Raw genomic sequence first — 52662 nt, 5'->3', positions numbered from 1 at the left:
AATTTTAGTGACTAGGGAAATGCATATTAAATTGACACTGAGATACCACCTCACACTTATTAGTTTAGCTAAAATGACAAAAAAGAAAAATGATCAATGTTGGAAAGTATGTGGGAAAAGGGGGGTCTTATGTCTTGTTGGTGGAGTTATGAACTGATTCAACTGTTCTTTAGAGCAATTTGTAACTATGACTAAAGGGCATTAAACTGTCCATCTCCTTTGATCCAGCAATTCCAATACTAATTCTGATCCCAATGAGATAATCAAAAAATAAAAAGAGGGAAAGGACACACATGCATAAAAATATTTATTGTGGCTATTTTTGTAGTGGCAAAAAATTGGAAATTGAGGGGATGTCTATCAGTAGAGAAATGATTGAACAGCTATGGTATAAGAAATTTATTGATTTCTGTTGTTCTATAAGATATAACCTGACTTCAGAAAAGAGTGGTAAAACTTGTATGAACTGATACTGAGTGAAGTGAGCAGAACTAGGAAAACATTAGACACATTAACAATGCAATGGTTAGATGATCATCTATGATGCACACAACTCTCAGCAGTTCAGTGATGAAGGACAATCATGAGAGACTTATTAAGGAAAATGTCATCCATATCCTAAGGGGAAAAAATCTATATATTTTTAACAGAAAGCACTTTCTAAAACGTTTAGGTTTTTTTCTTTTCTTTCTCATGTTTTCCCCTTAATTTTTGTTCTTCTTTAACAGCTCAACTAATATAGAAATATACAAGTTTATAGGTATTTATATACAACCTATATCAGATTGTTTGTTGCAAAGGGAAGAGGGTGGGAGGGGAGAGTGGTGGAAAAATGTGGAACTGAAAAGCTTGCAAAAGATGGAATGTTGCAAGCTTTATTTGACTGCAATTAGAAAATAAATAAACAAGGGGAAAAATAATAGAGATGTTTAGAAGAGGGCAGGACTTAGGAAAAAATAAAGTTTTGACATGAATTGAATATGTATAGGGGGCATCTGTTTCTAAGTTTCAACAGGGAAATTGGTGGTATAGGATGGGAGTTAAAGAGTGGCACAAATAAAATTTAACAAAAGAGGTAAAGTGAGAGCTTAGCAATAATTTAGTAATAATACTGAAAGAGATATGTGAACTGATAATGTAGATTATCTCTAATCACACTGTTTTTGGCCAAGAGACTGCAAATTGAGGTTGCAATGCTGAAGCACAGATCAGAGAATAAACAGAAATCATCTAATTGTCCAGGATTAGAGAGACCAAAAATCATTATTGGTTGCATCAGATCTAGTCCCCTCATTTCAGAAGGATTATCACTCTATTGCTTAGGAATGCCTTTGCAAATTTACATGTGCTAGTTGCATTATCAAGATGGCTTATAAGGACAGACTTACTGGTGACTAGGGAATTAGATAAGGTCACATTAATTGTTAAAAATGTGACAAACTATAGTTGTCGCACAAACTTCACAAAATATACTGAGATAATATTTTGTAATAGCATTTAAGATAATTTTGTTTTTGTTGTTAATTTTTGGTAATTGTGTGAAAGCTTAACTTCTATCTAAGTAATGAGGAGAAGCTGGACTTTCTCATACAGTGACACAGGCTTTCTATTTAACATCCAGAACATGACAGAATAAAACCAATGAATAAAATCATATATAAAAGATGGTATCAAGAATTAATTCTCTAAGGACAAATTAATAGACTGAATATATAAGTCAGGGAAATCATCTGCATATTGAACATAGATACAAAAGAGAAAAAGGCCCAAGACAGAGCCTTAGGGATACTTGGCAGGAGGTCAAGAAGAATGAAGACTGAGAAGTCATAATTAGATTAGGCAATTATGAGAGCACTTTGGATACTTCTAATTTTGGATAAGTTTAATTTTGGATAAAATATTTTCAGTTGAATGATGAGATTAGAAACCAGTCTGCATTCTTTAGAAGAAAATAAGAAGGAAAGAAGATACTGTGCAGAGATAAATCTTTGAAGGAACTGAGCCAGAAGTGGAAAGAGAGATGCCAAATAATACATTGTAGGTATTCTTGAATTAATTGAGGAAAGTTTTATAGCTGGAGAAGAGATGTGTATATTTATAGACAATAGAAAAGAAGCCAAAAGATAAGGAAGATTGAAGATGAGAGAATGGGAATGACAGTGGGGCAAACTGTTAGAGAAGACAGAAAGAGATGTTTGTGCTATATAGGGATTTACTTGTCAAAGTGAACCATCATGTCATTTATGAGAGGGGTTGAGGAAGGGTTAGTGGAGGAAGGATTCTGAATATGTAAGTAGAGAATGGGATTGAAGGAGGAAGAAAATGATCTCCAAAAATATAGCCTCATTTTTTAAAAACTAAATATAAAGGGAGATATTTATCTGAGAGGATTTGGACTATGGGAAAGAAATAATTCAGAACAAAATGAATTTTATGCTATGCAAATTGCTATGTAATTTTCTTGCTTACTTATGAAATTACCAAATGTATATTGTATATGATTACATTGAATAAGCACAAATACATTTAAAGGAATAAAAAGTTAATCATCCTCTTCTTTTCCAAAGGTCATTTCATTTTTCTTTCCTCTAAAATCTTCTCCATTTCTCTTCTATAGTAATGTCAAAGGCATTATCAACTTTCTAGTCCCACAGGCTCAAATCTAAGGTGTCATTCTCCTCTCTTCACTATGCTATTGTTCAGTTATTTTTCAGTTGTATCTGACACGTCGTGATTACATATGACATTTTTTTGGCATTGCAGTAATTTGTCATTTACTTCTTCAGCTCATTTTATAGAAGAAACTGAGACAAAGTCATGTGACTTGCCCTGGGTCACATAGTTAATTGTCTAAAAACAGATTTGAACTCAGGAGACTGAATCTTCCTGATTCTAGGCTCTGCAATTCTATCTACCCTGCTACATAGCAGCTACCCTCATATCTATTATAATTCTCTTTTGGGATATCCTTGATACACCTCAATCTCTCTTCTGATACTGCCAAACCTTCATTCACTCTTGCCTCAACAAATGAAATAACTTTCTGGTTGGTTTGCCTTGCACATGTTATCTCCAAGTTTCAAGTGCCTTCTCCATTCAAACACCAAAGTGATCATTCTCTAATACATTGACTCTGACCTCCTTGTTTTTCTCCAACAGAACTCTCCATATTTCAGCTCTGAGCATTTTTGCTGGTTGTACCCCAGGAGATTGAATCTGCCTGACTCTAGGCTATCTACTATCACTCCTATATTTACTCTGCTATATAGCTGTCATTATATCTATTATAAGACCTGTCTATCCTTTGCTGATTAACTAAAATGTGTGTGTCTTGTATTATTGAAGACTCACTAAAGTCTCAGCAAAGCATGCAGGGGATCCCAACTGCTCAATGGCTGTTGCACAAGCTTAGCATGATTATCCCACAATAAAAAGTTAGTAGAATGGGGCTAATAATTGATGTAGTCACCATCATAGAATCAGCAAGATTAAGTAAGAGAGAGCAACTGTTCATCAGAGAGCTGGACACCAATGAAAATGAACTAGAGATATTATATGGAATATTGAATTTTTTTTATTCTGATGAATTCTTTTTTTCCCATTTTTTATTCAAATTAGAAAGAATGTATTTCTCAGAGAGAATGAAACATTGGGAAATCAAAGGTATTAATAAAAGCATTTTAATTCTTTTCAAAAGATATAAAGTTGAAATACATTTCATGTTTGCTGGGGCTTTTCCTGATCCCTGAAGTGTTGGTGATATTAAAGCCTCACCCAGACCTGGAATAAAGCTTAAATGTTTTTATATCAATTGTATTACATTTTGTCTCCTTTATTATAATGGAGATTCCTTCACAGGGGGAATGAGATTTCATTCTTACGATTCTTAATCACATGCCTAGAACTTTTGGGGGATGTATAAAGTACTGATCACATATTTAAATGATTGATTAACTGATTTTATTCTTTAGTTTCATATTCCAGGTATAAAGTAATGGTGATTCTATTCAGAGTCCAGGAGGGTCTAATTCTGAAAATACTGCCCTCTCCTGTCCTTTACTCCAAGTGTCAGAGGAAGAATTCCCCTAGGTAATAAATTAGCTTCTCTGAGGAGCCTAAAACCCAAAATATGTAGACCTTCAATCTGGGGACTCTCCTCTCTGCCCCAGGAGGAACAGGTTTGGAAAGAATATAGATGGTCAGAAAATTACTTGTCTTCCCTAACAAATCTTTGGGGACTGTTTTCCCAGAGACTGTCAAAGTTCTTCCTAAGAAGGTAAGTGTTCTGATCTGCTGGAGGTGGGGTATATGGAGAGGTGGGGACTGAGAGTGCACTTAGGACCCAGATAGCTGCTCTTCAGTTCATTCTAACTCAATGTGGGATTTCATAACCCAGCACTAATGATTTTCAATGCCAAGATAGAGGACATAGGCATTGCCTTCTAAATCTCTTCCTCCGTCCAGAGATTCACAGCTTGTAGAACATATTGCAAGTTCGACATACAATGGATAGAAGTGTTTCCCAGAACCTCCCAACCAGCCTCTGAATTTGTAAAATCTGGAGCAGAGAAGTGGTGACAGAAGAATTGTCCACTAAGTTTCTTAGCATCTGAAATCAACAAAAAAATATCTGGAGGTAGAAGATGAAAAACAAGTGAACATTCTGCCTTTATCTTTGTTGTACTATTATGTTTTGTCCCAACCTGAGATGTCACTGACTAAGGCATATTCAGAGGAAGAGACTCCCTTACCCAAAACAAATTTACAATTCTTCTGAAATATATGTTCTTAGAAAGTTACTTATGGCCACTTAGAAGTTGAATTTTTCCCAGGATCACAGAGATAGTATGTGTCAGAGGTAAAAGAGGAATGTAAATCTCTCAGAGTTCACCTCTCTATCCATCCCAATCATATTCCTCTGTACACAAATAGACGAAAATAAGTGGCAAGATTATAATCACAGTGTAAAAAAAGGATATCTATAAAGTTCAAGACTTTATTGACTGAAAATGAAGTCAGTTGGGGATGGAGTAGAAATTTAACTGGCAGGTGGAACTAAGGGACTTACAGTTATCAGAAAAAATCCTGAAGAAATATATATTGAGTAAAGTAGAGAAACCACAGAGAAGACCAGTGCTACTATTTTTAATTTTAATCATCATCACAATAATGGAGATCATTTACAAAGTGTGTTATGGTTAGTATGGCATTTTATGAATGTGTTCTCATTTTATTCTCACACCCCTGGGATGTAAATATTTTAATTATGAGAAACATTTTGTAAAGAAAAAAACTGAGGGAGGTAAGGCTAAATAACTTGTCCAAAGACATATAAATAGTAACTGTTTCAGGTCAGATTTGAATCTGGGTTTTCCTTGATTCCAAGTCTAGTGATCTTGTATCATCTAGTAGCCTCCCAAATCAAATGAGTTAAAACTAGCATGAGTTAAACATAGAAATTTACAAGAGCACAATATTGTATCAAGTCTTCATTTGCTGGACTAAAATTATGAATTTAGTCTCTTAGGTTTTGTGGAGCTATTGCTGGAAGTTTGATGTAGAAATAGGGTTATGAAGAATGGGTTAAAGGAGATAGAGAGTAGAAAGATGAAAACATGTGAGGGGGTGAAAGAACAAAAGTCCAGGTAAATGGTGATATAGGCTTGTAATAAGATAGAGATAGTGGAAATTGGGTATTTTAAAAAACTTTTTTTAAAATAAATTTTAGTCCCTACCTGAATTTTCATGCATAAAGAGAGTTCTAGGTAAGGACATTCACTCTACCAAGTAAATTGGTATAGTACTCTACCATCATTACATTTACTTGGTACACCATAAGGTTAAGGGGTATACCTAATTCTTATGGCTAGTGTGTGTCAGAGGTAAGATTTACACTTCAGTTTTCTTAGCTGTGAGAGAAGTCCTCTGTCTTCTTTACTATGTTATTTCTCTTAGCAAACCCCAAAGCATTATAGCTCACATGCACACAATACACACACACAAACACACACACACACACACACACACATAAAATGATGCTGAGTTCTTACTTTATATATATTTTTAATTTCTAATGAAATAAATATAGGTCTTATGTGGATGGGGTTGATCTTATATTGGGAAGTACAAGGTATAAATCCTTCCTATGACATGTACTATTTGTATTCTATTGAACTGGCTGACATGGATGAACTTGCCAAGAAAATAAGTTTCAGAAAAATTGTAATTAGACTGAATCCTAATTACATACTGAATTTTTAGAAAGATTTCCTTCCACTCCCCATCCTTTAAGTTTTTCTGGTTTATTGAAATGCATGGGAAGATAACTACAGCTTTCTTTAGAAATGACTCTAGGGAAAAAGAAAGGAAAATAAGAGAAAAGGAGGGAAGAAGAAAAGAAAAGAAAAGAATTCACTGAGAACCTGCTATATCCCAGGCATGCTGCTCAGAGCTTTACAAATAATATATTATTCAATATTCATGAGAACCGTAAGATAAAAAGTTTAAAATATTCCTATTTTAGTGATGAGAAAACTAAGGCAAACCATGGTTCTATTATTTGCCCAAGGTCAAACAACTAATAAAAAACTCTGGACTGAATTTGAACTCAGATCCTACTGACTATAGGAGCACTATTCTATCTATTGTAATCCTACTTTTTAGAAGGACTTCAGCCCTTGTGTTCTGCAGCAATGGGGTTTTCCCATTAAAGCATTCTTGCATCCTTTCTTTACAAAATTTTAGTAAAATCATTTATGCTAAAATATTCTCATTTCTTCTTACCTTTGAGATTTAATTCTGAATGATTTATACAAAAAGAACACTGATCTACAAATATGTTGAGAAAAGTATGTTGATTCATGCAAATCTCAGTACCATTCCTTGCAGGGATTAGCGGGGGATAAGATATAATCAATTCAGAGAGGAGGTATATGGAACTATAATCTGAGGGAGAGGAGGCTAAGAGAAAAATTTCTGAATAGTATTTACTTTAATTTTTTTATGTTTTCAATTATATGCCAAGATATTTTTCAACATTCATCATTTTCAAAGATTTTGAGTTTCAAATTTTTCTCCCAACTTCCATTCCCTCCTCCCATCCCATAACAAATATTGATAGTACTTACTGAAAAACTGTGAGAAAGGGAGAGGGGAATGGTCAAACACGATAACTCCCAGAGGAGAGGTAGATAGAATAAAAGTAATGAAGATATCAAGATATCAATGTATTTCCTATACAACCCAGTTAACCTGATTTTTCTTCCAGTCTTTTCCCCTCTCTCTATGATATATTTAAAGAATGCTCCTTTATTCTCTTAGGTCTTTTGCTTTGTGACTCCTTAACATGTCGATGACATGGCTCATGGAAATCAGTCCAGTGTCTCCGAGTTTCTTCTCCAAGGATTCTCCCAGTGGCCAGAACACCAATACCTCTTCTTTGGATTGTTTCTGTGCATGTATCTGATCACTCTGACAGGGAATGTTCTCATCTTCCTTTCCATCATCTTTGAATCTCATCTCCACACTCCTATGTATTTCTTTCTGGCAAGTCTCTCCTTTGCTGACGTTGGTCTGTCTTCCTCTATAGTCTTAAAAGTGCTACATAACCTATATACTCAACAACACACCATCTCCTATACAGGATGCCTGTCACAGCTCTATTTCTTTCTTACATTTGGGGACATGGACAGTTTCTTGCTTAGTGTGATGGCATATGATCGCTACATGGCCATTTGTCACCCACTCCATTATACCACAGCCATGAGCCCTCGTCTCTGTGTCCTTCTGGTGAGTGTGTGCTGGGTGATTGCTAATATGATTGCTCTATTACACACTTTGCTCATAGCAAAACTGTCCTTCTGTGTGGGAGGGAAAATATCTCACTTTTTTTGTGACATCAATCCCCTGTTGAAAATTGCCTGCTCTCCCACTCGACTAAATGAATTAATGGTTTATTATGTTGGTGGTCCTTTTGTGATAGTTCCTTTTTTATGCACACTGGTCTCTTATATCTGCATTGCCTCTGCCATCCTCAGGATGCCATCTTCAGGGGGTGGTAGGAGAAAGGCCTTCTCCACTTGTGGCTCTCATCTCTCTGTAGTCTGTCTCTTTTATATTACAGTTTATACTGTATACTTGAGTCCTCAATCGATTTTCCCCACCAAAGACATTGTGGGCTCTGTGGCATACACAGTGGTAACTCCAATGCTCAACCCTTTCCTCTACAGCCTGAGAAACCAAGATGTCAAAGCAGCTTTAAGAAGTCTTATTAAAGGCAAGATATTAGCCTGTCAGACACAATAACCTTTCTGTCCTCTACATTGAAATTTCTCTTAATCTTGTCCTTCAGATTTAAATTTGCTTATTTTTTTTGAAAGATACTTGCAAATGGACAAAATTTAGCTGCAAGTAATTATAGCATAATATCCAAAGGCTCCATCCTTGGCACTGTATTATTCAATTATATTATACAGTGACTTAAAATGTCACAGATGTCATATTGATTTAACTTGCAGATGGCATGTCATTAGAATGGATACTTCAGATGAAAGAACTGACATCCAAAAATTTCTCATCAGTCTTCTTCACTGAACCACAGACTCCAAGTTCTGGAAAGGGTGTCTGAGAACCTGTACTCCAAATGATAACTAAGAAGCCTCATTACAACATGTACAATTTGAACTTTACATCAAACCTATACAATCTTTTTTTTTAAGATTGCTTTCCTGGGACCAAGAAGAACATTTGCAATCCCTCTTTCATATGACAACCTCTAAGTTCTTGAAGACAATTATAATGTCCCTCTCATCCTTCTAAATTTTGTCTTCTGGTCATTCTGATGTAGAGAATTATGAAAGAATTATTTATGTAGCAGAAACAAATTCTGTAACATTTCAAGGCTCTTAAAATCTTGTTAATAGTGGAAGGCTATTTGCTCCTGAGATGTAAACTGATCCCTGTTGTTTGTATCCTGTCTCCCATTTTCCTCTTCACCTAAACTTGACCATAGACCTGCTATCATGGAAATGGCATATTGAATTTGGGGGTCACACACATTAGAACAGGAAGAACCCCAAATTAGCTAGTCTTTTGAAGATACATGGCCCAACATGCAAAACCATACCCCAAGCACCATCCCTTGCCTAACCTACCACAGAAGGCTAATTAACAGGAATTATACCCCTCTTCTCTTTTTTGTAGCTCTAACTTCTACTATGCAGAATGTTTATATCTGTCTTTCCTTCCTAGGCCATGTACTTCCATGCTAGGCACTGGTGGTCCACCATGGTCCCTCATGCCATGTGGTCAGGCTAAGCCAAACCTCATGGCTACCTCTCCTTCTCTGTCTCTGTCTCTGTATCTCTCTCTTTCTCTCTCAGTCTCTCTCTCTCTCTCTCTCTCTCTCTCTCTCTCTCTCTCTCTCTCTCTCTCTCTTTCTCATTCAACCTTGACCTGGCCACTCCTCTCTCTCTCTGACCCAGTCAGCTCTCCCTGACTATCTTGTTCCTTCTCTTTATCTACTTGACTCTGTCTCTGTCATCTACCAAGCAACCATGTCAAGCCTATTGTTATTCAACCTGTTCTACAGTGCTTGCTGATCCTTCCAGTGGAAAAGTTTTTTAACCTATTTATTTTGCTTTATTAAATAATAAAATCCTGAGTTTTTTTTAACATCTTAGAGAGAGCTCAAATTCTTTCACCTTTTCAGTGACCTTAAAAATCTTCTTTCTTCTATCTCAAAATCTTTATTAATTAGCAAGATTTAAATATGGCCCACCCATGACATACTGTCCAGTTATATCCAGAGAATTTTATAAGAAAAAAGATAACTGACTACAGAATTGACATATCTATTGCCACTGATCATTTATTGAAGTTTCTTCTTACTTCTTTAAAAGTACTTTGATTTTACCCTTGGTATTTATTCATGATTTTTTATTTTGCTTATTTCATTCACTACCAGGTAATCAAATAATCATAATTATTCATTTCTATAATCTTGATATGATAATAATTATGTAGTTTGCTCTTACTTCTCTTAAAGCAAAAATATGGCAACATAAGTAAACCATTCATTGAAGAATGACTAACTCAATTTAGTATGAAAATATGATAGATTATTATTGTGGTATGAGAAATGAGGATATATATTACCAAAATTATGGAAGGACTCAAATGGAATAATGCTATTTCTTTTTGTAAATACAATCATAAGACTTCTCATTTAAGCCTTATGAACTGAATGACCATTTTGATTCTAGAAGACTAAAACTGAAACCTTATAACCATTATATTCCTTGTATTCAGACAATGTGATTATCTGTTTTCCTTGACTGTAAGTACATGTTAAAAGAAATTTGTTTGGTTCTTCCTTTTTTTCAATGGAGTAAAGAATGGGAGGGAGAGAAAAGAGATTTCTATTAAATTTTTAATAATTCAGAGGAAGGAAGAGATTCTACTAAAGACAAGGAATTCAAAGTTCTTTCAGATAATGACACTATTATTAACTTCAATTAACTATTTTCCTTTTTTAACAAGAGATTTCTTAAGAAGTGAAAGAAAATAGGGGCGGCTAGGTGGCATAGTGGATAAAGCACCAGCCTTGGAGTCAGGAGTACCTGGGTTTAAATCCCATCTCAGACACTTAATAATTACCTAGCTGTGTGGCCTTGGGCAAGCCACTTAACCCCATTTGCCTTGCAAAAAAACTTAAAAAAAAAGAAGTGAAAGAAAATTATGAAGGATTCTAATGTAAAAACAAAAGTTATCAATAAAAATTTCAAAATATTAAAAATAAAAAATCAATAATATAGGTACAGAACAGATGATGTGTAGCTAAACAATAAACCATGTTAAAGATACCCAGAAATTCAGTCAAAGTCCAAAAAAATGAATTTAATCAATTTAATCATTATGGGAAATGTTCAAAATATCCTGTCCTTGTTAGAACACATTACCCAAACAGTGTTGTTAAAAGTAGATTTTTTATATGAGTAGTCTATTAAGAGGTGATAGGATTGATTTCATTTTGTCCCATATTTGCCATTTTTGCATTGTATGATCCTTGCATGAATTGTAGGACCAGTTTGTAATAGCTGTTCTTTATTGTTCTATTTCTTTCCCTTTTGGGACAAAAGATTGTAATTGCTACAAAAGAAATATTCAGTGGCATTCTTCTCCCCCTGCTCCCACTTTTCCAATCTTCTTACATCTAATAAACTGGCACATACTTTTTGATATTGTAAAAATTATCTTTCTATGGCTAGCAAACAAGATACTGTACTTCTCACTGCTGTGAATGTGTTCTGCCTATCCCTTCTGCCTGCAAGGCTCTCCCTTTTCATCTCTGCTAACTGGCTTCCCTGGTTTCCTTTAAATCTCAACTAGAGCCCCATCTGCTACAGGAAGCTCTTCTCAACCCTCAATTCTAGATCTTTTTTATTATTATTTTATATGTATCTGATAAATAACCTGTTTGTACATTTTTGTCTATATATTTACTCACTCATTTAAATTGGAAGGTCTTCACACCAGGGCCTACCTTTTATCACTTTCTGTATCCCCAATGCTTGGACAAAGCCATTGAATTCTTAGATAGAAATCAGGCAGGAATCAAAAGCAAGTATTTAATTGAAGAACCTTGTGTTTCAACAGGAGAATGTCTTTTATTTCTTGGTAAATGACCAGTCTCCTGCAAAAAAATAAGTGAAACTAATCTTTCTGATGGTCTGTCTATCATTTGTGCTTAATGTATTATCTTGACCTCCCCTTCATTCTAAATTCCTGATTTCTGGGAGTGAAAATGGCATTCACTAAAAATCTTATGTAAGTCTTCAGTAGGCAATCCTGTACTATAAAATAATTATTTCTAGCTGACATAAGCCTCAAGCATTGTTTGGAGGTGGTCAATAGTCCTTATGGGATTTATCAATCTCTTTCAAAACAATCTACTGTCAGTAAATTGGGGAGGGGGGATAATTCCAAAAGGACTATTTTTATCAAAGTCTGTACTTGTTAAACTTCAATTTAAATGAACATTTTAACTTATTCTACTAAATGACTTTGGTTTTTATTTGGTATCTTTGATCATGAAGACTTACAAATTCTAGAGAATAAATATGTTCAATTCATTAAATGAATGAATTTTTGACTTATTTTGATAGATTAAAAATCAATACGTCTTTCATTCCTCAGGAAAAGAGATGCCTCCACCTCCTTAAGAGATTTCAGTAGAATCAGAGAACTTGCCTTCTTTTGATACATCCCCTCCAGATTTTTTATCCTAGTGTTCCAGCATTTGTCTCAAATACTCCCTATTTCTATATACAGGAACCCCAGAGGCAATATCTGCAGTGAGATTCTGTCTAAGATTAGTATTTTGTGCAAAGGAAAATACAGGAAAAAAAGGATTTAACCTACATCTTGTTCATTTATGTAATTACTACTAACTACTCAAACACTCAAAAAGGGAATGTTCCAAATATGCTAAATAATCAGTATTTCCAATAAAGTTTAGAACATCTTGGTAAGATTTTTTGGAGAAAGAAAATCTTTGGAACAGGGAGGAAAGGATTGAGAACATTTCTTCTAAAAAATGCTTCTAAACAACATGTTCTCATCTCTATATTCCTACTCCTGAACAGATTTCCATTTGGTAAGAAAAGAAAGAGGGAAGTAAGAATGGAAGAAAGGTGGGAGGGAGACAAGAAGTGAAAGAGAAAGACAAAAACAGAGACAAAGAGACAGAACAAAAGAACCAGGAGACTTTTTTACACAATAATGGCAATATTGTCTGATGATCAACTGTAAATGACTTAGCTATTTTCAACAATACAGCAAGAAAATTCTGAAGGATTTCTACCTCCAAAGAAAGAACAGATGATATATGAATACAAACCTAAGCATTCTACTTCCCTCTCTTTCTTTTTTGATCTCTGTTTTTATTAAGATGACAAATAGAAATTTGTTTTGCATGATTGCCCAGGTATAGTATACCAAATGGCTTACTGTCTTAAGGAGTGGGGAGGAAAGAGGTAAAAAGAGAATTTAGAAATCAAAATGTGGAAAAAAGTTAATATTGAAAATTTAGTTTACATGCAACCAAGAGAAATAAATTATATAATTCAATTTTTAAAAAAAGTATTTTGTGCCTAAGAAACAGCTAAGGTAGTTATTAGGTCTTCTTTCTATCTTCTTTAAAAAATAGACCCTCAGGTGGCTAGGTGGCACAGTGGATAGAGAACCGGCCCTGGAGTCAGGAGTACCTGAGTTCAAATCTGGCCTCAGACACTTAATAATTACCTAGCTGTGTGGCCTTGGGTAATACACTTAATCCCATTGCCTTGCAAAAAAATACTAAAAAAAAAATAGACCCTTGTTAAATCAAAAAGCAAATAATTTGGGGAAAATAAAAATTTTATTTGTAGAGATTACTGGAGCAGGAGAACTCTAGGCACAGAAAAAGATGGCAATCTTTTTGTAGTGGAAAGAAATCTTGAACTTTTTTTCTGTACTGTTAAAAAATTTTCCTTTTTGCATTGGTAATTTGCAAATCTGTTTATCAGTAAGACTGGCAGTAAACATTCCTTTTGTATTTCTATGTCTTTAATCTGAAACCATTGTACACTTATCAATAGTTGGGCACATGTCTGACCTTGTTCATCCATATTTGCCATTGGGGAAAAGCATTGTAGATGCCACTCTTGAGCAATAGATGCTACCTCACACCAGATGTTAGCCCATCCTATACTAGGGTTAATCACTCCTAAAAAGCCACCCCCCAAAAAAAAGTAGTAATAATAAATTTCAAAAAAAGCCACCATCATTCCTCTCACCACAGAACTATATTTTAAGAGATCTAATCCTCTGTTTCTCCCTTTTTTTCCCCTCTCTGCGTGTCTTGACCAGGCAGCATGCTGCCCTGTGTACTATCATCCCTTCATATGCAACTCATACCTTGCCTTCCTTGGATATATACACCTTCCAATTTCCCTAATAATGTGAAAGTTATAATGAGTTACCAGTATCATCTTTCCATGTAGGAATATGAAAAGTTCAAAATCATTAAGTCCCTTGTGATTTCCCTTTTCTGTTTACTTTTTTATTCTTCTTTTGTGTCTTGTATTTGAAAGTCAGATTTTCTGTTCAGCTCTGGTCTTTTCAACAGGTAAATTTGAAAGTCCTTTATTTCATTGAATATCCATCTTTTCTCCTGAAAGAATATGCTCAATTTTGCTGGGTAGTGGATTCTTGGTGGTAATTCAAGCTCTTTTGCCTTTGAAATATCTTATTCTAAGCCCTTCAACCCTCTAATGAAGAAGCTGCTAAATCATATGTTATCCTGACTCTGACTCCACAGTACTCAATTTGGTTGTTTCTGTATTGTTTGCAATATGTTCTCCTTGCCCTGGGACCTCTGGAATTTGACTGGACTATAATGTTCCTAGGAGTTTTCATTTTGGCATCTCTTTCAGGAGGCCAAGAGTGAATTGTTTCAATTTCTATTTTGCTCTCTGGTTCTAAAATACCAGGACAATTTTTCATGACAATTTCTTGGGAGATGATGTCTAGCCTCTTTTTACAATCATGGCTTTCAGGAAGTCCAATCCTTTTTACATTTTCTCTACTGAAAAATATATCCAAGGCAGTTTTTTTTTAAATGAGATCTTCATCATTGTGTTCTACTTTTCATTATTGAAAATTTTGTTTTATTGTTTCTTGATGTCTCATAAAGCCATTACCTTCCATTTGCTCAATTATAATTTTTAAGGAATTGTTTTCTTCAGTGAGTTTTTGAACCTCCTTTTCCATTTGCTCAATTTTACTTTTTAAAGGAGTTTTTTTCCCAACAGCTAATTTTTGTGCCTCTTTGTTCAGTTACACAATTTTTCTTCTCATTGGCTATTTATACCTCTTTTACCATTTAGCCTACTCAAGTTTTGCTTTGTTTTTATTTGCTTTTGACCATTTATTTCATGAACTCTTAAAATCGTTTTTCCCTCTTCTCAAACCCTTCCCATCACTGATACCAGTGAAGGAATACCACCACTGCCATGAAAGTAATTGATTTCTTTCCTAGGACATTGTTATTCTCCTCAATGTTTTTTTTCTTTTATTGCTTTTCTTTTTTTTCTTTTTGTTAATTTTGTTTTTTTAACCCCAGTTAAAAGCAAAAGTAAGTATCAATATTTCCAAAACCTTGAGTTCCAAATATTTTCCCTTTTTCCCCTCCCACATTATTAAGTAAAGGAAGCTATTTGGTGTAGATTAAAATTATATAGGGCATTGAGGTACCTGACCTGGAGTCAGGAGAACCTGAGTTCAAATTTGACTTCAGTTACATAATACTTAGCCTGTGAGACCTCACTTAATCCCATTGTTTTTCAAACAAAAAGTGTAGCTATGAAACACATTATTTCAATAGTCATGTTGTAAAAGTAAACATAATCCCCCCAAGAGAAAGAGAAACCTCAAGAAAAATAAAGTTAGACCCAAAAAAGTGTGCTTCAGTCTGTATTCAGACACCATCAGCACTGTCTTTGGCATGTTTATCATTCTTTATCCTAAATTCATCAGAGAAATTACTTAATATTTTTCCACAGTTGCTATAGTTAGCTGTATTTCTCTCCCTCCTATTCCGCCCCCACCATAATTTATACATTTCTCCTTCTCCTTTTACCTCTACCTCATCAAAAGTGTGTTATATCTGACTACCCTCTCCAAGATCTTCCCTCTCTTCTATCACCTACATCCCTTTGCCCTCTCCCTATGCCCTTTCACCCATCCTTTTCTTCTCCTATATAGCTCTAGGTTAAGATATATTCCTCTCTGAGTCGCTTCCAATGAGAATGAAGTGTCACTTACTCCACCTCACATTCCCCCTATTCCACTTCATTGCAAAAGCTTGTTTTTGCCTCTTTTATGTAAAATAATTTAATCCATTCTAATTCTCATTTTTCTTTGTCCTGGTATTTTCCTTTCTCACCCTTAACTCCCATCTTTTTAATATATTATATCTTCAAATTCAACTCCCTCCTGTGCCATATATATTCCCTCTAGCTGCCCTAATAAATGAGAAGGTTCATGTGAGTTATCTGAATCATCTTCCCATACAGGATTACAAGCAGTTTGACATCACTAAACCCCTCATGTTTTTGTCTTATGACCCACCCCCTCTATGCTTCACTTGAGTCCTGTATTCAAAGATCAACTTTCTCTCTAGCTCTGGTTGTTTCATCAGGAAAGTTTGAAAGTCCCCTATTTCACTGAATGTCCATCTTTTATCCTGAAAAAATATTTCAGTTTTGCTGGGTAGGTGATTCTCAGTAATAATCCAAGCTCTTTGACTTCTGGAATATCATATTCCAAGCCCTACAAACCCTTAAAGAAGATGCTACTAAATCCTGTGTAATCCTGTGTAGCTTCACAATATTTGAATTGTTTCTTTTTGGCTACTTGTAATATTTTCTCATTGACTTGGGAGTGCTGGAATTTAGTATAATATTTCCTGGGAGTTGTCATTTTGGACTCTCTTTCAGGTGACCAGTGGATTTCCTTCATTTCCTTTTTACTTTCTACTTCTAGGATATCAGTACAGTTTTCCTGGATTATTTCTTGAAGTATAAAACCTAGGCTATTTTCCTAGTCACAACTTTCAAGTAGTCCAATAATTTTAAAATTATTTCTCCTGCCTCTGTTGTCCAGGTCAGTTGTTTTTCCAATGAGATATTTCACAATTTCTTCAATTTTTCACTCATTTGCATTTTTTTATTGTTTCTTGATTTCTCCCACTCATAAGCTTCTCAGCTTCAGTTTCCAAATGAAGGAATTATTTACTTCAGAGAGCTTTTGTATCTCCTATTCCTTCTGGCCAATTCTGCTTCTTAAGGTATTCGTGTCCTCATTGGCCTTTTGGACTGCTTTTTTTTACAATTGATTTCAACTAGTTTTTAAGATAAAATTTTCTTCAGTATTTTTTTGGCATCTCCTTTACCAAACTACTGACTTGGTTTTCATGATTTTCCCACTTTGCTCTAATTTCTCTTCCCAATTTTTCCTCTGCCTTGTTAACTTGATTTTCAAAATCTTTTCTGAATTCTTCCATATCCTGATATAAATTCAGATTTCTCTTGTAGGCTTTGTATTCAGTAGTTTTGACTTTGTTATCTTCTGAATGTATATTTTGATGCTCCATAGGACTGAAGTAACTGTCTATAGTTGGATTTTTTCTTCTATTTTTTTCTCATTTCCCCAGTCAAGGACTTAATATTATATCTTTCTTAAGATGGGGTTCTGTTTCCAAGGTGGAGGATGTACTGTCCCAAGCTTGTGAGGCTTATTGCAGTTGTTTACAGGGACACCTCCCCAAGGACCTCAGTTCCTCCAAGGTCTTATAAGAGACTCTGACAACTCTCCTGACCTCTGTTCTGGTCTGTGGATGACCATAAGACCTGCACTGGAAATATGAAAAGAGTTCCTGCTCTGCAGCCTGGATATGAAGCAAAAGAGTTCTGTTTTAGAGATACCAGAGAGACCTCTGCAAGTTTCCCCCAACTTCCATACTCTTCATGGTCTGAGCACTCTGGAAGCAGCTACTGGCTGGCTCCTCGGGTCTGCTCTTGTTCCTTTAGGGCTGGGTCTGCACTGAGGCCTGCACTAGACTGGGCTCCAAGGTCACTCTTGTGCCCCAGAGTTTTCCGCTGACCTGCCAATTTGTCCTAGACAGTCTCTGGGGTGAGACATTTGGAAACTGCCACTTCTGCCACAGATCTAAGAACCCAATGGGAGCTGTGTGTCCTGTGGGCTGTTCCTGAATGACTGGAGTAGGTTTGTTCCTTTGGGGCTCAGGTTGCATTGTTGTCCTTTCTTTTTTTTTTTGGCAAGGCAATGGGGTTAAGTGACTTGCACAAGGTCACACAACTAGGTAATTATTAAGTATCTAAGAACAGATTTGACTCCACGGTGATGCTCTATCCACTGCACCACCTAACTGTCCCTCCTGTAGTCCTTTCTAACACAGAGGTAGAGACTCTTCCCAGGGATCTAGCAAGTTCTCTTAGAAGGGCAAAATTGTTTCACTCAGTATTTATGTAGTTTCTACCACACTAGAATTTGACTACAGTCATTATTTAAAGGTATTTGGAATGATCTGGGGAAGAACTCCCAGTTCTTGCCTTCACTATGCCATCCTGGTTCCACCATCCAGGCTGGATTTTTTTTTGCAAGGCAAATGGGGTTAAGTGGCTTGCCCAGGGCCACACAGCTAGATAATTATTAAGTATCTGAGACCGGATTTGAACCCAGGTCCTCCTGACTCCAAGGCTGGTGCTTTATCCACTATGCCACCTAGCCGCCCCTCAAGCTGGATTTTAAGATGTTATTTTCATTGGTATTTTTGGTCTCTCCTTTACCAAGCTGCTTACTGTTTTTCACATTTTTCTTACATGACTCTTATTTCTCTTTCCAATTTTTCCTCCACTACTCTTACCTGATTTCCAAAATCTGTTTTGAGCTCGTTCATGGTATAAGACAAATTCATATTTTCCTTAAAGCCTTGGGATCTAGGAGCTTTAATTTTGTTATCTTGGTCTGAGTCTGTGCTTCCCTGTGGCCTTTGTTACAGATTTTATTTGTTTTTTGCTCATTTTCCCAGCCTATGCCTTGATTTTAAGTCTTTGTTAAAGTAGGGCTCTATTTTCTAGTTTGAAATGTTTCAAGCTTTGTGGGGGGGGGGGGTGTCTGTGTAGCTATTTTCAGAAATACTTCTGGGAACCAGCAAATTTTGAGATCCTCCAAGATGGCATGATCCATTCTCCTGGTCTGTGAGTGACCACAACCACTCTGTTCTGTCCTGTAACTTGTGGAGGGTCCCTGCTCCACTGTAACTACAAGGTCTGGTGTGGAATTGCTCCTCCTCATCGTGGGACGGACACCCCGGATTGTGACCTAGATTTAAGTATGGGCCACTGAACAGAGTGCTGTCTCAGTGCTAGCAAAGAGATGCCTGTAATCTCCCTCCACCCCCTTACTGTCTGTGGACTGAGAGTTCCAAAAGTAGCTACTGAAAGTGATTAATGGTTTCTTCAGACCGGCTCCTTTTCTGCTGGACTGGGTCTCTGCTGTTGATTTCCAGGCTGGACTGTTCTCTCTCATCTTGGTGGAACAGACCGTTGCTGCTGACTCTGGCATCTGTGAGCTAAGAAGTCTGGAAATCTCCAAGGCTGCCACCTATTCAGGTGCCCCATTGCCTGTTCCTAGGTTGCTGGAGGTCAATATGCAATGATTCAAACTGAGTTATACCACACTACTCTCTCATGCTGATACTACAGACCTTTTCTGTACAACTGCTAGGTTGTTTTAGACTGGAAAATTGTTTCACTCTATCTTCCTGTAGGTTGTTTTATTTTTGATTCTATTTGGAGTTTTTATTTAAAGGTATTTGGTGGGGTTAGGGAAAGAGTTCAGACAAGGCCTTATCTTTTCTACCCTATCTTGGCTCTGCCTCCCACAATTAAGCTTTTTAAGAACCACTGATGACTTTAACCTGAAATCAAACAAAGAACTAAAAGTAATATGTATTTCTGTAATACATGAGTCTATTCTTTTAGGTTTAGAACTATAGGATGCATTTCAATTTTATTATAATCAAATCCTACCTTTCTTCTTTCATAGAAAATTTCTATGACCATGGCAAGAAAGCTATAAAGGATTTTATGATAAAACTTTCATACTGTATTAAAACATAAACTTTTCCTGAACTACTGTTAAGGAATGCAAATATAAAAGAATCTAATACTTTTATTTTTATCATTTTGATTTTTAAAAATTAGTTGTTTCCATATCCTAATCTGGAAAATAGAACAAATTTGTTTTTAGACATACTATCTCCCTGCTCATTGAATTATAAGAATATACCCTTGCAGTATCACATTCTTTCTGAATGACTCAAGGATAAGATATAACCTCAATGAGGAGGGGGTGGGGAATGTGTTGAGTATGATAAAAATGTAAAAACTAGTTTTATTCATGCGGTATATTTCAGTTTAAGCAAAGCAACAAAATATGTGAGCATGACTTCTTCCTAGCTTTCTCATCTTCTTATAAATTATAGCCCTCCACAAACACTATAGTTCACATACATTAATCCACTTGATGTTTTTCTCATATAACTTTCTATCTTCACTCACCATATCCTTTCCCTCTCTGTCCCCATTCACCTCCAGTCATGATCCTTCCATTGCCCTCATCTAACTACTTAGTTTGTTCAAACTAGAATCAATCTTGAAGTTATTGAATTAGTTTCATCTTCACTATACTTCCTCTTCCTTCCTAGACCCTTAGGAATGTCTCCCTCCTCTTGTTCCAATTATTATTAAACAGAGACATCCATGCTCCACTTTGGTGTTTCCTTGTATCTCTTTTCTTGTAGAGTATTTTTTTTCTTCATATGCTAGCATGAGACTTTACTTTCATCCATATTATTTTCTACTTTATTAGATTTGGTTCATTGTTTTAGGTTATTAGGATATTTTTGGAGTCTGACTCTCCCATTCAAAGGAACTAGCCATCTCTTTTAACTTTGCATCCACAACAAACTTGACAAATACAACATTTACGCTTTGAAGCAAGTCATTAGCAAAAATTAAATATAGATGTTAAAAAAGTCAAGAATTCAAGAGGAAATTTTATAATAGAATTAAAGAGGGCCTATTAATAGTATATCTCAATTCATACTAGAAAGTCATTACTCTCAAACCAATTAAATATGGGGATTTTTAAAACAGAGACTAATCAATGCAACAGATTAGGTATAAAATATGCAGATACAAATGAATATGTTAGACAAGGGTTTGATAAACACAAAGGTCCAAATACTGGGATTAGAGCTTACTCTGATTTAAAAGTATGCTAAAAAATAGCAATATGAAAGAAACTGAATTTAGATGAATATCTTATGTGTTATAATCTGATAAGATTTACATGGATGTGTTACCTAGATATAAAAGGTCACATCATAATCAAATTCCAAACTTGGGGAAAACTACCTATCATATATAAAGATAATGAAAATTCATGGCCAAAAAAAAAAGAATTGAGAGGATCATAAATAAAATTTAAAATTTTAACTTTATAGTATTTAAATTTTTTATTTCTAAAACAATTCCAATGCAATAAAAATTAGAACAGAAACAATTACTTGAAGAAAAAAATCTTTCTAACAATTTTCTCTTATAAACATTGATTTACAAGATTTACAAGGAATTAATTCCAATATATGAGAAAGTAATTCTCCAATTGATAAAAAATCAAAAGTAATGAACAGTTTTCAAGGGAAATTCAGGTTGAATATAACAATAAGAGAGAAAAAACTCCAAATCACTAATATGGGAGTGCAAATTAGGGTAATTGATATCTGCCTCACACCCATTAAATTGACAAAGTTAAACAGAAAAAGAAAATGCAAATATATGAAGATTAGTGGAGCTGTGAATGGATACAGTTATCAGGAAAAGCAATTTGGTAATTTTCCCCAAAAGTTACTAAGTTGTGCATGGTAATTGTGTATGCTGAAATATAGACACACACACATACACACAACCAGACACACACACACATACACACACACACACACACACATGCACATGCAAAAACACACAAGTTGGGCACAGAACTATATATTTATATATATATATATATATTATATATATGTATATACATATATATATATAAGAAAAATAAAATGGAAATAGAGGGAAGAAGGGGGAAACAGGAAAAGTAGTGTAAGCAAGTTATTAATCCTAAGGAAAGGAAACTCTTAAATTGAATCAAATATTTTTATATATTTTTGAGGTGACAAAGAATAGAAATCTGAGGGGGTGCCAATAAATTGGGGAAAGCCTCTGACCAAAGAAGTTATAGAGACCATAAGTTTCAAAGTGGATAATTATAACCACACTAACTTTTAAAAAGTTTTCCACAAATAATAGCAGTACAACAAAGATTAGAAGGAATGCAGAAAGATGGGAAACAATTTTCACAACTAGTATTTCTGATAAAAGATTAATTCCTAAAATATATAATTGAGTGAAACTGATAAGAATATAAGTTATTCTTCTATTGATAAATGGTCAAAACATATGAACAATCAGTTTTCAGATAAAGAAATTAAAATTATTTTTTTCTTATGAAAAATGAGCTCCCAATTTTTAGTGACTAGGGAAATGCAAATTAAAATGACACTGAGATACCACTTCATAACAATCAGTTTGACTAAAATGATGAAAAAGGAAAATGATCAATGTTGAAAAGTATGTAGGGAACAGTGGATAAAGCACCAGCCCTGGAGTCAGGTGTACCTGGGTTCAAATCCGGTCTCAGACACTTAATAATTACCTAGCTGTGTGGCCTTGGGCAAGCCACTTAACCCCATTTGCCTTGCAAAAACCTAAAAAAAAGTATGTAGGGAAACTGAGACATTAATGCTCTGATGGTGGAGTTCATTCATTAAAGATCTGCATGAAAACAAGCACTAAAGCTTGTTCAACCATTCTTTAGAGCAATTTGGACCTATGACCAAGGGGCAATAAATAAAACTAAAGATCTCCTTTGATCCAGCAATACCAGTACAAAGTCTGACCACAAAGAGATCATCAAAAAAGGTGAAAAGACCCATATGTATAAAAATATTTCTTGTGGTTATTTTTGTAGTAGCAAAGAATTGGAAATTGAGGGAATGTCCATCAATTGCAAAATGGTTGAACAACTATGGTATATGAATTCTATTGATTTCCATTGTTGTATAAGATATCATGATGGCCTGACTTCAGAAAAGAATGGAAAAACTTGTATGAACTGATGCTGAATGAAATGAGCAGAACCAGGAAAACATTATACACACTAACAATGCAATAGTTAGATGATCAACTATGATGCACCCAACCCCTCTCAGCAGTTCAGCGATTTAGGACGATCATGAGAGATTTATTAAGGAAAATGCCATCCATATCCTAAGGAAAACACCTATGCATTTTTTAATGGAGAGGAAGGCCTTTAATTTTTTTCTTATTTCTTATATTTCTCCCTTAAATTTTGTTCTTATTTAAACTGATATAGAAATAATAGAAATATACTTATTTATAGGTTTGCATATACAACCTATATCAAATCATTTGTTGCCATGGAAAGGGAAGGGTGGGAAGGGAGAGTGGTGGAAAAATGTGGAACTCAATAGCTTGCAAAAGGAGGAATGTTACAAACTTTCTTTGTAGGTAATTGGAAAATAAATAAATAAATTGAGAAAAAAAGAAAAATAAAAGAGGTTTAGAAGAGGGTAGAGTTAAGGAAAAAAGTTAAGTTTTCACACAAGTTGAATATGTCTAGGGGGCCTCTATTTCTAAGTATTCACCATGGAAATTGGTGGTATAAAATGGGAGTTAAACAGGGGCACAAATAAAATTTAATGAAGAGGTAAAGGGAGGCAAAGACCTAAGCAAGAGATTATTTACTGAAAGGGGTATGTGAACTGATAATGTGTCTTGCACATGTATCTCAAAGTTTTGAGTGCATCCTCCATTCAAATACTGAAATGATCATTCTAAGATACAGAGACTCTAACCTCCGTCTTTTTCTCAAACAGAACACTTCATCTTTCAGCTCTGGGAATTTTTGCTGGTTGTAAATTAGGACTGGAATCTTCTCCCTCTTAATTTTCACCTCCTGGATAACCAGGTTTCTTTCAAATATCTAAAGAAATTCTTACCAAATATGCTAGTGCAAAGGATTGGGGTGATAGCATGATCAAAACTAAATTAAAAAGAAATTGGGAAACATTTAAAAAAATATGGAAAAAATACAATAAAAATAGATGATATTAATTTTTTTTTCTAAATCAATATGTGGTGACAGACAATTTGTGTATTAATTTATTGGTCCAGTTAAGGTTTTCATACCACAGAGGAGGCCTTTCCTGAAATCTCTTATTTCTAGTGTATTTCACATTGTATTATTTCCTTACTATTTTAAATATTTAACTGCATGTAGAAATTGTATGTCATTTACCCAAAAGGCTATGAGTTCTTAAGTTCTTTATCCTTTAGCCAGAGATTAGCAAATTGGAAGATAGTAGACAATAAATGCTTGTTGATTGACTAAAATGTGTATGTCTTGATTTTCTGAGGACCTGCTAATGTCTCAGCATAGTATGCATAAGATCCCAACTTCTCAATGGTTGTTGCACAAACTTAGCAAAGTTATCCCACAATAAAAAGTTGGTAGAATAGGGCTAGTTATTAATGCTCTCACCATCATAGAAACAGCAAGATTAAGTAAGATAGAGCAGCTGTTCATCAGAGAGCTGGACACAAATCAATATGAATTGGAGACATTATATAGAATATTGAATTTTTTTATTTTTAATTTTGATGAATGCCTTTTTCTCATTTTTTAATTCTAATTAGAAAGAATGTATTTAAGGGAGAGAAGGAGAGAATGGTAAATAGGGAAATATAAGTGACAAAAAAACAAAGGTATTACTATAAACATTTTAAATATTTTCAAAAGATGGTAAGTTGAAAAATACATCTCATTTGCTGGGTGGCTTTTCCTGGTCCCTTAAGAGTTGCTGGTATTAAAGCCTCATCTTGACCTGGAATTAAGTTTAAATATTTTTATATCAATTGTATTAGATTTTTGTCTCCTTTATTAGAATGGAGATTCCTTCACAGAAGGAACTTCATTCTTAGTATTTTTAATCATGTGCTTACCACTTTTGGGGGATGTAGCAAATACCCAATACATTTAATTGATTTGTTAACTGATTTTACTCTGATATTATCCTGATATTTCAGGTATAAAATAATGGTGAAAAAGACAAAATGACTCAAAAACTACATTCACCTGGGATTAAAATAGTAATGGAGATAGGGATTCTGATCAGTAAACCGATTGCCTTCAGAGTCCAGGTGGGTCTAATTAAGAGACTACTGCCTTCTCCTGTCCTTTACTGCAAGTATCAGTGAGAATTCCCCTAGATAATAGATTAGCTCCTCTGAGGAGCCCAAAGCACAGAATATGTGGACCTTTATCCTGGAGACACTCCCACTACCCCAGGAGGAACAGGTTTGGAGCGAATATAGATGGTCATAAAATTACTTGTCTTCCCTATCAAATCTTTGGGGACTATTTTCCCTGGGACAGAGTCCAGAGATTCAATCTTCCTCAGAAGGTGAGTGCTCTGATCTGCTGGGGGTGGGGTGTATGGAGCAGGGGACTGAAAGTATACTTAGGACAGAGATAGCTGCCCTTCACTTCACTCTAACTCAATATGGGGCTTCATAAACCCACACTAATGATTTTCAATGCCAAGATAGAGGACATAGGCATTGCCTTCTAAATCTCTTGCTCCGTCTGGAGATCCACAGCTTGTAGAACATATTGCAAGTTCGACATACAAAGGATAGAGGTGTTTCCCAGAACCTCCCAACCAGCCTCTGAATTTCTAAAGTCTGGAGCAGAGGAGTGGTGACAGAAGAATTGTCCACTAAGTGACACTTTCTTAACATATGAAATCAACAAAAAAAAAATCTGGAGGTAGAAGATGAAAAATAAGTGAATATTCAGCCTACATCTTTGTTGTACTATTATGTTTTGTCCCAACCTGAGATGTCACTGACTAAGGAGTATTTAGAGGAAGAGAGTCCTTTGACCAAAACAAGTTTACAATTCTTCTGAAATATATGTTCTTAGAGAGTTACTTATGGCCACTTAGAAGTTAAACTATTTCCCAGGATCACAGAGGTAGTATTTGTCAGAGACAAAAGTGGAATCCAAATCCCTCAGAGTTGGCCTATTAATCATCCATGTATTCATCCAATCATGTATCCATCCAATCATGCTTGCTCAATACACAAATAGACTTGAAGAAATTTAGTGCAAAAACATAAGTGGCAAGTTATAATCACACTGTTCAAAAGGATAGCTATAAAGTTCAAGACTTTATTGATAAAAATGAAGTTGATTGTAGATGGAGTAGAAATTTGACTGGCAGGTGGAATGAAGGGACTTCTGGTTATCAGGAAAAAATACCCTGAAGAAATACACATTAAGAGGAAAGTAGAGAAACTACAGAGAAGACCAGCATGTTTGTTTGCAATTTTAATCATCATCACAGTAATGGAGAGAATTTATAAAGTATTTTATGGTTTGTAAATCATTTTATGGATATGTTCTCATTTTATTCTCACAACCCTGGGATGTATTTCAATTCTGATACAATTTTTATAAAGACCCTGAGGCAGATAAGGTTAAATAACTTGTCCAAAGACATATAAATAGTAATAGTTTCAGGTCAGATTTGAATCTGGGTTTTCCTTGACTCCAAATCTAGCCATCTAAAATCTTCTATCATCTAGCAGCCTTCCAAATCAAATGAGTTAAAACTGGCATGAGTTAAAGCTAGATATTTACCAGAGCACAATATTGTATTAAGTCTTCATTGCTGGACTAAACTTATGAAGTTAGTCCCTTGGGTTTTATGGAGCTATTACTGGAAGTTTAATGTAGAAGTATGGCTAGGAATGATGGATTAAAGGAGATATAGAGTAGAAAGATGAAGACCTGAGAGGAGACAATAATAGTCCAGTAAATGGTGAGATATGGGCTTGTGATAAGATAGAGACAATGGAAATTGGATATTTTACAAAACTTATTTTTTTTTATAAATTTTAGTCCATACCTGAGTTTTGATCCATAAAGAGAACTCTAGGTAAGGACATTAACTCTACCAAGAAAGTTAAGATAATCCTCTGCCATCTCTACTCTTTCTTGTAACACCATAAAGTTAAAGGGAGTACCTAATTTTCATGGCCAGTATGAGTCAGAGGAACATCAGAGGCAAGAATTACACTTCAGCTTCCACAACCCTGAGAGAACTTTTCTATCTTCCATACTATATTATTTCTCTTTGAAAACTCCAAAACATTTTAGGTTCCATGCATACAACACACACATATACATACACACATACATACATATGTGCACGATGAAGTTGGTTTCTAACTTAATACATATATTATGAATTTATAATGAAGAAATAGATATAGGTCACATCCCATAGGATGGGATTGTTCTTATATTGAGAAATACAAGGTACAAATCCTTCCTATGATTCATACTAACTGCATGCTATTGAACAACTGACTGATCTTGATGAACTTCCCAAGAAAATAAGTTGCAGAAAAGCTATAATTAGACTGCATCCTAATTGCATATTGAATTTTTAAAAACATTTCCTTCCAATCCCCATCTTTTAATTACTTCTTTATTAAAATGCATGTGATGACCATAATAGCTTTCTTTAATTAGAAATGGTTCTAGGGGAAAAAAAGGAGGGAAGGAAAGAAGTTATTGGGTACCTGCTACATCCCAGGCACTCTGCTCAGAGCTTTACAAATAATATATTATTCAATGTTCATGAGAACCATTAGATAAATGGTTAAAAGATGAGGAAACTGAGAGAAACCATGGTTCAAGGATTTGCCCAGAGTCAAGCAACTGATATAATCTCTGGGCTGAATTTGAATTCAGATCCTACTGACTCCAGGATCATTGCTCTACTATAATCTAACTTTTTAGAAGGGCTTCAGCTCTGCTCAACTTAAGCAGTTATTTTTGTGTTCTCCAGTTTTCCCAATATTGATCAAATAGGATAATCCTAGATCCTCTCTTTACAAAATATTATACTAAAATATTTTCATTTCTTCTGCCCTTTGAGATTTAATTCTGAAGGATTTCTACAAAGGTAACACTGATTTACAAATAAGTGGAGAAAAACAAGTTGATTCATGCAAATCTCAATACCATTCCTTGCAGGAATTAGAGGACGAAAATAATGTAGTCAATTCAGAGAGGAGGTATGTGGAGCTATAGTCTGAGGGAGTGGAGGCTAAGAGAATTTTTGAATAGTGTTTAATTCTTATGTTTTCAATTACATGCAAAGATAGCTTTCGACATTTATCATTTTCTAAGATTTTGAGTTTCAGATTTTTCTGCCATCTTCCATTCCCTCCCCCATCCCCATGACATAGAATAATCTGCTATAGGAGAAGAATTTTTAAGGGTAAGGGAATTCTAAATATATATGTATACACCACACACACACACACACACACACACACACACACACACACACGTCTATATATAGGCAGTTGTGTTGTTGATCGTACTTGCTGAAAGACTGGGAAAAAGGGAGAGAACAGTCAAACATAACTCCAAGACGAGAGGTAGATAGAATAAAAGCAATGAAGATATCAATGTATTTCCTATAGAACCCTGTTAACCTGATTTTTCTTCCAGGTTTTTCTCTATGACACATTTAAAGAATGTTCCTTTATTTTCTTAGGTCTTTTGCTTTGTGACCCTGTAATATGTCAATAACATGGCAAATGGAAATCAGACCAGTATCTCTGAATTTCTACTCCAGGGGTTCTCCCAGTGGCCAGAACACCAACACCTCTTCTTTGGATTGTTCCTGTGCATGTACCTAATCACTCTGGCAGGGAATGTGCTCATCTTCTTTTCCATCATCTTTGAATCTCACCTCCACACTCCTATGTATTTCTTCCTGGCCAATCTCTCCTTTGCTGACATTGGTCTGTCTTCCTCTATAGTCTTGAAAGTCCTACATAATCTCTATACACAACAACACACCATCTCCTATACAGGATGCCTGTCACAGCTCTATTTCTTTCTTACATTTGGGGACATGGACAGTTTCTTGCTTAGTCTGATGGCATATGATCACTACATGGCCATTGGTCACCCATTCCATTATACCACAGCCATGAGTCCTCAGATCTGTGTCCTTCTGGTAAGTGTGTCCTGGGTGATCACTAATCTCCTTGCTCTCTTACAAACCTTGCTCATAGCAAAACATTCTTCTGTGTGGGAGGGAAAATATCCCACTTTTTTGTGACATCAATCCCCTGTTGAAAATTGCCTGCTCTCCCACTCGACTAAATGAATTAATTATTCATTATGTTGGTGGTCCTTTTGTGGTAGTTCCTTTTTTATGTACACTAGTCTTTTATATCTGTATTGTCTCTGCCATCCTCAGGATGCCATATTCAGGGGTGGTAGGAGAAAGGCCTTCTCCACTTATTATTCCCATCTCTCTGTAGTCTGTCTCTTTTACAGTACAGTTTATAGTGTATATTTGAGTCCTCCATCTATTTTCCCCACCAAAGACATTGTGGGCTCTGTGGCATACACAGTGGTAACTCCAATGCTCAACCCTTTCCGCTATAGCCTGAGAAACCAAGATGTCAAAGCAGCTTTAAGAAGTCTTCTTAAAGGCAAGATATTAGCCTGTCAGATACAATAACTTTCAGTCCTCTTTATTGAGATTTCTCTTAATCTTGTTCTTCAAACTTAAATTTGTTTATTATTTCTTGGAAAGACATTTGCAACTGGACAAAAGTTAGCCTACAGGCAACTGTAGTATAATATCCAAAGGCTTCATCCTTGGCACTGTATTATTCAGTATATTACACAGTGACTTAAAATGTCTCAGATGCCATATTGTTCTAACTTGCAAATGGCATGTCATTAGAATGGATACTTCAGATGAAAGACTTGACATCCAAAAATTTCTCATCAGTCTTCTTCACTGAACCACAGACTCCAAATTCTGGAAAGGGCATCTGAGAACCTATACTCCAAATGATAACTAAGAAGCCTCATTACAACATGTACAATTTGAACTTTACATCAAACCTAAGCAATCTTATTTAAAAATTCCACTTGTTGCTTCTCCAGAGCAAGAACATTTGCAATCCCTCTCTCATATGACAAACTCTAAGTTCCTGAAGACAATTATGATGTCCTTCATATCCTTCAAAATTTTCTCTTCTTCTGGTCATTCTGATGTAGAGAATTATGAAAGAATTATTTATGTAGTGGAAACAAATTCTGCAGTATTTCACTGTTTTTAAAATATTGTTAATAGCGGATGGCTGTTTGCTCATGAGACATAAACTCACCCCTGATCTTTGTATCCTGTCTCCCATTCCCCTTCACCTAACCTTGGCCATAGACTTGGCATGACAGAAAATGTCATGTTGAGATTGGGGGTTGCACACCTTCAAACAGGGAGGACTTACATGAAGCTTACCATTGGAAGATACCTGGCCCAAGGTACAAGAGCACTTCCCAAGAACCACCCCTATAGCAGGATATCTAAAAGAAAGCATAACTCCTTCTCTTTTTTTCTTATCTCTATATATTACCTTGTAGGATATCTGCATCTTTCTCTTTCCTTCCTAGGCCTTTTGCTTCCATGCTAGGCACTGGTGGTCCACCACAGGCCTCCATGGCTACCTGTCTCTCTCTCTCTCTCTCTCTCTCTCTCTCTCTTTCTCTCTGCCAGTCTCTGTCTCTGTCTCTGACTACAAAGCAACCATGCCTAGCTTTTTGTTATTCATGCTGTCCTAAAGTGCTTGTTGACCCTGCTAGTGGTATAGTTTTTAACCTGTTTACTCCACTTTTCTTCATAATAAAATCCTGAGCTGTTTTAATATTCCAGAGAGAGCTCAAATTCTTTTGTCTTTTCAGTGGCCTTAAAATCTTGTCTTATATTTCAAAATCTTTATTAATTAGCAACACTTAAACATGGTCCATCCATGACACATTGTCCAGTTATATCAAGAGAATAAATAGGAAAAAAGGTAGATAACCACAGAATTTCCATATCTGGACTCATCATTGTGTTGAAGTTTCTTCTTATTCCTTTAGAAGTGGTTTGTTTTTACCCTTAGTATTTATTAATTATTTTTTGGTTTTTCTTATTTCATTCTCTACAAGGTAATCAAATTATCATAATTATTCATTTCTATAATCTTGATATGATAAAAAAAATACATACTTTGCTCTTACTTTTCTTGTAGCAAAAAAACTGGTAACAGGAAAATCATCCATTGAAGAATGGCTAACTCAATTGTAGTATAAAAATATGATAAATTACTATTGTGGTACAAGAAAGGAGGATGTATATTACCAAATTATGGAAACAATAAAATGCAATGATGCTATTGCTTTTTAAAAATACAATTATAAGACTTTTCATTTAACCCTTATGATCTGAATGACCATATTGCTTCCATATTGCTGGAAAGTGAAACTTGCTAACTATTATAACATGATACTCAATGAAAATATCTGGCTTGCTAAACTGTAAGTAGATGTCACAAGGTATTTGTTTTCTCCTTCCTTTTATTCAATGGGGTAGAGAGTGGGAGGGAGAGAAAATAGACTTCTATTAAATTTTTAATAAGTAATTCAGTGGGGAAAAGAGATTCTGCTAGAGACAAGAAATATTTAAAGTTCTTTCATATGACACTATTATTAGTTTTAATGGACTATTTTCTTTTTTTATGAAAGATTTCTTAAGAAATGAAAGAAAACTGGGAAGGGTTGTAATGTAAAAACAAAAGATATCAATAAACCTTTCTAAATAATTAAAATAAAAAAATCAATGCTATAGGTACAGAAAAGATGATGTATAGGTAGACAACAAACCATGTAAAAGATACCTGTAAACTCAGTCAATGTCAAAAATTGAACTCATTCAAAGGCTCCATTATGGGAAATGTTCAGAATATTCTCTCCTTGATAGAACACATTACCCAACAAACTGTTGTTAAAAGTAAATTATTTTATAAGATAAGAGCAATCTATTAAGAATTGACAAAACTAATTCTATTTTATCCTATATTTGCTATTTTTGCAATGTGTGATCCTTGCATGAACTGTCCATATTTGTCTATATATTTACTCACTCATTTAGATTGGATAGTCTTCCCATCAGAGCCTGCCTTTTATCACTTTTTGTATCCCCAGTGCTTATCATAATTCCTGGAACACAATAGGGATTTAATGATTGTTGATTGACTTATTGTTTCTGTTCTAGGCTGACTTACTTGACAGTCCTTAGTCCAGAACTTAAACAATATTTACATAAGAATTTTAGTAACCCAGTGGGGTCCAGGTTTTTTCAGTTCTCATCTATGAGAACTTTCCAGTTTGAACTAGAAGAGTTGGCCTATTTTGCGACTTCTAGAGAGTAGGAAATACTTGGATTAATAAAGTTTCAGTTCAGCACTTTTGGGTTCTAAATTTAGACATCTATATTTACAGTTATGTGTTTTGTGTGCATTTCTATCTTTCTCCAGTGCCTGAATGATCCATTAGACAAAAGCATCGAATTCTTAGATAGAAATCAGACAGGCAGCCACCCTGACTGATGTCATGGCACTCTGATTCAGGAATCAATGCAAGGACTTCATCCTGTGTTTCAACAGGAGAATGAGTTATTTCTTGATAAATACTCAGCCTTCTGAAAAAAAATGAGCAAGAGACTAATCTTCCTGATGGTCTGTCTACCATTTTTGCTTAATGTATTAACCTGGCCTCCCCTTCATTCTAAACTCCTGATTTCTGGGAGTGAGGATGCCATTCACTAAATATCTTATGTAAGTCTTCAGTAGGCAATGCTGTACTATAAAATAATTATTTCTGACATAAGCCTCAAGCATTGTTTGGAGCTGGTCAATAGTCCTTATGAGATTTGTCAATCTCTTTTAAAACAAAAGTCAATTCTACTAAATTGGGGAGGGGGGGTAATTCCAAAAGGACTATTTTATCTAAGTCTGTATTTGTGAAACTTCAATTTAAATGATCATCTTAACCTATTCTACTAAATGACTTTGGTTACTATTTGGTGTCTATGATTATGAAGACTTACAAATTCTAAAGAATAAAATATGTTCAATTGATTAAATGAATGAGTTTTTAACTTATTTTGATAGATAAAAATCAATACATCTTTTACACATTATTACTGTGTTCTTTTGTGATTTATTTAGCAGAATTTATTGCCTAGGGGAATTAGAAAGAAAGTTATTTAAATGGATGTGGCAGAGACTATTTGCAAACTCTTAAGAAAATAAGTTGAAAAATTTCCTTAAAAATAAAAAAAGTATACTAGCATTGATTTTTAGATTTTAATCAAGAAAAGTAAAAGGTTTGTAATTATTGGAAGCGAATAATAAAATTTGGTCTCGTGGATAAGAAGAAAAAAGGAAGATTTCCTTACCTGTAAAATGGGGAATTTTACTTGAAAAAGTGTTCATTTCTTCATCAGATAGTTAAAATTAGTATTAAGATTTCTCAAAATAGGGGCAGCTAGGTGATGCAGTGGATAAAGCACCGGCCCTGGAGTCAGGAGTCCCTGGGTTCAAATCCAGTCTCAGACACTTAATAATTACCTAGCTGTGTGGCCTTGGGCAAGCCACTTAACCCCATTTGCCTTGCAAAAAAAAAAGATTTCTCAAAATAACCAGACTTTATTTAACTGAATTTGGTATTGTTTTTGATGTGAGAAAGTAGCTAGAATCATATACCATACAAATAATATTTAAAAATGAACAATTTTAGATTTAGCTTTATAATGAGTTTTGATAAATTAGAAAAAAAAATATTATTCCCAGCAAGTGATCTGTGGTCTGAATGGTAACTATTGGTACTATGTTTGTAAATATAAGAGTAATAGGATTACAATTATTCTATATTGGTATTTGAATGCAACTAGTATAAAATGATAAAATGGTTGAAATAGAAATAATTTAAGCATGTAAAATAATTCAGAAATACAACCAATTGGAATAAGGGCTTATAACTTGGGCAAAAAGTCTTCTGTGTCTGTATAAAATTCTGCAATATCATTGTTTGTTAAAATTATGCTTTTGATTTTTTGCATTGTGATTTAGAGAAACCATTTTATAAAAAAATGCTGTTAATTTGAAAATTATACTAATAATGTGATACATTAGGAAATGAACTCCTTTGGATCTGAATGCTGAAAAATTTTGAATTTGACTATCACCATCAGGGAATTTTTGTTTTTTTGGTTGGAAAAAAACTGTATCAAGCATTTAATTGGTCATATTTTACTTTAAAATGAAAACTAATGATAATTGTTTAGTGTCTGGGAAAACTACAAAAGATAGTTAATGCTCACTGTGAAATTCTTTGAGAATTTGTCAGGTCTTCTGGTTCTTCAATCTTGGCAAACTCATAAAATTTGGGAAAGAAGAACTGCAAAAATAAACGTGAACAATGAGAGCCTTCTAAATTCTAAGACCAATAATTTGGTTTACTGAAGAACTGAGATCCCTTCTCCAACACAAGCAATCCCAGTCCAAATGGGATATGGTTTACAAGATAGCTTAAAATATAGAAATTATTTATATGATAAATTATCTGACTACTAATGATTAAATCTATGAAAAGTAAAGTGGACTGGTTATACTTGGAATATATTGAAGATATTGCTTTCAACCAACTTAAGATCATTGGATCACAGATAAAAAATATTTTTTCTCAAGTTAATATAAAAATTTTAACATATACAAACTAATATAAGTCAAAATCATTCCAAGTTTTGAGAAAACTATTACAATTTGCCTACATGTACAGATAGTGTCTTGGCACAGGTAGTATCTTCAACATTAGTTCTTCAGAGTTGTCTTGGTGTACTGTATTCCATGAACAACTTATCCTACAATATTGCTATTATTTTATACACAAACATTTCTCTTTGCATCAGCCCATATAAGCTTTTGAGGATCTTCTGAGAGCATCCCACTTATCATATAGCAGAATAGCATTGCCTCACAATTACATAGCACAATTTTTTAGTTATTCTCCAATTGATGTGTATCCCCTCAATTTCCAATTCCTTGCCATCAGAAAAGGAGCTTATATAAATACTCTTGTAAATATAGATCCTTTTTCTTTTTATTTTTCACCGGTTTTGCAATATAAAAACTAGTATTTGCATTGAGTGGTTGAATCACAGCTCCACCAACAGTGCACTAATGCCTCATCTTCCCTACAACTTCTACAACATTTGTCATTTTATTTTTCTGTTAATCAATCAAATAGTTATAAACTAGTACCTCAGAATTATTTTCATTTTCATTTCTCCAATCAATAGTGAGTTAGAACATTTTTAATTTGAATACAGATAATATTGATAACCTTATCTAAATCTGTTCATATCTTTTGATAATTTATCAATTGGTGAATGGTTCTCATATCTGCATATTTGACTCAATACTAAATGTTTCTGAAGAATAAGACCTTTATCAGAGAAACACTTCAAAATTCTTTCATAATTACTCTTGCTAAACATATTAGCTTCTATTCTTTTTCCTTCACCCCTTTTTATTCTGTTTTCTTTCTCCTTTCATTTCTTTCCCACCTTAGGAGTTTTTCTTCTCACTAGCCTGATTCCCAACCTGTCCTCCATTATTCTACCTTTTTCTCTTATCTCTTTCCCCTCTTACTTTCCTGTAGGTTTCTATACCCAAATGAGTGCATATGTTATTCCCTCTCTAAGCAAATTCCGATAAAAGTAAGTTTCCTCACTCCCTGTCCCATATCCCTTCCTCCACTCCACTGTAAAACACTTTTCTTTTCTTTTTCCTTTAGAAATAACTTACCCCATTCTACCTACCTCTTTTCTTTTCTCCCAGTACATTCTTCTCTCAACCTATTAATTTTATTTTTTTATAACATTCCTTCACATTCAACTCATACCTTGTCCTCCTTGTTTATACACTCCTTCAAATTGCCCTAATAATGTGAAAGTTGTTATGAGTTACCAGTATCATCTTCCTATCTAGGAATAGGAACATTCATAATCAATAAATCCCTTATTATTTTTCTTATCTGTTTACTTTTTGTGTTTCTTTTGAGTCTTGTATTTGAATGTCAAATTTTCTTTCAACTCTGGTCTTTTAATCAGGTAAGTCTGAAAGTCCCTTATTTCATGGAATATACATTGTTTTCCCTGAAAGAATATACTCAGTTTTGCTGGGTGGTTGATTCTTGGTTGTAATCCAAGCTCTTTTGCCTTTTGGAATATCCTATTCCAAACCCTACAAACCTCTAATGAAGAGGCTGCTAAATCTTGTGTTATCTAGACTCTGACTCCACAATATTCTTTCTAGATTGCTTGCAATATTTCTCCTTGACCTGGAACCTCTGGAATTTGCCTAAACTATAATGTTCCTAGGAGTTTTCAGTTTTGGATCTCTTTCAGAAAGCAATTAGTGAATATTTCCAATTTCTTTTTTGCTCTCTGGTTCTAGAATACCAGGGCAGTTTTCCATGACAATTTCTTGAGAGCTGATATCTAGTCTCTTTTTATGATAATGACTTTCAGGAATCCAATCATTTTAAAATTAGCTCTCCTGGTTGTATTTTCCAGGGCAGTTGATTTTCAATGAGTTATTCCTCATTGCCTTCTACCTTTTCATTGTTGGAAATTTTGTTTTATTTTTTCTTGATGTCTCATAAAGCCATTAGCTTCCATTTGCTCGACTGAAATTTTTGAGGAATTGTTTTCTTCATTGAGGTTTTGTACCTCCTTTTCCATTTGGCCAATTTTGCTTTTTAAGGGAGTATTTTTCCCCCTTCAGTTAATTTTTGTGCCTCTTTGTCCAGTTAAATGATTGTACTTTCTAAGACATTTTTCTCCTCATTGGCTATTTATAATTCTTTTACTATTTGGCCTAATCTGTTTTTTTATTGTTTGACACAATTTATTTCATCAACTCCTGAAATCAGCTTTTCTCTTCTCAAATGTTTCCCTTTCACTGAGACCAGTGAAGGGATACAACCACTGCCTTGAATGGAATTGATTTATTTCGCAAGATTTTGTTATTCTCATCAATCTTTTCTTTTTAATTTTTTTGCTCTTATTTTTTAAAAATTCTTTTAACCCCAGCTACAAATAAAAGCAAGTTTCAAAATTTATTTCCAAAACCTTGATATCCAAATTTTTTCCCTCCCTCCTATCCCACACCATTGAGAAAAGGAAGTTACTTGGTATAAATGCACAGGAACAGAGAGGTGGCTCCCTTAGAGTTAGGGAAAACAGCATTCAAATTTGATCTCAGTCACTTAATACTTACTTAGCTATGAGACCTTGGGCAAGTCACTTAACCACATTACCTTTCAAAATAAATTCTATAGCTATAAAACACATTACAACAATACTCATGTTGCAAAAGTAAACAAAATCCTCCCCACAAAGAGAAACTTCAAGAAAAATAGAGATAGAAAAAAGTATGCTTCAAGCTATATTCAGACAACATCATCTCTGTCTTTAGAATGTATAGTATTCTTTATCCTAAGTCTGTCAGAGAAATTGCTTCAATATTTTTTCCATAGTTGCAATTACTAACTGATCCCCACACCCTGATTTATTCCATTCTCCCTCTTCTTTCACCTGTGCCTCTTCAAACATGTGTTGTGTCTGACTAACCTCTCCAAGACCTTCCCTATCTTCTATCACCTATACTCCCTGCCCCTATCCCTGTGACCTTTCTCCCATCTCTTTGCTCTCTATTTTCCTCTAGGGTAAGATTAATTCCTTTCTGAGCCACTTCTGATGAAAATGGCAGCTCACTCCATCTCACCTTTACCCTCTTCCATTCCATTGCAAAAGCTTTTTTTCTTTTCCTCTTTTATGTAAAATAATTTAATTATTTCAAACTCTTCTTTCCCTTTCTCCTGATACATTCTTTTCTCACCCATTGATTCCATTTTTATAATATACCTTCATATTCAATGCTTTCCTGTGCCTTTTCTATATAAACTTCTAGTTGCCCTAATAAATGAGAAGGTTCACATGAGTTATCAGTATCTTCTTCCCATGCAGGAATACAAGCAGTTCAATATCATTAAATCCCTCATAATTTACTGTTCCCATCCACCTTCTCTAATGCATCACCCAAGTCCAATATTCAAAGATCAAACTTTCTGTTCAGCTCTGGTAATTTCAAAAGGAAAATTTGAAAATCCCCTATTTCATTGAATATCCATCTTTTCCCCCTGAAAGAGTATTTCAGTTTTGCTGGGTAGGTGATTCTTGGTTGTAATTTAAACTCTTTTACCTTCTGGAATAATATATTCCAAGCCCAATTAACCCTTAAATATCTACTGCTAAATCCTGTGTAGCTCCACAATATTTGAATTGTTTCTTTTTGGCTACTGGTAATCTTTTCTCCTTAAATTGGGAGTGCCGGAATTTAGTATTATATTCCCAGAGGTTTTCATTTTGGACTCTCAGGTGACCAATGGATTCCCTCCATTTCTTTTTTTACTCTCTGCTTCTAGGATATCAGGACAGTTTTCCTAGATTATTTCTTGAAAAATGAAGTCTAGGCTCTTTTCCTGGCCAGGATTTTCGGGTAGTCCAATAATTTTAAAATTATTTCTCCTGCATCTGTTTTCCAGGTGAGTTGTTTTTCCAATGAGGTATTTCACAATTTTTTCAATTTTTCATTCATTCCTTTTTTTTGTTTCTTGATTTCTCACTGTCATCAGCTTCTCTTAACTCAAGTTTCCAAATGAGGAATTATTTGCTTCAGAGAGAGATTTTGTATCTCCTTTTCCTTCTGGCCAGTTCTGCTTCTTAAGGCATTCTTGTCCTCATTGGCCTTTGGGACTGCTTTTTTTTCCCCAGTTCACTTCAACTGGTTTATAAGATGAAATTTTGTCCAGTATTTTTTGAATCTCCTTTACCAAGCTACTGACTTGGTTTTAATGATTTTCCTGCATCTCTATCATTTCTCTTCCCAATTTTTCTCTATCTATCCCCTTTCCTTGATTTTCAAAATCCTTTTTGAGTTCTTTCATTTTCTGAGACACATTCATATTTCTCTTGGAGGTTTTGATGCAGACACTTTGACTTTGTTATCTTCTGAATGTATATTTTGATCCTCCATAGGACCAAAGTCCATAGCTGGACAGGATGGAGGATGTACTGTCGCAAGCTTTTGGGGATTTTTGCAGTTCTTTTCAGGGATGCTGCCAAAGGGACCTCAATTCCTCCTAGGTCTTATAAGAGACTCCAGCTGCTCTCCTGACCTGTCCTTTGGTATTTTGATGACCCCTAACACTCCTGTCTGCCTTAGAAATGTGAGAGGGTTCCCTGCTCTGCTATGGTAGAATAGGGTCCCAGACTACAACCTGGATCTGAGTATGGGCAAAGTATGGGCTGCCTCAGGGCTACCAGAAAGACCTCTGCAATCTCCCCTGTCTCCCTTACTGAGCACTCTGGGAGCAGCTGCTAGGTGGCTTCTTAGGTTTGCACCTATTCCTCTGGAGATGGGTCTGCACTGAGGTCTGCACCAAACTGGGCTCCATGATCAGTCTGGTGCAGCTGAGTTATCCTGCTAAATTTCCAAGTTGTCCTTGACAATGCCTGGGCTGAGAGATTTGGAAATTGTTCCAGTGGCGACCGATCCAAGTGCACACCAGGAGCCAGGTGCCCTGCATGGCTGAAGCAGGTTTGCTCCTTCATGGCTTGAGGTGCCCTGTAGTCCTTTCTAATCCCCATGTAAATAGACCTTTCCAGAGAATCTTCCAAGTTGTCTAGGAAAGGAAAGTTGTTTCCCTCAGACTTTCTTTAGGTTCCACCACTCTAGAATTTGACTACAATCATTATTTAAAGGTATTTGGAGTGATCTGAGGGAGAGCTCCCAGGAGTTCATCCCTTCATTCTGCTATCTTGGTTCTGTCCCCTAGGCTGGTTTTTATGTTATTATTTTCATCAGTATTTTTTATATCTCCTTTAACCAAGCTGTTGCCTGCTTTTCACATTTTACTTGCATCACTTTCATTTCTCTTCCTAATTTTTCCTCTATCTCTCTTACCTGATTTCCAAAATCTTTTTTGAACTCTTCCATGGCATAAGACAAATTCATATTTTTCTTAGAGGCTTAGGAAGTAGGAGCTTTGATTCTGTTATCTTCTTCTGAATCTGTGTTTAATCTTCCCTGTAACCACTGTAACATTTTATGGTCAGATTTTCCCCCTTCTTTTTTTGCTTATTTTCCCAGCCTATAACTTGTTTTAACTCTTTGTTATAGTAGGACTCTGCTTCCAGGTTGGAAATATCCCAGGCTTCTGGGGGCTTTGCACAGCTGTTTTCTGAATTGCTTCTGGGGATCTACAAATTTTCAGTTCCCTCCAAGATGGCATGATGTCTTCTCCTTGTCTGTGAGTGATCACAAGCACTGTCCTGAAACTCAAGAAGAGTTCTTGTTCCACTGTAACTACAAGGTCTGGAGTATCAATTTACCCTGGGATTGCCACCCAGGATTTCAAACCAGATCTATGGGCAAAGTAATAAAGTGAAAAGAGATCCCTGTAATCTCCTCTACCCCCTTACCGCCTGTGGGCTGAGAGCTTCAGAAACAGCTATTGAAACTGATCCGGTGGTTTCTTCAGACCTGCTCTTGTTCTGGTTGACTGGGTCTGTGCTGCTGATTCCTGGGCTGGACTGTGCTCCACACTCATTCTGGTAGGACAGATCTTTGCTGCTAACTCTGGCATCTGTGAACTGAGAAGTCTGGAAATTGCCAGGGCTGCCACCGATTCCTAGGTTGCTGGGGGATCAGTTTATATTGCCTCAGTCAGAGCTATACTGCATTACTCTCTCTCCCTGGTGCTACAGACCTTTTTTATTCACCTTCTAAATTGCCTTAGACTGGACAGTTGCTTTACCCCATCTTTCTGTGGGTTCTGCCACTCTAGAATCTATTGAATCATTATTTAAAAGTATTTGGTGAGGATTGGGAAAGAGTTTGGGAAAGTCCCTATCTTTAGCACCTCATTTGGACTCTACCTAAGAATCATTGATGACTTTAACCTGAACTCAAAGAAAGCTAAGAATTATACCTATTCCTATGATAAATGAGTCTTTTATTTTAGGCTGAAGCCTAAAGCCAAAGTTTTTATTTTATTAAAACCAAATCCCACCTTCCTTCTTTCATAGAAAATGTCTATGGCCACAGTAGGAAAATTGTGAAGACTTTATAGTAAATCTCACTATATCAAACAACAACCTTTCCCAAGCTACTGTAATGGAATTCAAAAATAAAATAATATATTGCTTTTATTTTTATCATTTTGATTTTATAACCATTGGTTTTTTCAGGTTCCTAACCTATAAAATATGATAAATTAGTTTGTAGACATGCTGTCTCGTTGGTCATTTATTTATAAGATTATGTCCTAGCAGTTTCACATTCTTTCTGAATCACATAAGGGTAAGATAAATCCTCAAGTGAGTGATGGAATAAATATTATAAAAATGTAAAAACTCAATTTTTAGTCATGCAGTAAATTTTAGTTTGAGAAAAGCAACAAGATCAGATTGGAACCATAAAATGTCAATGTACCTTCATTCTACCTTCCTCATCTTTTTTATAAATTATATCCTTCTACATGTACTATAGTCCAGGTACATTGTTCCATTGCTGTTTTTTTCACATAATATTCTATCTTTAATCTCCATATCCTTTTCCTCTCTGTCCCCATTCCTGACATGTTCTTCCTGTTCCCCTCTACTCATGAATTTTCAGTTGTCCTCATCTAACCACTTAGTTTATTTGAATTGGTTCATTATTTTAGTTTATTGAGGTATTTTTGGATTTTGACTCTCCCATTCAAAAAGAACTAATCATCTCTTTTAACTTTGCATCCATTACAAACTTGATGAATACAACATGTATATTTTCAAACAAGTTATTAATAAAAATTGAATATAGAAGTTAAAAGGAAACTTAAAAAAATTGAAATAAAGAGGGTATAATATTGTACCTCTCAAACCATACAAGAAAGCAATAATTCTCAAACATATTTATATGAGGATTTAAAAAATAATGATTAATCATTGAAACAGATTAGCTATAAAATATGCAGAAACAAATGAATATATTAACCAAGTGATTGATAAACACAAAGATTTCAGGTTCCTGCATTAGACTTTACTATTTCATTTAAAAAACAAATTGAGAAGCTAGATAGAAGGATGAAAGAAATTGAATTTAGACCAATATCTTGTATCTTATATTCAGATAAATTTAAATGGATATGTTACTTAGATAAAAAAATTCATATCATAAACAAATTAGATAAACACCTATCATATCTATTAAAGAAAATTCAAGGCCAAAAAAGCCTAGCAAAAATCTCAAATTAAATCTATTTAATTTTTTTCTCAAACAATTCCAATGTAATAAAAAATAGAAGAGAAACAATTACTTGGGTAAAACAATCTTTGTAACAAATGTCTTTGATAAACATTAATTTCCAAGGAAATAATTTCTAAAAGGAGATAATTGAGCAAGTCATTCTCCAGTTGATAAAAAATCAAAAGACATAAACAAATAGTTTTCATTGGTAGCAATTCAAGTTGTGTATAACAATAAGATAAAATGCTTCAAATCACTAATATGGAATTGCAAATTCAGGTAACTGTGAAATCTACCATGCACTTACCAAAATAGCAAACTTGACAGAAAAATGCAAATATTTGAAAATCAGCATGACAACAAACACTAAAGCACTGTTAGTGGAGTTGTAAATAGATAGTTATCAGGAAGATCAATTTAGCATTATGCTCCAAAAGATACTAAGTTATGCATGATAATTATCTATGCTGAAATACACAGACACACAGACACACAGACACACAGACACACAGACACACAGACACACACACACACACACACACACACACACACACACACACACACACAAACCCCTCTGCTCCTGGGGTATAGGAAGTATAGTTCCACTCCCTCACACAAGTTGGTAACAGAACTATATTTTATATATAAGAGAACAAATAGGAGAAGGAAGAAGGGGAATCAGGAAAAAGTGTAAGCAAAGGTGATCAGTATAAAGGGTAAAAAAATATTTGCTTACAACTATATAATTCTAATGGCCAGACAAGTTTACCTTAGCATTTTTTGCCAGTTATATGTTCCTGTGAGAATTAAAATCCTTTAGCTTTTCAAAATTCCAAGGGAATATTTGAGCAAGTCAACTAAAAGATATTTAATTTTTTTTTATTTTTGCTAATTCTTTTCTTTTTTCTAATTGTTTCTGATTCGTGGGCAAAAGATTAAAACTGATTTAGAAACCAACCACTAGATAAACACTGTTCCAAAAATGACTATTTTTATGGAAGTTATTTTTGTTAGTGAAACAGCATCTTCAAATTGGGGAAAATAATGTCAAGTACTTTAAAATGAATCTTAAAATTGGATTGTCTAAAATTTGTTGTTTTTTAAATTTTCTATTTGTAAACCAAGGTCTTTGGGTATTAATTGGTAAATCAAAGAGGACTGAAAATGATAGGTTTTGGTTGGAAATTTGTGTTGAGACATTTCTTTTACTAGAAAGGAAGATACATACAAGTAACCCGAATATGAATGGAGAAAGTCTGGTTATTGGAAAACTCCAGGAGATACAAAAGACATCAAATGTATGCAGAAGTAAAAAGAAATAGACTGGAAGTTTATATTGTATTTACTTTCTCCCTCTTATGCTTCTTGATTTTATGGGTGATTCTATCTATGTAATTTGCCCTTGATTCTGTAAATGCATTACCCCCCCCCCCATATAGGCTTTATGTTTGTTGCCCGAACATTCCTCCCTAGGTCTTCTAGAAATTATTCTATTTTCCCCTGCAATATACCCTTCATGTCTTGAGTTGATCTATAGGTGATATATTAACAGCATCTTTGATAAAAAAAAAATGGGGAGGAGGGATATTAAAGTATAATAATTACTCTAAGTTTTTATAACTATTCCTGGTCAAAGGTTGATGTTTCTTAGCTATTGTGAGGAGTAGAATGACTTTGAAAGGAAGATTTGTCCAGTTCTCTTTAGTTCAGAAAAGAATTGCATCCTTTATAATTTGAAAGGAAGATCTTATCCTGCCCTCCTTAATCCAAGAAAGAATTCTTTTCTCCTTTATACTTGTTTTAGCTGCCCTCCTGGTACTTACACTCAAAAAAATGTTACCTTCTTCAAAGAAAATAGCAGTATATAAGGATTTTTCTCTGATATAAAATAATAGAATGATTCTCAGGCAAGTTTAAAGGTTTTTTTCTTACTTTTGTTATGTATATTATGTTTCCCTTCCTAAATTTTCTGATCTCTTTCAGCTAGAGGAGATAATTTCAGATTATTTCCATTATCTATTGGTGATTTGGTAAATCCCAGAAAACAAATCTTCATGCCTAAACTATTTATTATTGGTAATATTATATAATTTTAACCCTATGTTTTAAGGTTCTTAATTTTAGGTTAACAGTTGGAAATTGTTTTTACATGCAACTGGGAGAAATAAAATAAATTTATCAATTTAAAAAAATTATTTTGTTCTTAAGAAACACCCAGTGAAGCTATTGACTCTTCTCTCCAGCTTCTTTTTAAGAGCCTTGTTTGAATAAGAAAACAAATGATGTGGGGGGAAAATTTAATTTGTAGAGAATTTTTTTCCTTTACTGGAATAAGGGAACTCTGAGCATGGAGACAGACAGTAATCAATCTTCTTTTTATATTGAGAAGAAAGCTTGCAATTTTTTTTCTGTTCTGTTGAAGTGTTTTCCCTTCTGTATTGATTTTTACAAACCCTTTTCGCAGAAAGCCTGGAAACAGACACCTCCTGTTGATCCTTAGGTCTTTAATCCTAAACCAATGTGAATATTATCTGTAGTTGAGCACATGCCTGACCTTGGTCACATATATTCATCTTTGGAAGCAGGTGTTGGTATTTGCTACTCAAGCACAATAAACTAGACCACACAACAGATGTTAACTACTCCTACCCAGAGTGTTAACAATTCTTCAAAAGCCAGCCCCATTCCTCTCACCATAGAAGTGTAGTTAAAGACGGTCTGCCCCGGGGCAGCTAGGTGGTGCAATGGATAGAATACACCAGCCCTGGAGTCAGGAGTCCCTGAGTTCAAATCCGACTTCAGACACTTAATAATTACCTAGCTGTGTGGCCTTGGGCAAGCCACTTAACCCCATTGCCCTGCAAAAAAAAAAGAAAAAAAGAGGGGCTGGCCCTCTGTTCCACCCTTCTCTCTTCCTATATGTCTCAGGCAACAGGCTTCCCTGTGTACTACTGTAAAGTCTTCTCCATGTGACCACATTTCTTAAAGAATTCCTATTCCTCTATAAAATGCTTAACATATTGGTTTTCTCTACCATTTGTCTATTACTTATATCTTATAACTTTTAATAATTTTTTCTCATTTTTGCCCTTGCTCTCCAGCATCAAATGGTTCTGTGGATTCTTCTCCAAATGAACATTAACTCTAGACTTGGGACCTGGGAACATTACCACTGTATTTTTTGTGATTTATTTTGTATAACTTAATTGCCTTAGATGATTTAGAAATAAAATTACTTAAATGGATTTGCAGAGACTATTTCCAGGCTTTTAAGAAAGCAAGAAAGTTGAAATGTTTCCTTGAAAAGAATTAAAAATTACAAACATTAATATTCATATTTTTAACTAAAGTAAAAGTTATATAATGTAGCGAATAATAAAAAATCTGTGCTAATTTGGTCTCATGGATAAGAAGAAAAAAGGAAGACTTTTCTACCTCTAAAATGGTTAATTTTACTTGGTGAAATGCTTATTTCTTCCTCAGATAGTTAAAATTAGCTTTGAGATTTCTCAATATATCTATTTAACTGAATTTGATGTTGATGTTGATATGAAAAAGTAGTTGAAATCATGTAACATGCAAATTTAAGCAATTTAAGATTTAGATTTATAAAGGCTTATTTTTTAGGTTTTTTTCCAAGGCAAACGGGGTTAAGTGACTTGCCCAAGGCCACACAGCTAGGTAATTACTAAGTGTCTGAGACCGGATTTGAACCCAGGTACTCCTGACTCCAGGGCCGGTGCTTTATCCACTATGCCACCTAGCCGCCCCTTTATAAAGGCTTTTGATAAATTAGGAAAAATTATTATCACAACAGGTTGATTTGTGCTCTGACTAGTAACCATTGGTACCCCATGTATAAATATGAGTAATAGGATTACAATTATTCTATTTTGGTTTTGAAAGGTAAAATCATAGACAAAAGAAATGATTTTTCTTTGTAAAATAATTCAGAAATGCATTCAATTGGATAAAGGGGTTATAAGGTGGGCAATACATTTCATGCTTCTGTTCAAAATCAACATATTGCTGTATGGTAAAACTTCTGATTTTTTGCATTTTGATTTAGAGACACCAATATTTTAAAAAATACTGGTAATTTGAAACTGAAGCTGAGAGTATGCTACATTGGGAGATGAATTCTTTTTGATGTGAATTGCTGAGAAATTAAGAATTTGACTCTCACTTTTAAGGATTTTTGTTCTTATTGTTGAAAAAACTGTTTTAAGCATGTAATTGGGCATATTTTGCTTTAAAATGAAAAATAATGGTAATTATTTGATATATGGAAAAGTACAAAAGATATTGTTATTGCTCATTATCTGAGAAATTCTTTGGGGACTTCTCAAGTCTTCTGGCTCTTCAATCTTGATAAATTTTTTGTTGATAAAATTTTGTTAGTTCTGTGAAATAAGGACTGAAAAAGTATATGTGAAAAATAAAAGCCTTCTAAATTCTAGGACCAGTAAAATTGAAACTAAGATCCCTCCTCCAACACAAGCAATCCCATTCAAAATAGAGTATTATTTAAAAGATTGCCTATAATATAGAAGTTATTCAAATGATGAGTTTTCTGATTACTAATTATTAAATCTATTAAAACTAAGCTAAATTGATTATAACTGGAATAATGAATATTGAAGTTAGTGCTTTTAATCAATTTAAGATTATCTGGTCAGTTTAAAAATATTTTTTCTTTTGAATTAATATAAAAACTTTTGAATATAAAAACACATGCAAATAAATATAAGTCAATATCTTTCTAGGTTTTGAGTAAACTATCATAATGTGCTTTACAACTCCTCTAGGGATGGATAGTATTCTTCATCATAAGTTCCTCAGAGTTGTCTTGGGGCACTACATTGCTGAGAAAAATCTAAGCTATTCACAGCTGTTCACCCTACAATTTTGCTACTATATTTTAAACAATACATTGCCCTGTGCATCAGCTCATGCATCAGGATTTTCTAAGAGCACACTGCTCATCATTTCTTATAACAGAATAGCATTACCTCACAATTACATAACATCTTATTTAGCCATTCTCCAATTATTGGACATCCATTCAATTTCCAATTCTTTGCCAGCAGAAAAGAACTTCTAAATATCCTTGTACATATAGGTCTGTTTCCTTTTTGTTTTTCATCACTTTTGGGATACAAGCCTAGAAATAGCTTTGATAAATCCAATCCCTTTGGACATAATTCCAAATTAGCATACAAAATAGTTGAATCAGTTCACTGTTCCACCAACAATGCATTATTACCTCATTTTTCCTACATCCTCTACAACATCTGTCATTTTCCTTTTTGTCCTATTCACCAATCCATTAGGTATAAGGTAGTAATTCAGAAATAAATAAGGATAAGCTAGTATCACAGAAGTGTTTTAATTTGCATTTCTCCAATAAATAGTGAGTTAGAACATTTTTAATATGGATAGAGATAGCATTGATAAGCTTATCTGAAAACTGTTCTTAACTTTTTATCATTTATGAATTGGTGAATCATTCTCATTTCCACAAATTTGACTCAATTCTATATATCTCTGTAAAATGAAGTCTGCATCAGAGAAGCTTACTTCAAAATTTTTTCATAATTACTATTGCTACTATATTTCATTTCCTACTTCCTCCACCACATTTAATTTTGTTTTCTCTATCCTTTAACCTATTTCCACTTTAAAAATGTTTTGCTTCTGACTAGCTCCTCCCCCAACCTGCCTCCATTATTCTACTTTTTCTTTTAACTCCTTTCCCTCCTACTTTCCTGTACTTTCTATAGAAAAATGAGTGTAGTTATTCCCTTTCTGAGCAAATTTTGATGAATAGAAGTTTCCCTCACTCTCTCTCTCTATCCCCTCTCCTTTCATTCACTCCACTGTAAAAGATTTTTCTTGTATTTTTTATGTAAAATAATTTACCACATTCTATCTCCCTCATTTCTTTTCTCCCAGTACATTCTTCTCTCACCCCTTAATTTTATTTTTTTAAATATCATCCTTTTATACTCAACTCACACTGTGTCTTCTCTCTCTCTGTATATAACTATATATATATAATATATAACTATATATATAATATATATATATATAATATATATATATATTCCTTCTAACGAAACCTGATAATGAGAAAGTTGCTATGAGTTACCAGTGTCATCTTCCTAGTTCAAAATCATTAAGTCCCTTAAGATTTCTCTTTTCTATTTACCTTTTTATGCATGTTTTGAGTCTTGTATTTGAAAGTCAAATTTTCTGTTCAGCTTGGGTCTCTTCATCAAGAAAGTTTGAAAGTTCACTATTTCATTGAATATCCAACTTTTCCCCTGAAAGAATATATGCAATTTTTCTGGGGAGTTGATTCTTAATTATAATCCAAGCTCTTTTGCCTTCTGAAATAATCCCTACAATCCTTAAATGAAGAAGCTACTAAAGGTTATCTTGACTGACTTGACAATATATGAATTGCTTCTTTCTACCTACTTGCAATATTTTCTCCTTGCCCTGGGACCTCTGGAATTTGGCTAGAATATAATGTTCCTAAGAATTTTCATTTTCGGATCTCTTTCAGGAGGAAATAAATAAATTATTTCAATTACTATTTTGCTCTCTGACACTAGAATATCAGGGAAGTTTTCCATGATATTTTCTTTAGATATGATGTGTAGGCTCTATCTTTTTATCATGATTTTAAGTCAGTACAATCATTTTTAAATTATCTTCCTGGATCTGTTTTCCAGGGCAGTTGATTTTTCAATAAGATACTCTACATTAGCTTCTATTTTTTCCTTGTTGAAAATTTTGTTTTATAGTTTCTTGATTTCTCATAAAGCCATTAGAATCCATTTACTCACATGTAATTTTTAAGAAATAATTGTCTTGGGGCAGCTAGGTTGCACAGTGGATAGAGCACCGGCCCTGGAGTCAGGAGTCGCTGAGTTCAAATTCGGCTTCAGACACTTAATAATTACCTAGCTGAGTGCCTTGGGCAAGCCAATTAACCCCATTGCCTTACAAAAAAAGAAAAATTATTGTCTTCAGTGAGTTTTTGCACCTGCTTTTCCTTTTGGTCAATTTTAATTTTTAAGGAGTTTTTTTTTCCTTCAGTGAATTTTTGTGCGTCTTTTGCTAAGTAGACAATTTTACTATTTGAAACATTATTCTTGTCATTGCTTTTTTTGTATCTCTTTTATCATTTGACCAAAACTATTTTTAATTGTTTGACACGATTTATTTCATCCAGGAAAGAATGTCACTTCTGCCATGAAAGAATTGATTTCTTTCCTGGGAATTTGTTATTCTCATCAATGCTTTCTTTCCTTTTCCTTTTTTTGCCACTTTTTCTTTTTAATTTTTTTACTCCAGTTATATCCAGTTTACTCTATGCAAAAGAGAGTTTCAACATATACTTCCAAAGCCTTGAGTTCTAAATTTTTTCCTTTCCTCTCATTCCAACTCCCACCACTGAGAAAGCAAGTTGCTTAATATAAGTTAAAAATTTATAGAGGGAGCTAGGTGGCACAGTGGGTAGAGAACTGGCCCTTGATTCAAGACAATCTGAGTTCACATCCGACCTTAGACACATAATACTTACTTAGGTATGTGATATTGGCAAGTCACTTAAGTACATTGCCGTTCAACAAAAATTGTGTAACTATGAAACACATTATACAACAGTCATGTAAAAGTAAATATAATCTTCTCCCGCCCACAAAGAAAGAGAAATATAAAGAAAAATAAAGGAAGAGAAAAAAAAGTCTACTTCAATCTGTATACAGACACCTTCAGCTCTGTGGCTGAGATGAATAGCATTCTTTGTCATAAATCCATCAGAGAAATTGCTTCAATATTTTTCTACAATTTCTATTGCTAACTGTTTTTTACCTCCATCCAATTCTTTCCATCCCCGTTTATTCTATTTTCCCTCTTCTCTCACTCTGTCCCTCCTCGAAAGTGTATTGTATGTGACTACCCTCTCTTATGATCTTTCCTCTCTTGCATCAACTACAGCCCCCCCTCAACCTATTCTCTTTCTCCCAAGATTGAATTCTATGCCTAAATGAGTGTGTATGTTATTTTCTCTCTGAACCACTCACTCTCCTCATCTCACCCCTACTTCTACTCCATTGCAATTTTTTTGTTGCCTCTTTTACATGAAATGGTTTAGCCCATTTTACCTCTCTCTCTCTCTCTCTCTCTCTCTCTCTCTCTCTCTCTCTCTCTCTCTCTGTACATTCCTTTCTCACTCCATCTTTTTAATATATTATACCTACAAATTCAACTCCCTCCTGTGCCCTGTCTATGTATGTTCCTTCTATCTGCCCTAATACATGAGAGGGTTCATATCAGTATCATCTTTCCTTGCAGGAATACAAGCAGTTCGCCTAACTCTTTCTGTAAAACCAATATAGTGCTGATACCTAAACAAGGAAGTGTAAAAACAGAGAAAGAAAATTATAGACCTATCTCCCTGATGAATATAGATGCAAAAATCTTATATGAAATCTTAGCAAAATAATTACAACAAGTTATCACTAGGATAAAACATTATGATCAAGTAGGATTCATCCCAGGAATTCAGAGATGGTTCAATATTAGGAAAACTGTTAGTATACTCAATTATATCAACAACAAACCTATCAGAAAGTATATGATCATATCAATAGATTCTGTAAAAGCTTTTGACAAAATACAGCACCCATTCCTATTAAAAACGCTAGAGACTGAAAGAATAAATGGACTGTTCCTTATAATAATTAGCAGTATATATCTGAAGCAATCAACAAGCATTATATTCAATGGGGAGAGGTTAGAGGCATTCCCAATAAGATCAGAGGTGAAAAAGGGGTGCTCATTATCATCACTACTATTCAATATTGTATTAGAAATGTTAGCTCCAGCAATTAGAGAAGAAAAAGAAATTGAAGGACTTAGAAATGGGAAGAAAGAGGCAAAACTCTTACTCTTTGGAGATGACATGATTGCCTACCTAGAGAATCCCAAGAAATCATCCAAAAAAACTACTGGAAACAATTATCAATTTTAGCAAAGTTTCAGGTTATAAAATAAACCCTCATAAATCCTCAACTTTTCTATATATGTCTAGTAAGACATAGTAGGTAGAGCAAGAAAGAGAGATCCCATTCAAATTAACATCAGACAATATCAAATACTTGGGAGACTATTTGCTAAGACAGACTCAGAAACTTTTTGAAAACAATTATAAAACACTTCTCACACAAATTAAATCAGATTTAAATAACTGGGCAAAAATCAACTGTTTATGCATTGGTAGAGCTAATATAATAAAAATGACAATTCTACCAAAATTAAATGACCTGTTTACTGCCCTGCCAATCAAAACTCCAGAAGATTACTTTAATGAGCTAGAAAAAGTTTTAAGTAAATTCATATGGAGAAATAAAAAGTCAATAATTTCCAGGAATTTAATGAAAAGAAGTGCAAAAGAAGGGGGCTTAGCCCTAGCTAATCTAAAATTAGATTATAAAGTATCAGTCATCAAAACTGCTTGGTATTGGCTAAGAGTGGTGGACCAGTGGAATAGACTAGGTGCAATAGCAGGAAATAATTATATAATCTGCTGTTTGATAGACCCAAAGAATGCAGCTGTTGGGATAAAAACTCTCTCTCTTTGATAAAAACTGCTGGGAAAATTGGAATTTAGTATGGAAGAAACTTAAATTAGAGCAAAGCCTCACACCCTATATCAAGATAAGATCCAATGGATTCAGGATTTAGACTTAAAGACCAAGGACTAGTTTACCTGTCAGATCTATGGAAAGGGAAGTAGATTGTGACTAAGGAAGAGATGGAGAACACCACTAAAAGCCAACTAGATAATTTTGATTACATTAAATTAAAAAGCTTTTGCACAGATAAAACCACCGTAACCAAGATCAAACACAATGTTAGTAAATTAGGAAAGAAATTCTACAACTAATGATTCTGACAAAGGACTCATTTCTAAAATATACAGAGAAATCTCTGAGTCATATATTATAAAAAAAAAAAAGCCATTTCCCAATTGGCAAATGGTCAACCGCTATCCAAAGGCAATTTACAGATGAAGAGATCAAAGCAATCCATAGTCATATGAAAAATTGTTCTAAATTATTAATTATTAGAGAAATGAAAAGTAAAGCTTCTCTGAGGTACCACCTCACACCTCTCAGACTGGCCAGTGTGATCAGAAAGGATAATGATCATTGCTGGAAGGGTTGTGGGAAATCTGGGACACTATTACACTGTTGGTCGGTGCTGTGAACTCATCCAAACTTTCTGGAGAGAAATTTGGAACTATGCCAAAGGTCAACAAAAATGAGCATGCCCTTTGATCCAGCAATACCACTACTGATACTGAGTGAGAAGAGCAGAACCAGAAAAACACTGTACACCCTAACAGCAACATGAGGGCAAGGATCAACCTTGACGGATTTGCTTATTTCATCACTGCAATAATCAGGGACAATTTGGGGCTGTCTGCCATGGAGAATATCATCTGTATCCAGATAAAGAGCTGTGGAGTTTGAACAAAGTT

General features: G+C 34.5%; 1 protein-coding gene and 1 pseudogene across 1 annotated transcript; both read left to right on the top strand.

Moving 5' to 3' along the window:
• Window positions 1-7356: 7356 nt before the first annotated feature.
• LOC141508914 (olfactory receptor 1N1-like) lies at window positions 7357-8304 on the top strand. Its single transcript, XM_074218034.1, has one exon. It carries the CDS (start codon window positions 7357-7359, stop codon window positions 8302-8304), a length of 948 nt encoding a protein of 315 aa, XP_074074135.1.
• A 20128-nt stretch (window positions 8305-28432) lies between these two features.
• Window positions 28433-29377, top strand: LOC141508860 (olfactory receptor 1N1-like; annotated as a pseudogene).
• Window positions 29378-52662: the final 23285 nt, after the last annotated feature.

The sequence above is a fragment of the Macrotis lagotis genome, chromosome 1, assembly GCF_037893015.1.
Source record: "Macrotis lagotis isolate mMagLag1 chromosome 1, bilby.v1.9.chrom.fasta, whole genome shotgun sequence".
Taxonomy (NCBI): domain Eukaryota; kingdom Metazoa; phylum Chordata; class Mammalia; order Peramelemorphia; family Peramelidae; genus Macrotis; species Macrotis lagotis.
Note: the sequence above shows the minus strand (reverse complement) of the source record. Positions and strands in the feature narration are given on the sequence as shown.

Coding starts and splice junctions, on each gene's coding strand:
- LOC141508914 (XM_074218034.1), top strand. CDS start 7,357: ATGGCTCATGGAAATCAGTCCAGTGTCTCCGAGTTTCTTCTCCAAGGA.